This window comes from Echeneis naucrates, chromosome 2, assembly GCF_900963305.1.
Source record: "Echeneis naucrates chromosome 2, fEcheNa1.1, whole genome shotgun sequence".
Taxonomy (NCBI): Eukaryota; Metazoa; Chordata; class Actinopteri; order Carangiformes; family Echeneidae; genus Echeneis; species Echeneis naucrates.
Window position 1 is genome coordinate 6,755,866 of NC_042512.1, and position 71,214 is coordinate 6,827,079.

Here is a 71,214-nt window from a genome sequence, read left to right on the forward strand (position 1 = left end):
AGATGATGAAACATTGAACACTTTCAAGCAGGAACTTTGTCTCCTAAAGTCACATCTTTTATTCTTTACTCAGGTTGGAGGGCTGCAGTTTGTCAAAGATCAGCTGTTCTTCTCTGGTCTCAGCTCTGAAGTCCAACCCCTCCCATCTCAGAGAACTGGACCTGAGTCAGAACAACCTGAAGGATTCAGGACTGAAGGATCTGTGTGGTTTTCTGAAGAGTCCTCACTGCAGACTGGAGACTCTGAGGTCAGACTCATGTTTTATTTCTGCTCTCAGATTAATATGATGTTACAGTTGTGGTGACTCTGACCTGCAGACAGGTTTATATTTATGAGGGAAAGTCCTCTTCAGGTTTTAGACATTTAACTGTTAAATGGTTGAAAATAGCTTTTGAAAAAGTTTATTTCAAAATGACATCGGAATGGAAAACATTAATCGAATGTTTTTGAAAAGGGGACATCGTATATCAATTTGAAATATTAAAATCTTATTTCAATGTTTCTTAGAATCATCCAAAATCAAAGAAATCAACACAAATATAAACCCTTTTGCCATCAAAAACACCTCTGAGGTTCTCATACACATAACAACAAAACTGTAATGGGTTCGCTCTCTCACCCAAGAATGGCACAAGTCTAGACTGGAACAGCTGAGAACTTTATTGACTACGTGCAGCAGCCCAAACAGACGGCAGGCAGAGGCAGAGTCTAGAGACAGGCAGCAGGTCAGGTTACCGGGGCAGAGATGAGGAGTAGTGGTCTGGGGCCGAAGGCAGGTTAGGCCCCAGGAGGTCCGTCGGGAAAGCTGAGCGTAATGCAAAGACAATCTGGCAGAGAGGCAGAGTGGAGGAGCTGGTTAAGGGGAGTCTGGGAGGAACAGATGAGTCTGTTTATCCTGATTAAGAGAGGTAAGCAGGCAGGTAGAGTGGGTGGTGGAGGGGAGAACCAGGAGTGGACTATGACAAAAACAAAACATGGATCTGACTTTCTACTTCATCCAGTTTGCATAGTGAACAAATCCGGTCTTCCTCAGGTGTGACATTAAAGCTCTCTGTTTCTGGGACTAATGGAAGTGTTCCTGAACACAACTGTCCATAATGATCTTTGTCTTTTAGTTCACTTATTCTTAATGTAAGGTTCCACACTGTAAGTGTTCTTATTAAGACAGTAGGTTCTTCATTTTGGCTTCCTCCAAACATCCAGAGACCGTTTATCTCTCTGCTTTAGGAACAGTTTGTTTATAATATCTGTAATATCACAACATCATTTATGAATGAAAATATCAGATAAATCACAAATATAGAATATTAATTTCATCCACATGTAACATGGCTCTATTGGTTGAGTTTGGGATATTTCAGTCATAATGCCAGTTTAGTTTGAATATCAAACAGATTGTAAGAACTAATGTTTTCATTTTCCAAGGAACCTTCCCACCTGGTCCTTTATTAGAATAATAATGTTTACATGAACCACTGACCCCAAAGCAGTTACATGAATGTACATGACCAACACACTGCAGCAGTGGAAATAAGGTGGCTCCAAACATACCTAATGTAAACATCAACACCTCAGGAAAACATCCATTTTGCTGTGATTGTGTAGCAAAGCTTTAGTCCAATCAGCTGCAGTGGTTTGGTTCCACACTAAGATAAGGATTGGCTCTAAGGGCTGGTCTGCTGGGGGAGCAGTTGCCCCGTTGCCCTCCTCTCTCTGCTGCAGGAAACATGTTTGCTCCGTCAGTCAGTTCAGGTTCTTTCAGGTGTTGTTTCATTTTCTCATTAAATCTTGTTACTGTTTGTATTTGACTGTTGTGAAGCTGCTTCCTGTTGGTTCAGCTGTTTGACTTTCATTTTTTAAACTTCTACTTTCTAAACCTTCAGCTCTGAAAAGAATGATGAAACATTGAACACTCTCAAGCAGGAACTTTTCTTCCTAAAGTCACATCTTTTATTCTTTACTCAGGTTGGAGGACTGCAGGTTGTCAGAGATCAGCTGTTCTTCTCTGGTCTCAGCTCTGAAGTCCAACCCCTCCCATCTCAGAGAACTGGACCTGAATCAGAACGACCTGAAGGATTCAGGACTGAAGGATCTGTGTGGTTTTCTGGAGAGTCCTCACTGCAGACTGGAGACTCTGAGGTCAGACTCATGTTTTATTTCTGCTCTCAGATTAATATGATGTTACAGTTGTGGTGACTCTGACCTGCAGACAGGTTTATATTTATGAGGGAAAATCCTCTTCAGGTTTTAACATTTAAACAGTTAAATGGTTTTTTAAAGTAACTTTGGAAAACATATTTTTAGGGTGACATCATATATTAATATTTGTGTGTTAATATGCTGATTTAAGTCTGTAGTCCATTTCATTTATTTATTCATTTATTTGTGTCAAATCGAAAGCAACTGCACTCAGTTTTGTCTAAAAAGATGTTTGGCCTCTTATCACAGGGGCCACATCAGTTCTCAAAAAAAATATCTCAGGATCATTTAGGAGTTAAAAAACAGTTTCAAACACTGCTATAGATGATGGAGTTTCAAATACCACAAATGTATATCACATGTCCACATATTTAATAATTAGTCTACACTAAATTTAACAGATTTCGAAGTTAGTCGCAGTCAATCAGCAAAGATTTGAAATTTCTATTCCATTATTTTCAATATGTGACCATGAGAAATGCAGTCTTTTGTAATGTGTAAGGTGCACAGGCACTCTGACTTAAAGTTGTAATATTACAACATGGACATAACAAGTTTTCAATCAAATATAATGAATGTTTTCTAGAATGGCTAAATATCTACATGTTCTAGACACTGTAATAAACACACAAAAATATATTTAAGGAAATGTACTTGCTTCAATCTTGACAAATCCAGTTGTATAAAACAAGAATAAGAAGAGATGAACTCGACAGGAGTGTTGCCATGAATGAGACTTCACAGCCAGATGACCACATCTATAAACACTTCTTCTATCCAACAGCATCCCAACGATAAATAGGACTCATTATCAATGTAAATGTGGTCTTAAGAAAAAAAAAATTTGCAAACCTTTTTTTTTAAGAATTGTTAAAAGTGACATTTGTACAGGGCAAGTTACAAAACCAAACACATAAAAGAAAAGAAAAAAACAAACAAAAAAACCCCTCAATAAACAGAAAGGGGGGGGGGGGTGAAAAAGGAGAGTAAAAACATACAGAAGATTTTTACAGTATATAAATATATTTTCCCTCACTATTCCATGGTACACCAGGAATTAGAGCTGGGAAGTTAAGGTGTCCCTGCAGAGCTCCTGATGTAGGATTCACATTTATTCCATTTTTGTTCTCTGGTCTTCCCAAAAGGAGCATCTCTAATCTTCAGTTATTACAGAGTTCAGCTGCACGCGTGCTGATGAGGATCAGGGGGTGGGAGAAAATTACACCAGATTTAAAATCACTGCATTCACTCCCCGTATGCTTCAGGATCGATTTTTTTTTTTTTTTTTTTTTTTTTTTTTTTTTTTTTTTAAATTTATTTATTTATTTATTTATTTTTTTAGCATATATGTTTGATTTACATATTCAACAGTTCATGTTTCTTAAAATATCTCAATGATGAGTTAGATTTTCTGTCTAGAACTTCTGCAGCTTGTTTGTAGACTGTTTGACTGGTTTTAGAGTGGACTTACCTGCCAGAGCTCAGAATGTTATACAGGAGTTCATATGTGTCAGAATCAGAGATAGAAATAAAGTTTGGCTGACTCTGCTGTTTGGTTATTTCTGATGTGTTAAAATCACAATGTTGACAGTTTGAGTCAGTTCAGGTTCTTTCAGGTGTTGTTTCATTTTTCATTAAATCTTTTTTGACTGTTGTGAAGCTGCTTCCTGTTGGTTCAAGCTGTTTGACTTTCATTTTCTAAACTTCTGCTTTCTAAACCTTCAGCTCTGAACAGATGATGAAACATTGAACGCTTTCAAGCAGGAACTTTGTCTCCTAAAGTCACATCTTTTATTCTTTACTCAGGTTGGAGAACTGCAGTTTGTCAGAGATCAGCTGTTCTTCTCTGGTCTCAGCTCTGAAGTCCAACCCCTCCCATCTCAGAGAACTGGACCTGAGTCTGAACGACCTGAAGGATTCAGGACTGAAGGATCTGTGGGGTTTTGTGAAGAGTCCAGATTTCAGACTGGAGACTCTGAGGTCAGACTCATGTTTTATTTCTGCTACAGTTGGACTCAGTTCATGTTCCTTTCAGTAATATTGTTTCACTCTAACCCTCAGTGAAGCTGAGAGGAGAACAGAAACAGATTTCAGAATTAGACAGAAAGACAGAGAGAAAACAGTCAGCCAATCAGATCAGTCAGAGGACGTTTGTGATCATGTGACCATCAAATGAAGCAGATTCCAGCTGAAGAACTCAGAGATGTTCAGATTCTGGTCCTCGTCCATCAAACTGTCAGATCTGAGCTGAGACTGTTTGTTCTCTGATCAGGTTCATCTGTCACAGCTCTGAGATCAGTCTGACTGAAAGCTGCACATCACTGATCTTCTTTCATCACACTGTCACCATGTGGTCTTTCTGCAGACCAGAATCCTGTCTGTCTGTCTGCCTGTCTTTCTGTCTGTCTGTCTGTCTGAGTCTCTCAGTTTAAATGGACCTTCAGTAAATCATCAGTAAAGTGATGAACCTTCATGACTCAGCTCTTTATCTCCACTGTGGACTCAGAGAAATGTGCTGAGTCAGCAGACTTGAGGTCTGTGAGTTTCCAGCTCAGTGTGTTCCCTCCAACACGTTAACATGAGCTGAGAGGAAGCAGCTGCTTCACATCTGGACTGAACAGGACTGAAGTCCCTGCAGGTCTTTATGCTGGATCTGCATCACTGACTGACAGCTGATGGACAGATTCAGGAAACACTGATGGATATGCTCTCTTCTTCTTCTCTCCACAGGTGCCGGAAGTGGCGGCTGTGAAGACGAAGGTGTGTGTTGATGGAGGATCAGCTGCTTCCTGATGATCCACATGTTGCAGCAGCAGCTTGTCCAGACTCTGGACCATGTTCCTGGGAGGTGGAGAGGAGAGCTTCATCCAGCAGAGACTGACAGAGGAATCAGAACTGGTCTGAGAACAGAGTCCAGTCCACCATGATCCCAGAGACTCCAAGTCCTCCTCTCCTCTCAGCCAGCTCCTCCAAACTCCACCTGGGGTTTAGGTTCAGCTTCTTCTGGACCCTTTGGGCTGCTTTGGGGACATTTCTACAAGCATTTTTCAATAAAATATAAAACATTTTCTTGTGAAACATGTTACTGTCAGTGCTAAAATGCTAAAAGAGCAGAACTCAGAGGACACTGCAGCAGTTTACCTTCTGAAAGGACAATTTTTATTTTGTGAACTAAATGACCTTTGTAAGACAAAAATGTCTTTTTTTTAATCTGAGTGTATCTGTCTGAGTAGATGGTGCTGTGGCCCAGGTGGGGGGTATTGTCTTGTTTATTTTTATATTTTTATGCGTCAGGCACTTTGTGCAACATTGTTATTAGTTTGAAAAGTGCTGTATAAATAAATGTCAAATGATTAATTAATTTAATACAGTCCAATGATTTTCTGGCAGAGTCATGCAGGAGACTCTCAGCTCAGCTGAACTCAGACACTTCTGACTGTTGCCTTCCAACTTTAGTGCTCCGTGTCACAGACTGATCCATTTTCTGACGTTATAGTCCACACCAGGCTGCAGCCTCTCTGTGTGACACTTTGTTCATCATTATTTTCACACTTTAGTTCCTGCTTCTTTTCATTTAGGCTCCATGTAGGCTGTTCATGATGACTTTGTTTGTGTGTGGCTGTTTTCTTCTGAATGTGGGATCTCTGTCTGAATGAAAGTTTCACAATCACTGCCTCAGACTGCATTCAGAAGGAATTGTTGAAGTCATAGAAGCTGAAGAGTTGATGATCAGAGGCTGACAGCTAAAGGAAGCTAGAATGCACACTGCTCTCTGACAGAGTCGGCCTCCCTCCACATTTAGGAGGCTTTTTCACTTCTTACAACAGCTGAGGGCTCATCTGGGATTTGAACCCCGGACCTGTCACACCCTGAGCCAGAATCATCCTGATTGTTCCTGGAATGGTTTGGTTAGTCAGAGTGTGTCTGTGTGTGTTCTTGTCTCTCTGAGTGGTTGGAAATGAAAATGGAGATCGGTAGAAGCAGATGACTCTGAGGATGAATGAATGTTTCACTGACATCAACAACTGCTTACCTCCATGAGACTGTGTGACGTCACTGGGGATCAAAGACGGAAGTGTCAAAGAGTCTGACGGAACAGCGCATGCGCACAAAGAAGCTCACGCTTGTCTCGCGAACGAATGAAGTGAAACACAAATCAGCTGTTATTAGACAAATAAGTGCCGTTAAATTGAACTAAAACCACAAATTCAGATGTCTGTTTGCCGTCTACTTATTAAAATGCTTATTTTCCTGCTTTCGCTCATCGTTGGGATCGCGCACCTCGTCCACTGTGTGTGTGTGTGCTCTCTCTGCTGGTCTGAGCTCTCAGTTCATTTAAATGCTTTGTTGGATCTGTCTGTCTGTATCATGTCAGAAACTCTGAAACACTCTGAACTTCTTTGAAACACGGTGGATTTACTGATATGAAAGAGTCCAGCAGTCCATGATGGATTATTATAGAAAACAGGTCTGCTGACGTAATGGTATCGGTAGTTAAGTAAGTATTGGTGGTTCAGTGGTAGAATTCTCGCCTGCCACGCGGGAGGAGTAACTCTTTACCAACATCCAGATGTTAGAAACACAGTGCTGCTTGGAAAATACCCTGATAGACTCCAACACAGTGTGACTTTGTGAAACAACCAGTGGAGCCCCCTGGTGGTCAGTAGAAGTGCAGCCCCTCTGAGCTGGTGGCAGACCAAGGCTTCAGTCTGCACACATCTTCCACATGTGATGGCACACACACTGTGTATTGTGGCAACATCCGTCCCCTCAGAGAGAATCTGCTCTTTAACCCTCCTGTCGTTTTCACCCCCCGCCCCTTACTTTAGTGTTCCTGCTCTGTTTGATACGGTGGCCGGTAAGTGCAAAACTAAATTACAAAGTGCCAAACACTTTTACAAAGCGTGAAACTAATTTACATGTTGGGAAACATTTTTACATTTTATTAAACAAAATTACACAAGAAAAACACTTTTACCCCGGACAAAACAAATTCCCATGTTAGAAAACAAAGTAAGTCCAAAGTAAGTCCAAAAGAAATCTTCCGGAAGGGGAATGTACCAAATGCCGGAAGTGATCCAGAAGAAGATTGACTGTGAGCTCAAAAAGTTTGTATCGGTTTGTGTGCCGGGAAAACTTTGCAGGCATAGATTGCATGATATTTTGGCCGTTTTGTGGAAACAACTTGAGCCAATTTATGCGGTTGTGTTTTCCGTGCGGACGATCTGTAGAATGTTTAACGTTGATGAACGGACCAGACGGAAGGAGCACGCGCACAGGAGACATCTAATAAACAGCCGGAAAATGCTAAACAAGCTAAGTGTAGCATCGCGCTAACTAGCTGAAGCCGCTGTCAGACATGCAGTGAATTAAAGTGCACCGTTTCATTTTGCAGCCAATCGTTGTCTTCACGGAATAGCAACGCGTTTAGTGAGTATGCGTTGCTAGTTTTTATTTATTTTTTTTGTTTTACGCTTTCAGTTACGCTAAATGCACAATTGTTGCTGATTGTTTTAGCTGCTGCTAACTTTCTGTTTTGATACGGAACTCCGTTCATTCCAGCAGAACAACCATGAACATCATATAAACAATTCATGGAGGACAGAAAGTCAAAGTCAAAAGAACTGTGGGCCGAAAGGAAACAGGTCCAGGTACGTGTGTGGATATATCTGTAAAATATGGAAGTAAATATGTGTGTGTGTGAAATGAATGATATCTTTTTGTTATTTTAGCAGATAAACATGGATTGATGGCGCCACATGGAGCTGATTTAAAAGCTCAGAGAGGGAAAACACTCCCATTATATACAGATCCGGAGGCAGCAGCACCTGATCTACTGAAGCATGATGTGAAGTTTACACGGTGCAAACATCAGCCTGCGGACTCTTAAAAGGATGATTCCTCTCCAAACGCCATCAGGTTGGAACTTCGTGGACCTGGACAACTGTTTGGCCATCGGACGATGTGGCAGGTACTCAGACAAAAGTCCAATCTTCGAGTGAAGAGAGATGATGTGATGAATGAGAGAGCACGCAGAAGGTTTCTAAGAAGAAGCTGCTACTCAATGGGAGCGAACTGTATGTGGCATGCAGATGGTTCTGATAAACTGGCTCTCTCAGGACGCATGGATGGATTTTTTCACCTAAAGTGCTGTGGCTCCAATGTGGACCGCCAAATAACAAGAAGCCAACAGTGATCGCTGAGAATCTCCTCTCATGAGACTGAGGACTGATTGTGGCACGGAGAATGGCATTATGGCTGCCATTCAGTCTCCCCTACGCCTCCATCATGATGACTGCTGCTCTGGGCCGTCCAGCCACATGTATGGCTCATCCACGAATAAGCAGCGTGTTGAATCCTGGTGGGCCATATTTAGAAGGGGAAGGTAAGTGGCCTTCATGAAGTCATTTTATTATGACGAACCTTTCATTTGATTTTTATCTTTATGTTCTATCGCAGATGAACTCCTCTAAACATATATAATAACTGAGGCTGGGACTTTAACGCGTTCATTTCAATTCATTCATTTCAAAGCCTTTAATTAATTAGATTTTTTTAATGGAGTCCCACTTCTACTAATAATATATATTTACTTCCGATTCTATCCATTTCTACAGGTCTCAGTTCTGGATGGAGTTGTTTGCTGGATACTTCAACGGGAGCCATGAGCATCAGTGCCTTCTGAGATGTTGCTATGGTGATGTTGGATGAGTGTGTGAGACTGTGGAACAGTCACAGGATTCACACTTCCAGAACAGCGTCATGTCCAATGAACTGTACTGCTGACCACACAGGTAATATTGGTGATGGATTGATATTTCCATGTTTGTTTTATTTATTTATTGCTTAAATGTAAATAAATAATATAAATGCTATTTATTGTATCTAACACAGATTTGGCTCCACGGACTGGATATGAGATTGAACCAGCTGATTTGGATGCTGTTCCAGAGGCGAGCCTGTCAATAGCTCCATGTGGGGACTCAAACATGCAGGAGGACTTGGACTTTGTTATGGAGCACAAACAACTACAGAAGCCAGAGAACTGGGAGTCTGCAACAGAACTGTACATGAAGCTGAAACAAACTGCTCAGCTGTGAGTCAGTGACAAAGGGAATTTTCCCTTCCTGCATTATCAAGTGCTTGTTCATTGAGGTGTCTGTCCTTTTTTTTTTTTTTTTTTTTAAATCTCTTGAATATACGTGTCAAGAGCCATGAGATGACTGTGCTGTGATTTGGTATTAGACAAGTAACACAGAATTGAATCAAATATTGCCATGACTGAAAAACATGCAATTTTTGTTTTAAAATAGTTTATTATTTATTGTTTGTAAACATAACATTTGCATTCCCATTGTTTCATTTCTTCAGATGAACAGGTACCAGAATCATTTGGAAACATCACAAGGAAAAGTGAATGACAAGCTATGAAATCTGATCTGGAGTGGTGGAACACTGCAGTCTGTCTGAACACCAAGTGTCACAGCTTCATTTGTTCTGAGTTTGAAATCAATTGATAAAAAGTATAGCAAAGTAATTAGTATTATATTTTTTAAGTATGGAAAACAAAACTTCCTGAAATAATTAGTTTTGTCTAAAACTTAACAGTGAAATTTTTAACTGTGAGAAAAAAAACATGCTCACATCTCTTTACATTATAAAAACACATTTAACAACAAAGAACAAACCACCTTTTTGGAGTCTGGTCTCGAGGGGTGATCCAGTCACACGGCTTATAAGCAGCCAAATCCATGTGTGACTTAAACACAGTGTGTGAATCTAGGAGTGCTAATTTCAATGTGTTTGAACATGTATTGGGAACTGGGAATGGAGAGTCATCCAGGAACTCTATTCTTGGCGATGGCTCCAATCCGGACGGGGGAGGTGAAGTCAGCCCAGCTGCAAACATCAAAACATCCTCCAGAGACACAGCAGCCTGACCTTCTGCAAAGAAAACCCTTCAGTTACATCTTGGCAATGTATTTTCTCAACAAATCATAAAAAATAAAAAATGTGATTTACAAACCTTCACAATAAAAGACACAGTGCGCCCAGTAGCCCAAAGTTTGACTTTCTTTAAGTCTCCTGTTACTTCCTGATGGACTGAGGTCAGGTTTGAAGAGTCTCAAGTTCCAGACCAGTGAGTGGCTTTTCAGAGTGGCACAGGACAGGGGCCAGCAAAGTAGGCTGTTGCTGCAGTGCAGTCAGAAACTGAAGAGCTGAAAGACCATCTTTGAATCTAAAAAGTCACCACAAACATTGTTTCACATTTAAATGACCTAAAGAAACTTCAATGTTTTCTAAAATGACTACCCACCCAAACATATAGAAATGAGTAAAAATGGTTGTGTGTTGAACATTACTGATTTAAAGAAGAACTCTGTGTCTTGCTTTGCACTTGGCAGGGTAAATGTTTTTGAAAAATAGTTCAAGCAACAAAGCGTATGTCATGTGATATATAAAGTTAATGATCATTAACCATTAGTGTTGTTTACATCTAACCCTGTTCATACCATTTGCATTGTACACCAAGAACTGATGTCCTTCTGGTCCATCAGAAATGAGTCGGTCTTTCAGATGTTTCATCAGTAGAGTTAAAAACTCTCGTCTCGGCCCACCTGTGTCAATTCCTTCTTCCAAAACAGCAGCATCATCTGTGAATTTTACCAGCATGTCACAGGTTTCAGAATATGTTGAACATCTTACAAATGCAAATATCTTTCCCATGTAATCAATAAATTTAAATTAAATTAAGTGAGTCACTGTCGTTTTTTTTACTTACCTGTAGCAAGTACTCCTGACTGGATTTGTTTCAGGTGGATCCAGATCCTCAGTGTCAGATATTACTATCTGAAAAACAAATGAAAATGTCTGAAACAACACACTGAAAGCAAAGAACATCAGGCTGCCATAATCTGCCTTAATAACTGTCCAGGCTGAGCTGTGGATGAATCTCTGAAACATGATAAAATTGATAAACTGATTAACTTTATGATACAGAGTATAACAGAGCTTTGAGTAACATTTAGAGGTAGAGAGGAACCATAAGATGATTTTCTTATAAATTATATCACACGTATGATCATTTCTACCACATGTTCATCACAATCACATCAACAACTTAAAGACAAATTACTTCTTTTGTAAAAACTAATACCTACCCTTTATCTTCAGGTTTGTGTTTGGGAGAACTGTGTTTTTTTTGGTTCAAAAACCTGAGAAGAAAAGCACACAATTGTCAGCAACTTAAAACAGCTTCCATTATTGTTCCCTCACCACATACAGTATATATCAATGGTGAAAGGTTATCAGGGTGTCTGATTGGAATAGTAAATGCCAAATAATCAAGACTTGGTTCTTAGACTTAATGCTTGAAACCAAATGCAGATCCTTTCAATAAATAAATAAAAAAAACTGAAAGTACAAAATGTAAAAATGAACGTACCACAGTTTCAGCTGCATTGAATTCAGCTGTGCTCCTCGATGTGATGACAATTTCAGAATCAGTCTGATGTATCAACCTCTGTAGCAAAAACAAACAACACATTATTAATTATGCTACATCAGAGTAAATAAATATGTAAAAATATTGAATGAAGAGATCCACAAACCTCCTCTAAAGTGTGTTTCTAGGCAAATGAAAAAAGTGCCTTTCCTATTTCCTTTTTATATTCTGCCAGTTTGAATGGGCTTTCTGACCCAGGCACATGGAGCACCTCTGAACAGTCTGGATACAAAAGAAGGTCTGCTCCTTCATCCATCTTCTTGTTAAATGTTCTCATTTCTTGGACAGCTTGCTTCAGTAGATCAGGTGCTGCTACCTCCGGATCTGTATATAATGGGAGTGTTTTCCCTCTCTGAGCTTTTAAATCAGCTCCATGTGGCGCCATCAATCCATGTTTATCTGCTAAAATAACAAAAAGATATCATTCATTTCACACACACACCTATTGACTTCCATATTTTACAGATATATCCACACACGTACCTGGACCTGTTTCCTTTCGGCCCACAGTTCTTTTGACTTTGACTTTGACTTTCTGTCCTCCATGAAACGGTGCACTTTAATTCACTGCATGTCTGACAGCGGCTTCAGCTAGTTAGCGCGATGCTACACTTAGCTTGTTTAGCATTTTCCGGCTGTTTATTAGATGTCTCCTGTGCGCGTGCTCCTTCCGTCTGGCCCGTTCATCAACGTTAAACATTCTACAGATCGTCCGCACGGAAAACACAACCGCGTAAATTGGCTCAAGTTGTTTCCACAAAACATCATTTACTCCATGCTGCCATAAACTTTCACTCAGCAAAGTTTTACCGCCACACAAACCGATACAAACTTTTTGAGCTCACAGTCAATCTTCTTCTGGATCACTTCCGGCATTTGGTACATTCCCCTTCCGGAAGATTCTGTCGTTTGGAAATTTGTTTCGGGATTTATAAAAGTGTTCTGCCACTTTTAAATTTGTCTTTTAAAATATACATTTATTTTGTCTGTGGTAAGAGTGTTTTTATTGTGTAATTTTGTTTAATAAAAGATAAAAATGTTTCCCAACATGTACATTTGTTTCGAACTTAGTAATTTTGTTTTGCACTTACCAGCCACCGTAGTTTCCAAGTTGATCGAACTAACTCAGATCTACTGTTCTGTCTTTACATGAGACAGGCAGGAAGTTGGACTTTCTAAAGCCAAGAGAATCCGGTTGGTTTTCAAAATAAAACTGCTGTCTGCGAGCAGGACGCCGCTGACCAGAGAGAGTTAACTTCTGTCACTGAGCTATTAAAGAAAAACACACGTGCTCTCCCCGTCGGGGAATCGAACCCCGGTCTTCCGCGTGACAGGCGGAGATACTGTCCACTATACTAACGAGGAGCTGTAAACACCACATCACGTGGTGTAACTTCACTTCCTCCGTGGAAAAACAAAGAGAGAATAAAGTTATTTCCTCCCAGTTTCTATCCAGAATCATCATCAGCACAGCTTCTGTCAGGAACATCTGTTTGTTGCTGACAACATCTGGATTACAGATGACACATCAGACTGATATTATCTGTGTCATGGTGTTCAGAGATTTCAGCAGCTCACATCCAACACAGAGACTCTGAGCAGGCCCACCTGGTCTTAGACCCAGACCCAGACCCAGACCTAAATCCAAACCCAGGAGACAGAGGTTGAGTGAGTCAGTGAGGAAGAAGCTGCTCGTTCTCCTTCAACAGTTTGATCTGAGGAAAAGTCACTTCCTCTTTTCAGGAATCAACTTCTACCATCTGTCCACTAGATGGAGATAACTGAGCATCAACTGAGAACTGAGTTCTTCATCATCTGGAAACAGACAGCATTGTTTTCTTCAGCTGGAGCTCTTTGTTCAAATCTACATTGAGATTCAGAGCCAAATGTTTTTCCTTTCCTGGATTTACTTCATCATTTCAGTCACTCTGTGGATTCAGCTGACAAATGCAAAATACAACCAACATTTAAACGATGACGTGTTGAAACAAAACTTTATTGATTCAGTCTGGTCAGCAGAATATAACCTGATGAAATCAGCAACATTAAACTGATGTTTCTACATGAATGCATCACTGATTCTAAAACCATAAACTGAACATGAATCCAGCACTCAGCGTTACAGCAGCACACCTCTGTTACTGTGGAGCTGTGTCTCTTTTCTACTTTATTATAGATGACAGAAAAAAACTCCAGATAAGAAGCAGCTGTACATGCAGTGACTAGTTCTCCTGCTCAGGTATCGTCTCTCAGGGCATCATGTGTTGTCTTTGTGTGTCTTTGTGTCCGATAATCACAGCTCACAGGCCAAAGTACGTGCTGGCCTTCATGGCTCACCTGTACAGATCAGAGAGCTCAGCTTGCTGCAGAGCTGTTATAACGCTCCAAAGCAGGAGGTGGAAATGACTTTTCCTGTTTCAGTCACTGTGGGAGCAGCCTGGTCCAAAAGGGTTGGATTAAGGCTCTGAATGAATCCTGGAGAGTTCTGGGTGGAAAGTGCCATCTCAGGCTCCCTTTAAAAGCCAGACGGGATTGAAGAGCAGCTGATTGCTGTGATGATGAACTCTGAGTTCCTGATGATTCTCTTGGAGGAACTGAACGGTTCCTGTGATCCATGTTTGTCTCATTCAGACTGCAGCCTGAAGTCCCGGGACATCATGCTACTGAACAGATCAGTGGAACTGAAATAAACTGACAGTCCAACAGGAGGCAGGAAGAAGAAAATGAAGGCCACAGACAACAATTCCTCTGAAGATATTCAGCACTAATGCTGAGAAGCGTTCAGCATCATCATCGGTCAGGCCATCACATGTTTTCTTCCCTTTTCCCTCTTGGAGCAAAAAATTCTTGGTTACAGAAAACAACCAGAGCATGATAGAAACATAATGAGTGTGCAGACTGATGGACTTTCAGGAACTAAAAGTGATTTAGACAGTAAAGTCCAGATCTGTCTCCAATATGGAACTGATGGAAATTCCAGAGCTGAGAAGTGAAGCCAACAGTGAAGTGTATCAGTTTCTAGTTTCAAGTCTGCTTCAATACATTTTTCCCAGAGACACTGAACCAGAACAGATCCAGAAACCAGGATAGAGAGGTTCAGTGAATGTGGTGTTGAAGGTGTGGAGGTGGATCAGTGAGTCAGAGGAGACTCTGTAGAAGGACAGAGAGCCAGCAGGACAGTCCACATACACTGCTACTCTGTGAGAGTCAGAGGAGGAGGAGGAGAGAGAGGTTCTTCTCTTGTTGTGCCAGACAGAGTAACCATCATAATCAGAGCAGGTTAGAGTCCAGGACTGATCATTGTGTCCAAATACACAATCAGTACTGTATCCTTTCCTTCTGATTCCTCTGTAGCTCACTGAGATATGAACCACTCCACTCCACTCGACCTCCCAGTAACAGCAACCGGTCAGACCATTTCTATACAGCAGCTGAGGATAGTTATTAAATCTGTCTGGATGATCAGGATATGACTGATCCTCTGCTACATGTGTCACCTTCCTGTTGTTGTCAGACAGTTTGAGGTTTCTCTGGATTGTGTTTGTGTCCAGTTCCAGTTCACAAACATCTGATGGAGAGAACAAGAAACAACAGCTGCAGTTTATCATCTGTTCATTTATCAACAACTTTACTGAAAGTGAATCATTCAAACTTACATTTCATCACCTGTGAATAATGTTTGACTACATTTAAATTAAAAGCCAACAATCCAGTTAGAACATCAACAGTTACTGAACATGAGAGTCAAGATGTCAGCAATGTTCTGCTTTTTTTCTGCTGTGGAGTCAAAGATGACGGCTGATGGAGATCCACATCAATAAACACATGAAGTGTTGATCCTGAATGAAACTCATCTTTGTACTTCAGTCAGAAATGTAAAAATCTAGTGTAACATGAGCAGCTGAGTTTTCATGAATCAAAGTGAAAACACACTCACACTTCCTCAGACCAGGTCTCAGTCTCTGTGGTCCACCATGGTCCACCCTGGAGGAAGAAACAGAGTCAGGATCAACTTGATCCACCATCAAACATGAAGCAGAGTTCCTCAGAGCTGTCCAGACCTGAGAGTGTCCAGTCTCCAGTCTGGATCCTCCAGTCCAGCAGACAGAAGCTTCACTCCTGAGTCTCCTGGATGATTGTAGCTCAGGTCCAGTTCTCTCAGATGGGAGGGGTTGGAGCTGAGAGCTGAGGCCAGAGAAGAACAGCCTTCCTCTGAGACCAGACATCCTGACAGACTGAACACACACATCAAGAACACAAACAAAAACATGTTATATGAATAGGATGTCAGATGAAAGAACAATTGAATAAAAATGAGCAAAGGTTCACTTTCTACACTAGTAGAACATCATGTCATCTGCTCGAGTGTAGTTAAAATTAAGCAGGCAATAACTTAAGAACAGAAGTGATCAATAATAGATAATCAAGTCTTGCAGAAGGAACAACAAGCACTCGTGAGCTGCATGAATTAAACTAGCTGCCATGTTTTAAAGAATCAGCAGAACAAAGACACCCTTTGAAGGAAAACCCAGAGACAAACAACAGCAGAGAAACAACAGCTTAAACACAAACACACTGATTAAAGTAAACACACAGTTGCTATCTCGGTTACACAAACACTGCATAGTGATGCTCTATGTTCAACCAGGTTCATTCATCCACAGAGCTTCATATCAGCAGTCCACTCAACCTCTGGTGTCTTTGAGCCCCTTAAATATTTTCCTGAATGAGAACTCCATCATCACAACTGTGACAGATGCCAAAAGCAGCAGAAAGGTTGTGTCCACCTCCCTAAAAGTAAATGATCCTCAGTGAATATGGAATTCACCACTGGAGGATTCAGCATTCACCATATGAAATATAACCACTTTCATTAGCGCAGCTATAATATAATGAAACGTCACAAGAATTAAAAAGAAAAATTCTTGACAAAAACATGAACTCTGACCTGAGAGTTTCCAGCTCACAGTGTGGACTCTTCAGTCCAGCAGACAGCAGCTTCACTCCTGAATCCTGCAGGTTGTTGTTACTCAGGTCCAGATCTCTCAGACTAGAGGACTGGGAGCTGAGGACTGAGGACAGAGCTTCACAGCTTCTGTCTGAGAGGTTACAGTCACTCAGTCTGAGGAGGAATCAACAAAACAATATAAGTGATTAAAAAAAACTTGTTTTTTAACCTCAACTAAAGAAAAATATTTAGTTGCTCTAGATGGATTTATTTTCACTTACAGAACTTTGTTGGAGGCTTTGACCACTGGCAGCAGCCTCAGAAGAGCCTCCTCTGAAGCAGAGTATTTCTTCAGGTCAAACACGTCCAGATCTTTTTCTGATGACAGTAAGATGAAGACCAGAGCTGACCATTGAGCAGGAGACAGTTTATCTGTGGAGAGACGTCCTGATCTCAGGGACTGTTGGATCTCCTCCACCAGAGAACCATCATTCAGTTCATTCAGACAGTGAAACAGGTTGATACTTTTCTCTGGAGACAGATTCTCACTGATCTTTGTCTTGATGTACTGGACTGTTTCCTGATTGGTCTCTGAGCTACTTCCTGTCTGTGTCACCAGGCCTCGTAGGAGAGTTTGGTTGGTCTGCAGTGAAAGACCCAGAAGGAACCGGAGGAACAAGTCCAGGTGTCCATGTGGACTCTGTAAGGCCTCATCCACAGCACTCTGGTAGAGAATTAAAGGTTCAGGTTTGTTCCTGAACAGTTTTGACCACAGGGAGGTTGTTTGTTTTTCTGCCATCAGATTGACTCCAGAGTTGATGAAGGTCAGATGGACATGAAGAGCAGCCAGAAACTCCTGAACACTCAGATGGACGAAGCAGAAGACCTTGTCCTGGTACAGCCCTGTCTCCTCTTTGAAGATCTGTGTGAACACTCCTGAGTAAACTGATGCTGCTCTGATATCGATGCCACACTCTGTCAGGTCTGATTCATAGAAGATCAGGTTTCCTTTCTGCAGCTGCTCAAAAGCCACTTTTCCCAGAGACTCAATCATCTTCCTGGTCTCTGGACTCCAGTGAGGATCTGACTCAGCTCCTCCATCGTACTTGACCTTCTTCAGTTTGGACTGAACCACCAGGAAGTGGATGTACATCTCAGTCAGGGTCTTGGGCAGCTCTCCTCCCTCTCTGGTCTTCAACACCTCCTCCAGAACTGTAGCAGTGATCCAGCAGAAGACTGGGATGTGGCACATGATGTGGAGGCTTCGTGAGGTCTTGATGTGGGAGATGATCCTGCTGGCCTGCTCCTCATGTCTGAACCTCTTCCTGAAGTACTCCTCCTTCTGGGGGTCATTGAACCCTCTGACCTCTGTCATCAAGTCAACACACTGAGGAGGGATCTGATTGGCTGCTGCAGGTCGTGTGGTTATCCAGAGGCGAGCAGAGGGAAGCAGTTTCCCCCTGATGAGGTTTGTCAGCAGCACGTCCACTGAGGTGGACTCTGTAGGATCAGTCAGGACCTCAGTGTTGTGGAAGTCCAGAGGAAGTCGACACTCATCCAGACCGTCAAAGATGAACACAACCTGGAACTGATCAAAGCTGCACATTCCTGCTTCTTTGGTTTCAGTGAAGAAGAGATGAACAAGTTCCACCAAGCTGAACTTCTTCTCTTTCAGCACATTCAGCTCTCTGAAGGTGAAGGGGAATGTGAACTCTATGTCCTGGTTGGCTTTGTCTTCAGCCCAGTCCAGAGTGAACTTCTGTGTTAAGACGGTTTTCCCAATGCCAGCCACTCCCTTTGTCATCACTGTTCTGATTGGTTGGTCTCTTCCAGGTGGGGCTTTAAAGATGTCTTCTTGTCTGATGCTTGTTTCTGCTCTGTCCTGTTTCCTGGATGCTGTTTCAATCTGTCTGACCTCATGTTCCTCATTGACCTCTCCAGTCCCTCCCTCTGTGATGTAGAGCTCTGTGTAGATCTGATTCAGAAGGGTTGGGTTTCCTGCTTTAGAGATCCCCTCAAACACACACTGGAACTTCTTCTTCAGGCCAGATTTGAGTTTACGGTGACAAACTCGAGCATGACTTTCTGAATAAACAAAAAACAACTACGATTAAAAACTGTAAGTACGGATTTGAATATGATCATGTGTCTTTCTGTCTCCTGAGACTTCAGTAAATGTCTAATTGATCCATCATGTTAAATCCTCTTACTGCTCTGCAGACAGTCAGCCAGCTCCTCCTGCTTCATCCTCCTCAGGAAGTTCACTGTGATCTTCAGAAATGCCTCTCTGCTCCTCCTCTTCTCTTCATCCACCTCATCATCCTCATTCTTCATGAATTGTGGGTAATCTGGACTCAGACTCCTTTTGATTTTCTTCAGCTCGTTCTTAACATAACAGACGATGTTCTCCTCCAGCAGCTGGAACACAATAACATCCTGTGTAAAGTTCACTCTCAGTATAAACTGATGGATCAAAGCATCAGATCATCAGTCAGCAGAGTTCAACTTTAGCTGCTGCTGTATCATCTGCTGCCACGTCTCTTTCCAGAGCTACACAGAAAGATTCAGACCTGCTGACTTCACTAAACTAACTTCACTGGTGTAACTTACTAAGTTTGACTTTAGATTCTGACAACACAGAGATCCTGATCATCACATGAAGACCAAACTGATACAGCCCTTCAACACATCAACTCAGGAAGTGAAAATTCAGGGTCTGTCTCCAACAGACCCTATTCATACAGAACATATCTGTTGAGGCTGATGGATTATTGCTCTGTGGTGAACTACAACTCCCAGTCCTCTCCCACTCTCTCCCACCCCAAACCTGTTCAATCCCAATTCAACTCCTGTCTGTCACAGAGTAAAGCTCTACTGGTCTAAAGAGTGCAGCTTCAAACTCAAGTCTTTGTTGGTGTCTGTTGTAGTCACTGGATGAACATTTACACACCATAAATATGGAGTCCAGGTCTGTGTGATGATGTTTGTCAGACTGAACTCTGAGGAGAAAAGACACAAACACACAGTCTGTTCCAGGAGTTTTCTATGAACACCAGAGAAACTGATACACAAGCTTTGATACCTTTAATGAGTCAAACAACAACAAATGATCAGCTTTTACCTTTTTTCTTTGATAAAATCATCCATAGACCGATCACTCCTCACGGACACACAGCTGGATACGGCAGACTGTTGTCCTCCCTTGAAGTTTATAGTACGACCCATAGACCGATCACTCTTCATGGACACACAGCTCAGTTCAGGAGAATCTGGTCTTGACTTCCGGTTGCTAGAAGAAACATTCAGTAAAATAATCAACAACCAAGAAACTGAGCAGAAACTGATTAGATTAAATTAATATACTCAAATTTTAATTTGTATAGCCACAAATGATCCAGAATAATTTGTTTTATTAATTTTGTTAATTTAACTTAGAAGTGCAATAATAATAATAAAAATAACAACAATAACTCAAAATCTCCTCATCTCACCTCTGAGCTTTGGTCTGACTCTCATGTTCCCCACACAGAGTGGTTTGAGAGGGAGGGGCTCCCTCTTCTCTGTCCTCACACTGATTCATAGCTGAGCCTCTACCTGCTGGAAAAGTTACACAATCATCAACAAAAACAATGTCACTCTGAGCTCAACCGACAGATGGAGCAATCAGAAATATAGTTCTCTTTATTATTTCAAAATTTTCTTTACCATTTATGTACATTGGTTTAGTATCATGAATCTGAGGACAATATCATGTGATAAAGAGGAAAATGAGGAAATTAATACCACAAATAAAAGTCCAGGGGCTCCAGTCACTTAACTATTTGTTCTTTTTGTTTTTGCTACATCAACATTAAACTGACATCATTTCCCTCTTTACTGTCTTCAGTTTAGAAAACTGCACTTCCCTGTTTTTGTGGTTTCACTGTAAAAAAAAAAAAAAAAATCAGCAGAACTGAGACAATATTTTCAGGAGACACAGACCTTGATTATTAAATGGAATAAATCGGTGTCTTCATGGATGAAGGTGATAAACAATAAAAATTATTTCCCTGAAAAATGACTCGGTTCATCTTTGATCTGAAACCATGTGTGAACATTTCACATTAAATCAATCACAGTGTGGATAAAAACCATCAAACTGCTTTTGCTGGACAAAACTGGTCACATAAAACTGCTGCCTTTATTTCTCATTCTTTCTGTTTGTATTGGAGGAAAAATGAACCAGGAAACTAAGTCAAACAGAGTTCAGAGGCTTCTCAGCTGGTCAACCAGGTCTGAGGAAACTTTCAACAATAAACTTGGTTACAACCAATCTGCTGCCAAAAGTAACATGAAAATCAAAGATAAAAGTGATCTTGTTCAAAACATTTATAGATTCTCACCTGTTGAACTCCCTTCAGGTCCATTTACACACAGAAATTTGTGTACTCAGGAAACGTGTCACTGCTTGTTCTTTCTCATCAGTCTTGTCCCGTGTTTGATGTGAGGAAAAGTCACTTCCTCAACACTGAACCAATTTTCTTCCTCAAAATAGGAATCAGTCATGTGATGAACTTCTACACTGTCCAATAGTTAGAGAGAACTGAGTTCTTTGTCATCTTTAAACAGGGAGTTTGGATCAGAGATCATTGTTTTCTTCCTTTCTAGAGAATCACACTGAAAATCTGATGGAGCTCAACTTCACATTTAACCATTTGTTCAAATCTACATCAAGATATTAGACAGCATTTGAAAAGGAAAAGGGACACAGACACTCTATGGACATGATCGAGTGTTTAAGTGTAACACTTGTACAATGATAATAACTTTCACCCAGGTACCAGTGATTATATTGTACAATAACCACTGTAAAACAGAATATAGAGACAGTCTTGGATGAGTATCATCTTTCTGTACTGCTATGCTGACCGTCTTGGGCTTTACAACTGAGCTTGCTTCCTGCTACAACAAGACTACAGCGCCAAATAATCCAATAACCAATAATGAAATCATTACTGTCCTACAGTTTACAAATAATGCAACTATTACAGTTCTGCAGTTAAACAAATAATGTACTGATTACTGTTCTACAGTTAAAACTGTATTTATTTGTATAACTCGTTTAAACTAAGGATACTAACCATTTGTTGCATTAACGAGTTTACACAGCATTTGTGTACCTGATAAACTGCTCCTATTACTTCTTTAACACAGTGATTCTCAACCGGGGGTCCGCAGACCCCTAGTGGTCTGTGGTGTGATTGCAAGGGGTCCGTGAAAAGGGGTCCATGAAAATAAATCTCTTAAAAAGATCCTATGACATTTATTGTTTAAGTTAATCCGTGAGGCTGTTGATACAAAGTTAACAGTATCTGCATCCCTTTCAAGTTATGAGGGCATGAGACTTAATTATAGTCTTAATGATATATGATAATTATATGATATTCATTGAGGTTTCATACTTTATGCTTTTGTTCTTGAAGAGTGCATAAAAAAACTGTTTTATGACATTCATATTTATGAAAATTACTTATTACAATATCTGGAAGCTCAAGTTCAGGAGATGCTGCATAAATGTTTTCTTACATATTTCTGGAAATGGCATACTTTGTTACCTTATGCCTAGAAGCTGCATAAGTATGATTTTTTTTTTTTTTTTTTTTTTTTTTTTTTTTTGTTGTTCTGGAAGTTGCTATAGAAAGCTCATATTTGCCTCAAAGAGTGAATACATGCAATTTAAAATGCAGTTTCTCCTGTTTCTATCAAACTGGGTCCTCAGGGTCGATCTAAAACATGCAGGGGGTCCAGGACCCCAGAAAGGTTGAGAACCACTGGTTTAACATATCAGCTACTGAACATAGTATTCAGCTGCAACATGTATTTAACTGTTTATAATGGCTGCTTCCTGTTTACAAACCTCTGAACTTATTATTTATTCACATGATAACGATAAAAGTACAAAGTAAGGGAACTAGCATTACCCGCTACAGCTGTATTAGCAGCTGAGGCTAGCAGTAGTTAGCTGCCTTATTTACGGACGTTAACTACATTGTAAACACACACCACAACTTAAGAAATAAACTTCATATAACTGTATGAGGCGCTTTTGCACTTTGCTCACCTGTAAGAACAGAAACAGAGACGGTCTTGGGTGAGTTTCGGCCTTCTGTGCTGCTTCCTGCTACAACAGGACTCCAGCGGCCGTCCGCCTCATTACAAAGCCGAGACTGACACCTTCTGACGCAAATGGGTGCTGATCTACAGTTACCTCAGGTGAAGGTGAGTGTTTTATCAGGGACACAGAGCGTTTTAAACTATATTAATGAGAAAAAATAATGCTGGGGGGGGGGGCAAATTAATTGCAAGAACTAATTAGAAATAATTCTGGACATAATCTGAACGAATAAAACGTCCAGGGTGCCGCACTGTTCTTACACACTGGATATTCCTTCACTGTCCCATCATGAGATTTGACTTTGGCTGGAAAATGTCAGGAGTTTTTCAGCAGCACTGATTTACAGGAAAACATGGAGAATGTCATTTATCACTTTCTCCAGTAATGTGTACAGTTTTCACTGTGCTGCTCCTGAATCAGTGATGCTGTTGAATGTGTGTCGTCCCGCCCGGATGAAAGTAACACAATCAAATTGTGAACTGGAATTGGTTACATTTTTGTATTTTTTTTTCAAACATTGGACAACTTCCTCGCTAATTCATAATTACAAATATAAAATGCACTTCAATCATTTTATTTGCTTCAAAAATGTCAAAAGTATAAGCTTTAATGTGAATCATCTTGCTTGTATATGATTACAATTTTGCAATGATTTGCACATAAACCAGGGTTAGGGTACGGAGCCAGCCTTCTTTGTGTTGTTCTCTTTATACTCTTGTCTGTCATGACAATACAGAATCGTTGTGTTTTGATAAGCTGTTAACTCGCAGAGTGCGGCTGCATTACTTTCTTTCAGACAGGGACTTCCAACATTTACACCAGGTTTTCTCCTAAACCATAAAACTGAGTTAAAAACTAAATTGCCTATAATATCATTATAAATATGACACGGGAAATGATAATCACAATGTTTAAACCGACAAATTTACTTTTAGGTCTCGGCAATAATTTAGTGGAAGTGTGACGTAGTCACCAGATTTTCTCTGGTCTGGGGAGTATTGCTTGCTGAAAGTGGTGACGTCATTTAGTGCGTTTACATTCTTCCGATTCTGAGTAAATCGCCATGTTACATTTGTCCTGTGTTACTTTGTACCGGCTCTCCCCAACGTGTTACTGCCATGTTAGATCTGAAATAAATTCATTGACGCTTTAAAATCATCGCGGTACTGATGATAATCCCGTTAGCCGGTCTATGACGTTTTCCATTGTATGTTAGCATTAAGCTAATATTGGGTTAAAGTACTTTTAATGCTATTTTAAATATATGAGTGTTCAGTGATTTGTGGTTTTATTCTGTGGATGACAAAGTTACTCTTTGATTTTATTATTCTCACTTTTGGTCGAAAAAAGCCAAGTCCAGTCGAGGAGAGCCGAATCTTCAGAGAATCCGTGCAGACAGGGGGGTTATTTTGATGGACACACCATGAGGCCAATCACATGAGAGGACAAACTGATGTTTTCACAATAATATTCAGCTGGTAAATTGACATAGATATGAAGTTTTACAGGTGACCAAGAAGAGACGTTTTCTTTGCTCTACAACGTAACTTTGTGAAAATAACATGTCTGTGGTTGTTCTCTGATCCCTCCTTCGTTTCTTCATGTCTTCTGTTTGTGTCTCTCTCGGAGTGATGTTGTTACTGAAGCCGACTCTGACCCCTCACTGAGCGGGTCGGTGCGGAGAAACACTCCGTTACCTCCGACAGCTGAGCGGTATCGCTTCTCGGCCTTTTGGCTAAGATCAAGTGTAGTATCTGTTCTTATCAGTTTAATATCTGATACGTCCCCTACCCGGGGACCATATATTAAATAGATTTTTGGAACAGGGAGATGGAATAGGGGCTTGCTCCGTCCACTCCACGCATCGACCTGGTATTGCAGTATCTCCAGGAACGGTGCACTCCCTCTGTGTGTTCAATACAAGTCCTGTTCAGCTCAACATCACCTTAAACACATGATGTTGTCTTCATGTGTGTAACGCTGAGTGTACAGAGTGTTCATGTTCAGTTTATGGTTTTACAATCAGTGATGCATTCATGTAGAAACATCAGTTTAATGTTGCTGATTTCATCAGGTTATATTCTGCTGACCAGACTGAATCAATAAAGTTTTGTTTCAACACGTCATCGTTTAAATGTTGGTTGTATTTTGCATTTGTCAGCTGAATCCACAGAGTGACTGAAATGATGAAGTAAATCCAGGAAAGGAAAAACATTTGGCTCTGAATCTCAATGTAGATTTGAACAAAGAGCTCCAGCTGAAGAAAACAATGCTGTCTGTTTCCAGATGATGAAGAACTCAGTTCTCAGTTGATGCTCAGTTATCTCCATCTAGTGGACAGATGGTAGAAGTTGATTCCTGAAAAGAGGAAGTGACTTTTCCTCAGATCAAACTGTTGAAGGAGAACGAGCAGCTTCTTCCTCACTGACTCACTCAACTTCTGTCTCCTGGGTTTGGATTTGAGCCTCTTTCTCAGGAGCACACACAGAAAAAATAAGATTTTCTATTCCAACAATATTCGTGATGTCCTCGTGTATGAATGAATGTTTCACTGATGCACAACTCCACAACGAGACTGTGTGACGTCACTGGAGATCAAAGGCATTTCCTGCCTTTCATTGATCTCCCACGCGACACAGATTCATACGTCACTCTCTCAAGTTCGCTTCAAATGAATGAGTGCAGTTTCTGTTGTGTAGTGGTTGTCATGTTTACATCACACACTAAAAGTCTCTTCGCAGCTCCTCGTTAGTATAGTGGACAGTATCTCCGCCTGTCACGCGGAAGACCGGGATTCGATTCCCCGACGGGGAGAGCATGTGCGTTTTTCTATAATATGTTATTAACCAGAGTGATAGAAGTAAACAAAATGGCCACACTGCCACAGGACTCCGTTGTAGTTCTCTTCCGGTCAGCTCAGTAGGCTGACATGAACCACGTGACCACCCCGCAGTGAGATCAGGGAGTGTCGGGACTCTTCTCTTTCTGTCTGTCTGTATCCATGTCAGAAACTCTGAACTTCTTTAAAACACGGTGCATTTACTGATATGAAAGTGTCCAGCAGTCCATGATGGATCATTATAGAAAGATATTAACTTTAATTCAAATACATTGTTGTGCAGCATCCAACCTCACAAACTTTAAACAATATTTAACTGTTTGGATGAAAGAGGAGGCAGAATACCTGAAATATGGCAGCTCCTCTACCACTGAGCTACATCCTCTTTGGATATTTACCTAACCACAGAGGCTCTGAGCTGCTGCAGCAGGTGAAAAGAAGAACCATCTGATGAAGCCTCCTCTCTGCTCACAAGGCTTCTGCTCTGTTTTAGGTGGAGGGCGCATGTTATGAAAAATATTTCCTTTCCTTTTATTTCCTTTTAGAGATCTATAGCTCTATCACCTATGATATAAGGCTCAGTGGCTCTGTGTAGTTGTTGTGACCGAGTGGTTAAGGCAATGGACTAGAAATCCATTGAGGTTTCACCCCGCAGGTTCCAATCCTGCCAACAACGGTTAGCTATTTTCGATTCCATGAAAGAGCATGTTAGAGAATCTCTATAATCTGTGCAGTGTTAATATTGGGCTTTCTTTATGTTTTCCTGTTAATCAGTGCTGCTGAAAAACTGCTGAAGCAGGAGCAGGCTCAGGGGGGGGGGGCAGCCATCTGCCTCGACCTGTTGGGTTGAGAGAGGGAGAGAGAGAGCTGACACTGTGCTACCAAAGCTATCATTAACTTTTCTGTTTCCTCACCAGAGAGTGGCAGCTGGATACACGTGTCAGGATGGCTCAGTGGTCTGAGGTGCCAGACTCTTTCCTGCACAAATGGGCCTTGAACATGAAAGACTGACATATTCTGACATATCATTGATAATATCTGCTGTCCTGGTGATTGAAGAAAAGAAGGAATGACATTCCTCATCTTTTTTGTCCAAATTCCAACCAGGACAACCCCAAAGAGAAGCACTTATGCACAAAGACTTCATCAGTGTCTCTGACTGGAGTGATCCGGGTTAGATCTGAAGAAAACATGGCTCCAAGACTTACTGTTGTTTTTGCCATTTAACAATGAAAGAGGAAAAAGAGAGCAAAGAGAATAGAAACCAATTATACAGCCAATTATACACCAATCAGAAGCCTGAGTAGCTCAGTCGGTAGAGCATCAGACTTTTAATCTGAGGGTCCAGGGTTCAAGTCCCTGTTCAGGCGATGAAGCTTCTTACCTTTAGTGGTTCACATTATAGACTCCACAGCAGTGATAGGTGACACTGATCTATGAAATAATGAAACCATGAGTCTTCCACAAGCCAAGTTGCCAAGTGCCTTTTCATAGGAGACAAACTTTGGTAAGAGTCATGAGAGTGAGGCACTTCTGTTGGCTACAAGACATTATGGGTTTTACAATCAGTTATTGTATCTGGAGCTCTGACTGTTGCCAAAAGTGCAGGTGACCTGTGGCTTAGCTGGTCAAAGCACCTGTCTTGTCATGATGGGCAGCTACTTATGTTGGAATATTTTAAGATCCTCTGTACATTTCTGTGCATCAGAGTGGTGCTGTGGCTGAGTTGGTCAAAGCGCCTGTCTAGTAAACAGGAGATCCTGGGTTTAAATCCCAGCAGTGCCTATTTTAAGGTTGTTGAGATAAACTCATGTAACTTCTTCTGCAGGAGTTCCATTAAAACTCTCTGACCAATCAGGTAACTGCAGAGTCTTCATGTCTCCCTTTGGAACATCCTGACGTTTTGTGGAAGAGATGGATTTGGAAGGCCGGTTAGCTCAGCTGGTTAGAGCGTGGTGCTAATAACGCCAAGGTCATGGGTTCAATCCCCATACTGGCCACAAGCAGCATCTCAGAACTTGATGTTGTTCTCTCCATATACTTCAATGCAGCCTGAAGTCTTTTTCTAACCAGTGGAACTGCCCCCTGGTGGTCATTAGAAGTGCTGCTTAACTTATCAGATACAACAATAACACAAAGTTACAATGATCAGAGCAAAGACTGCAGATTGATCATTTCCTTTGTAACAGTTTAGTGATTAGTTTCCAGCTGGCATTGTTCACCATGCAGGGGATGTAGCTCAGTGGTAGAGTGCATGCTTTGCATGTATGAGGCTCCGCCTTCAATCCCCGTCATCTTCAGCGTTGATAATGAAGCACAGGAAGTACTTATCTTGTGCAACACCCTGATCTCTCAACTATCCACTCAGCTTGGAGCAATTTATCCTGTGTAGTCATCCTACCAAATTACCAAAGTCAACACAAGTGTACATGTGATGACAAAACAGCAGCCATTGAAGTCCACTTAAAGGCAAACTCCTAATGCTTCGGCCTCTTTTCGGCCGTGGGTTTGAATCCCACCACTGCCAGTTGCCTCCATTCCTTTGGATCCTGCATACAACATCAGTTGAGTGTGACGACTGAGTTCTCAGTTTAACACATGATGGATTCTAGGTCTCCCACATGAATACCTTTTATACCATGCATGCCGAAATGAGAGATAAAAAGCTTGTAGGAAATGCCAAAGGTGCCACAGTTTCTACTAACAGTTGATTGAGGAATCAGAGGAATTGAAAACTGAATCACATCAGTGGAGGTGCGGTGATTTTCTGTTTGCAGAAACAGGCCCTGTGAGCAGCTAAGCCACAGAACATCTTTATGACATTCTACAGCTACGATCAAAAGGCTTGTTGGGGAAATCCTTTCACTGTTTCACTCAAGTCCACAGCACTCTGCTCAGTTTTTTAGTTTTCAGCTGATCAGTAGCTGTGGATGGACCTGGTATCTGCTATATGGAGCTTTGCTTGGTTTGCATAGCTGCCTTCCAAGCAGCTGACCTGGGTTTGATTACCGGCCATTGCAGTTCAACTGCTGCAGGCGCTTTGACCAGCTAAGGTCAAAGCGCTGGTCAAGCTAAGCCACAGCACCACTCTGAAGTACATGTATATACAGAGGATCTGGTAATGGAAGTGTAATGTGTATACTGCAGCTGAGGTTGATGGTAAAGTGGTTTGAGCTACCATTTGAGCAAATTCCCCTGAGAGAACAAACTACCAGACAATTGGTCACCTGCCAAAATAAAAATATATATAATCACACTGTGCACGTGCAAATAAAGATCAGTATATGCATCACGGTACCACTTTGGGTTTGTTTAGTGAACATGTGCTGATGGCTGGGGAATTAGCTCAAATGGTAGAGCGCTTGCTTAGCATGTGAGAGGTAGTGGGATCGATGCCCACATTCTCCACAAGACTTTAGCTCTTTGTTGGAGATACAGCAACAAGTGAACTAAACACAGCAGGTACCTGAGTGGGCTTTGGAGCCTTTTGGTAAGCAGGACTGTTGTTGTGTTTGGAGCTTTGACTGTTTCCTGAACACATCATAAACTGAAGCAGCTGCTCTCCTGCTCACATGTTCTTCACACCATCACAAGATATCGATGGTGGGTTGGTGGACCGGTGGACACTTTGATATCAGTAAATCCACCGTGTTTTAAAGAGGTTCAAAGTGTTTCAGAGTTTCTGACATGGATACAGACAGACAGATCCAGTGTCCCAGAGAGAGAGGAGGCCCGCTGAGCTGTCGTGTTCTTCTGTGGAACAGACAGCAAAGACTGAGACATTGCATGCTAAATATAAATAAAATCACATACTCAACGACTTGTTTGGCTGTTATTGCTGTTATTGCCCCCTGCCAAACTACATGTTTTCACATGGGGGGGGGTTGAAATTTCAAAGGAAAAAGAAAAGACAGAGAGAGGCTTGTCTGTATCGTTGTTCAGTCAGATCTACAGCAGGCTGCCATCCACAGTTCATCACTTTTATTTTCATTCCTTCTTCAAATCTTTATTTTTATCATTTAACATGTTTTGCTGTGTTTGAACTCCTTAACGCTTTGAGCTACAGAAAGAACAGGAGCTGTCGCACCACACAAGCATTTCAAAATAAAAGCCGATTTAGATTATTTTATTTGTATCTTTAGCTCAGATGTAGGCAAAACACAACACTGTCCAAGAAGGATCTTTTCCACTTCGGTGACAAACTCTCAAACAATATTTCATGGTTCTGGTGAAACCAAAGTCGAGGAAAAGGACAGCACAACTGTGCGAACATCAGCATGTCGTGTTCATGGAACAGACCCTGGCTTCAGGTTTGTAGACAGATTAAATTTGTTCTCCAAAGAACAGAAAAATGATGAGACAGGCAACAGGCAATGTGTTGCACTGATGGTGAGAGTTGAACTGAACAGTCAGTTGCTCCTGACTCAGTGATGCTGTTGGATGCTTATCGGGCCGCCGTTCTTAAAGTGTGGGCTCCACCCCACAGGTGGGGAATAGAGACATGACAGGTGGGGCTTTTCATTTGAACATTTAAAGACAGGCATATTTCTTCAGCATTTTGTTGGGGCAGGTGGGACTTAAACACTGACCCTTGTTCAAAGTTGCAGTTTGGCAGGAGACACTCAGAGACAAATGTTCTACCACTGAGCTTCTGCGTAACTGTCCACTATACTAACGAGGATCCCACATGTCCCTGAGACATGCGTCACCATCAAGGAGCTTTAACTGCTGGACGCTCTGACTTCATTTTCCAACAGGTGGAGCCCCCTGGTGGTCATTAGATAGACTGCTGGTGGAAGTCTCAGTACTTTTTAACCAGCACATCCACTTTTATAGAAAGTTTATGTTCCTTAACTTATCAGATACAACAATAACACAAAGTTACAATGATCAGTCCAGTAAGACATTTCTGTGCATCTCTCTGCGCATGCGCTCAACCATTTGAAGCGAACGTGAGATAGTGTGACTTATGCATCTGTGTCATGTTGGAGATCAATGAAAGACAGGAAATGCCTTTGATCTCCAGTGACGTCACACAGTCTCGTTGTGGAGTTTTTGTTGTTGATGTTGTTCTGAAAGATCTGCATTAGTGAAACATTCATTCATACACAAGGACATCACGTATATTGTTGGAATAGAAAATCTTATTTTTTCTGGGTGTGCTCCTGAGAAAGAGGCTCAAATCCAAACCCAGGAGACAAAAGTTGAGTGAGTCAGTGAGGAAGAAGCTGCTCGTTCTCCTTCAGCAGTTTGATCTGAGGAAAAGTCACTTCCTCTTTTCAGGAATCAACTTCTACCATCTGTCCACTAGATGGAGATAACTGAGCATCAACTGAGAACTGAGTTCTTCATCATCTGGAAACAGACAGCATTGTTTTCTTCAGCTGGAGCTCTTTGTTCAAATCTACATTGAGATTCAGAGCCAAATGTTTTTCCTTTCCTGGATTTACTTCATCATTTCAGTGACTCTGTGGATTCAGCTGACAAATGCAAAATACAACCAACATTTAAACGATGACGTGTTGAAACAAAACTTTATTGATTCAGTCTGGTCAGCAGAATATAACCTGATGAAATCAGCAACATTAAACTGATGTTTCTACATGAATGCATCACTGATTCTAAAACCATAAACTGAACATGAACACTCTGTACACTCAGCGTTACACACATGAAGACAACATCATGTGTTTAAGGTGATGTTGAGCTGAACAGGACTTGTATTGAACACACAGAGGGAGTGCACCGTTCCTGGAGATACTGCAATACCAGGTCGATGCGTGGAGTGGACGGAGCAAGCCCCTATTCCATCTCCCTGTTCCAAAAATCTATTTAATATATGGTCCCCGGGTAGGGGACGTATCAGATATTAAACTGATAAGAACAGATACTACACTTGATCTTAGCCAAAAGGCCGAGAAGCGATACCGCTCAGCTGTCGGAGGTAACGGAGTGTTTCTCCGCACCGACCCGCTCAGTGAGGGGTCAGAGTCGGCTTCAGTAACAACATCACTCCGAGAGAGAGACACAAACAGAAGACATGAAGAAACGAAGGAGGGATCAGAAAACAACCACAGACATGTTATTTTCACAAAGTTACGTTGTAGAGCAAAGGAAACGTCTCTTCTTGGTCACCTGTAAAACTTCATATCTATGTCAATTTAGCAGATGAATATTATTGTGAAAACATCAGTTTGTCCTCTCATGTGATTGGCCTCATGGTGTGTCCATCAAAATAACCCCCGTCTGCACGGATTCTCTGAAGATTCGGCTCTCCTCGACTGGACTCGGCTTTTTTCGACCGAAAGAGAGAATAATAAAATGAAAGAGGAACTTTCTCTTCCACAGAATAAGACCACAAATGACTGTAGACCCACAAATTTAAAATAGCATTCAAGGTCATTTAAACCAGCATTACTGCCATCATTTCATCTTAACATAAAATCCGTTATGTCCGTTTAATGCTAACATACAATGGAAAACGCCATAGACCGGCTAACGGGATTAGCATCAGTACCGCGATCATTTTAAAGCTTCAGTGAATTTATTCCATCTCAAACATGGCAGTAATACAGACATGTACAACAACACTTACAGACATGTATTCTCTCAGCTCTTACAGAACAATAAAACAGCAGGAATTTAGTTTGTACCTGTCTGTTTCTATCTGCTACTCGACATCATTAAAAACCTCCTGTCACATTACTGACCCCTTCAGATGAAGGAAAAAACTGTATTCTACATATTAATACATTTGCCTGCAATGGTGTTATTGTGGTCAGCATAGCTGCCTTCCAAGCAGTTGACCTGGGTTCGATTTCTGGCCATCGCAGTTTCCTGTTATCCTTCCTCAAATCTGACGCATTATCCCTAAAAACCCCGACCTTAACACTAGAGGAAGGTTAATCTTTTTTCTGTGATCTGACGAGACCTTCTTTAAACTCGCAGGACTAGTGTGTTTCATTTAACTATACATAAAAAACTATAAATCAAATATAATCAAATCAACTATAAATCAAACTAAACAGAAGTTGAAAACCTGCTCCCTGCTCTTCCTCCAACAATACTCTGCTCCACTTCTTCTGGGCCTTCCTCTCCATATTTAGCTTTCTGCCAGCATAACCTGGCATGAGTATGAAATGATTAAAAGTATGAAATGATTAAAAGTGTGAATAGATACATTACTGACACCCGCTTACAATCAAGCACAATGTTTGTTCCTAAATGGCCTCTTGTAACAATCCACAAGTAGCCACATGAACATTTTTCTTCCATGGCAAGTGAAGGCAGCAAGAGCCTGTCCTTTGAGGAGGAAACTATCCAGGCTGGAAAATGCTGAGTCATGGTAGCGTTGCTGCGCATGGTTGTTGTGGCCGAGTGGTTAAGGCGATGGACTTGAAATCCATTGGGGTTTCCCCGCGCAGGTTCAAATCCTGCCAACAACGGTTGGATGGATCACAGCATGTTCTGGTTTCATGCTTCTTTAAATTGGTCACTTTCTGGTTATGTTTGATGAACAACTTCCAGCACAAAAATCATGCTACACGTCAGGAGAAATGACACTTCCTGTACGTTTTCTGAGTGTGCTCAGAACAACTTCATTCTCAAATCACATCCTCAGCTCCAACCTACATGGAGCTACGACACTGTGTGACGTCACTGGAGATCAAAGGCATTACCTGTCTTTCATCGCTCTCCCACACGTGACACTCACACGTTCGTGTCAGATGGATGAGCGCATGCGCACAAAGACGCACATGACTCGTTTCGCGAACGAATGATAAATGGCAAATAATAATGACAAATAATAAATGTAAAAGCAAAAAAACCCAAAGATCCAACTCAGTTTGAAAATATTTTTAATCTTTAATTAAATGTAAATCATTTAAAAATGTTGAACTATTTACATTTAAACCACATAGACAAGTATGAAGGATGATACAACAGGATGTAAATGAAAATCCTAACAGTTTTATCTCGTCTTTGGTTCAGATTGGCATGAAGAAAAACCAAGTGGCTCAGCTTTGACGGCTTTCTTGGTTCCTTTTTAGGACAAATAAGGAGAAGGAAAGAGTCGAAGTGAATGAGAATATTCTCTCGTGATCACAGCTGAGGCTCCCTCCCCCGAAAACCTGATTGGTCCTTCCATGTCCCCTCAGTTGTCATTGGCTCTCAGTGGTGTCAGTCATTTGGAGTGACAGCGCGTTGTGTAAAGTTGTTTAAGTGGCTACAACTCGACATTTTGTGAGAAAATGGAAAACAAAATAAAACTTAGAAGTGAACTGAAAAGAGGAGCAGTGCCGAAAACAAGTTCAGGAAGTTGTGCTGCAAGCTAAATGCTGTAAATTCACCAGTCTGAGTTTTGAAACAAACTTCCGTCTTCCTGCAGCACCTGTAGCAAATATTCACCGGAGTTCAGGTAAGAACTTTAATGAGAACCTTAACGCCGAATTTCTGTAAAGTTGTCTTTTCTCTGTTTGCATGTGAAACTGTTCTTAAACAACATTTAATCGACATGTTGAGCAGAGTCCTCCTTGTTGAAGTCGTGACGTCGTTATGCTAACATAGCTAAGTTAGCTAATTTGGTTAGCATGCTAACTTTGTTAATTTAGCTAGCATGCTAACGTATCTTAATTAGCTAATTAGGCTTCGTTAGCATGGAAAACATTTCTCGCTGTTGCAGTTACTGCCTCAGTTTGAACTCGAATTAAAGACTTGTTCTTTCAGAGGAAACAGAGCAACAGTAAGCTTGATGACCTGATGAAGACATCACTGAATCTGATGACAGCAGAAGGTCCCTCTCTGTGATGAAGTGATGATGAGGGTTGGTTCTTTTTGGGTGATGTTGTGGGGAGGAGGTTTGTCCACATCTGGTTATGGATGGCTGGCTCCTGTGTTCAGGGGGAGGATGTGGAGATGCTTCTGTCTCTCTTTAGCCCTGATAAAGGAGCAGGGTTGGAATTGTGACAAACAAGAAATGAAGAATAGACAGAGGACAGTTCATTTGTAGTTCAAAACATATTTAGGGTCTAACATCCAAATGTTAGAAACTCAGTGCTGCTTGGAATATACAACACATATAAAACACAACTTCTCTCAACGAAAAGCAGCAGTCAGTACAGTCTGGATACAACAGTGGTCCAGGCTGCATCATGTATGTTTATATTGAATGTGGTGGAGAGTTAATATTATAATCCCAGTCATTTACTCATTGACAGAGCCTGTGATTAATTTCCCAGAATTTTTTCAGCCTTTGTGAGCTGCAAGTCTGTTGCTTTTTGTTCATTTTATTGGTTGATAGTCTTTGTTTTCTTAATTTTACAGTTGTGAAATTCAGTATTGTGTCTTCTCCATGTGGTCGGTTGGTCAAATGCAGCAAACCCAGCCCCTTTTATGTGAACGTGCACAGATCTAGATGGAAAAACCTGGTTTGATTATCAAGTTGATAACCAGCTTTGTGGATCACTAAAACAGATCCCAGGTATGTTAATCCAGCTTTGTGATACAGGCCTGTGGTTCCTCAGTGTCTCTTAGCTCTTTGAAGGAGGCAGCATCTTTTGAAGAGACTAGTTGAAGTTGGTCTAGTCCCAGGGTGATCTGCTGATATGCTGATGCTGAAGATGTTATGTGTCTCACCAGAGAACTCTAGATATACACTGTAGAAAAACAAACTGTCCCCTTACACACTGTAGACAAACACACTTTAAAATATACCATCCTCATAAACGCTCTCATACATTATGCCACTATGCCATTTCTAATCTGATCATTGTAGACAAACATAACTGTGTATCTGAGCATGTGTAAAAATGTTTTCTAATCGTATTAAAAGATAAAGGATCATTTATTTGTCCCATATTGTACAACACATCATATAAATCAAAGGTCATTGGATCTTTGTGATCTACCTGATATGGATTTATTATTACTGTCTGTTAATGATTGACTTCAATTCATTCCAAAGTTCAGATTTGCTGGGGTATGAGATTTTCCTGTAAGTCATATTCAGTTTTCCACAGAGAGCTCAGACTGTGTTTTGATCAACAACTTTAGAAAACCTCCTGCTGTGAGACATACATGGATATGTTGTCTTTATTTTTTTCATGGAAGCTGCAGTTAAAGTTCACCTTCACTCATCAGCTACATGAAGATTAGTTCAACCATCAGGTAACATAACCAACAGCCTTCATCCTGTTTGTGCCAGTGAATGTTGAACTTATTTAAAAACAGATTGTAAAGCCAACAAAATGGAAATATAAAATTATTTAGTTGCACTGACATAAAAAACTGAACTTCAACTCTTACAGAGAAATTATTATTTATTATTTAGGAATCAGCATTTACTAATTTGATTTAAAAACCGACGATTTGATGCTCATATCTGGGGCCATGATGATCATTTTCAACCAGCTACCTTCTCAGATATATGAAGAAGAGTAACTAACTGATGGGATGTTGAAGAACATGACAAAAAAACAGGGAGATAGACAAAGTGATAAAAGAACACAAACGGCTCAGTTCTGTTCATTATTATTATTATTATTTAATATTATTCATTTAAATGTTGCAGTCAGTGAATGCTTTAATTGTGATGATGAACCATCAAACTCCTCACAGCTCTCTGTTCAGATTCCAGATAAAGAGGGTTGGTTGTGGATGATGTAGTTACTTCTTAACAAGATCTCTTAAAATGTTTGTGATAAAGACATGAACTCATAAAATTACTGCTGAAAACATCAGCATGATATGAGTTAAACCAGCAGAATGTTATCTGACAATTTACTTTATGTTTCAAACAATATCTGTTCATGAAATTCAATATCCATTAACAATCCAAAAGGTTATTATGAAAAGGTTTTGTGGCTTTATTTTAAGACATCAAGATCTGTTTTTCCATTAAAGCTGCACAATATATAGGAGAATTTTAGTAAAACATTAACACCAGATTCTCTCTTTTCTTCTGCCATTTCAGTGCACCTCTTTCCAATTTTCACATAGTGGGTAACCCTCCCATGCGTACCAGCTCTTCAAACCCCATCGCTGTTTACAATATTAAAAGGCCCAATGTCTTTAGAGCAAAAGCTGACACACTTTTCCGTCACTGTTTGTTTCAGCTTTGCAGGGATGGGTTTTCATGCTGTAACAAACGATTTGATTGTAGGTTGATCCTGGGCACAGGTGTTGGAACACCTTCGACATACACATGATGAAAATGTTTCCACACCTCAGAGTTCCATTTTGTGAATTGAAACTCATCACCTGACTATGAGCCCAAGCCTGTCAGGTTCAGACAAAGATCTTCAGCTCTCGGTTTGTTCTGTATCTTCTTTGTCTTCTGTCAGTCAGAAAGTGTTTCTCGGTCAGAGCGACTCTGTCTTGAAGATGATGAACTGTGATGAGGAAGAGGAGGCCAGACCAGAGTCTCCAGTAACAACCTGTCTGACTCTGAAATCTGACTGGTCCAGAGATCATCCTCCAGACTTCAGTAATGGACCTGGACCCTCAGAGACAAAGTAAGAGACTGAACATGAGAGTAAAAATTTGTTCATAGATTAATATTAATAATCCTTGAATCATTAGTGTAGATTCAGGAAGACACTGAGATGGATCTCTGTTTTTATCACCAGAAACTACTGATGTTTTTTTTTCTGCCCAAGCATTTTATTACATCAGTCAGATCATGTAAGTTATAAAGGCAGTCAGTCAGTCAGTCAGTTATAAAGAAATGTTTTCACAGAGACAGGAAGGGGAAAAGACATGTCTCTGAAGAGGAGCAGCCGTCCCACTGTGCTCTGTGTCAGGACGTCCTGAAGGATCCAGTCTCTACCAGCTGTGGACACTGGGTCTGCAGACAGTGCTGCACCTCACACTGGGAGCAGTCTGCTTCTTCAGGAGACTCCTCCTGTTCCCAGTGTGGACAAAGATCCAGAACCAGACCAGGTCTACAGACCAGCCCTGAACAGAGTGAGACTGAACTTCTGACTGACGTCTTTAGTTTTCCATCAGATCCTCAGACTCTCTGTCTTCAGTCAGACGTTGTCTCTTCTCTGTCAGCAGATCGTGTTCTACAGGAGGCTTTAGATCAACATAAGATCAGTCTGAGGACCAGATGTGAACATGTGACTGAAGGAACAGGAACAAGAAGTGGAACCCTCCTCAACAGGATCTACACTGAGCTCTACATCACAGAGGGACAGAGTGAAGAGGTTAATACCCAACATGAGGTGAGGCAGCTGGAGACAACTTCAAAGAAGAAGAGCCTCCATGATGCTCCAATCAAATGTCACCACATCTTTAAAGTTTCACCTGACCAGCAGAGGCCCATCAGACTGGTTCTGACCAACGGCGTCGCTGGAGTTGGAAAAACTTTCTCTGTGCAGAAGTTCAGTCTGGCCTGGGCAGAGGGCTTGGAGAACCAGGATGTCAGTCTGCTGGTTCTGCTTTCGTTCAGGGAGCTGAACCTGATCAGAGATCAGCAGTACAGTCTTCTCAGGCTGCTTCATGTTTTCCATCCAACATTACAGAAGGTCGCAGCAGAGCAGCTGGCTGCCTGTAAAGTTCTGTTCATCCTGGACGGCCTGGATGAAAGCAGACTTTCACTGGACTTCACCAACAGGGAGGTCGTGTCTGACGTCACACAGGAGTCATCGGTCCACCTGCTGCTGACAAACCTCATCCAGGGGAATCTGCTTCCCTCGGCTCTGGTCTGGATCACTTCCAGACCTGCAGCAGCCAGTCAGATCCCTCCTTCATGTGTTGACAGGCTAACAGAAGTCCGAGGCTTCACTGACGCCCAGCAGGAGGAGTACTTCAGGAGGAGGTCCAGGGATGAAGAGCTGTCCAACAGAATCATCTCACACATCAACAAGTCCAAGAGCCTTCACATCATGTGTCAAGTCCCAGTTTTCTGCTGGATCATCGCTACAGTTCTGGAGCACATGTTGACTACAGACCAGCAAGGAGAGCTGCCCCAGACCATGACTGACCTGTACTCACACTTCCTGCTGGTCCAGACCAGGAGGAAGAGGATCAAGTACCATGAGGGACATGAGACAAGTCTACAGGAGCTGATGGAGGCTGACGGGGAAGTTCTTCTGAAGCTAGGGAGGCTAGCGTTTGAACATCTGGAGAAAGGGAACATCATGTTCTACCAAGAAGACCTGGAGCAGTGTGGTCTTGATGTCACAGAGGCCTCGGTGTACTCAGGACTCTGTACTGAGATCTTCAAAGCAGAGAGTGTGATCTTCCAGAAAACAGTCTACTGCTTTGTTCATCTGAGTGTTCAGGAGTTTCTGGCTGCAGTCTACATGTTCCACTGTCACACCAACAGGAACAAGAAGGTCCTGAAGAACTTTCTGGGAAAAAAACAACAAGATTCAGCCCTGGAGGACTTTCTGATGGCAGTCCTGAAGAAATCTTTTGAAAGTAAAAATGGTCACCTGGACCTGTTTGTCCGCTTCCTTCATGGTCTCTCTCTGCACTCCAACCAGAGACTCTTAGGAGGTCTGCTGGGTCAGACAGAAACCAAACCAGAGACCATCAAGAGCCATCAACAACCTGAAGAAGATGAGGATGAAAATGTCTCCTGACAGAAGCATCAACATCTTCCACTGTCTGATGGAGCTGAAGGATCACTCAGTTCATCAGGAGATCCAGGAGTTCCTGAAGTCAGAGACCAGATCAGAGAAGGAACTCTCCCTGATCCACTGCTCAGGTCTGGCCTACATGCTACAGATGTCAGAGGATGTTCTGGATGAGTTTGACCTGAAGAAGTACAACACATCAGAGGAGGGACGACGGAGACTGATCCCAGCTGTGAGAAACTGCAGGAAGGCTCGGTGAGTCCACTCTCATTGTTTAAATCCAATCTGATTCAGAATGTGTTTCACTGTCAGCTGTTTGTTTTCAGATAATTCAAATGCTGCCAGAGATAAATATTCACTTAGTTGTGCTTATAGTGAAAATCCAAAAGACTGATGACATCATCAAGCTGACATCAGCAGGCATCAGTGAATGATGATGTCCACCAGCTTCACTGTTCACTGATCTCAAGTCAGTGAAAATCAAAACAGTAGACAGTCAAATGTTTTCAGGTCAACATGGCCTCATGGTCCCTCAGAGGAGACAGACCTGGATCATCTGACCACATTTTGTCTCTTCACCTGAAAGTCTTTAGTCCTCAAATTGTCCAGATGAATTTGGAGTGTCCTCTGTCGCAGTGATTTGTTGTGTCATGTGTGTCATCACAGACTTGTTGGTTGTGGACTCTTAGAGACTGAGTGTGATATTGTGGCCTCAGCTCTGAAGTCCAACCCCTCCCATCTGAGAGACCTGGACCTGAGTCAGAACAACATACAGGATTCAGGACTGAAGCTGGTGTGTGCTGGACTGGAGAGTCCAAACTGTGGACTGGAGACTCTGAGGTCAGTTCACTGACTGGATCTGCTGTGGTTTGAGTGTTGTGTTGTTGTTTGGATGATGTGTATTGAGACATGATGATGACCCACAATAAGAGAAAGATCATTGATGAAGACATTTCTGATTGATTATTAATGATTTGATCTTCATCTTTTATTATTTACTCAGGTTGATGAGCTGCAGATTGTCAAAGATCAGCTGTTCTTCTCTGGTCTCAGCTCTGAAGTCCAACCCCTCCCATCTCAGAGAACTGAACGTGAGTCAGAACAACCTGAAGGATCCAGACCTGAAAGAACTGTGCAGTTTTCTGGAGAGTCCAGATTGTAGACTGGAGACTCTGAGGTCAGTTCAGTTGTTGTTGTAGTTTTTTTTTTAATGTAAAATCCAGAATTTGTCTTCATATAGAACTTTAATTTATTCACTTTTGATTGACATTTTAAAAAGTTGTTTCATGTTTCCAGTTGTAGTAGTAATAATAATAACAAGAATTGTTGTCATTCATTTCCAAAAGTGGAAATTGCTTGTTTAATGTATTAATGAGGAAAAGTCTTAGAGTTGGTCTTAGTTAGTTTCGCATGTTTGATCTCAAGACATAAATCAGGACCAAGGGAGACCACGGTCCTGGATCAGGACTGGATCTTTAAAGTCTTGGCGAGTTCAGAGTCTCCTGAGGTCGTCAGCAGTAGCTCATCAACCTCTTATGATATGAACGGTGGATGAATGTTGTGCTGCCTTTTCGGTGATGTGTGTACCGACATGATAATGACTTACTATATCAAAAAGATAATTTAAGGGGATATTTCTGATTGAATATCAGTCATTTGCTCTTCATCTTTTATTCCTTACTCAGGTTGGAGAGCTGCAGTTTGTCAGAGATCAGCTGTTCTTCTCTGGTCTCAGCTCTGAAGTCCAACCCCTCCAATCTCAAAGAACTGGACCTGAGTGAGAACGACCTGCAGGATTCAGGACTGAAGGATCTGTGTGGTTTTCTGAAGAGTCCTCACTGTAGACTGGAGACTCTGAGGTTAGACTCATGTTTTATTTCTACTCTCACATTAATATGATGTTACAGTTGTGGTGACTCTGACCTGCAGACAGGTTTATATTTATGAGGTAAAATCCTCTTCAGGTTTTTACAACTTAAACTGTGAAATGCTTGAAAGTCACATGTGAAAACTGATTTTATTAATTTAAAAATGGCATTTAAATTTCATGAAGTTTATCAGTCTTGTATTTCTGAAATGGGACATAATATATTAATGAATATTTGTATGTTAATGTTCAGATGTTAGTCTGTGGTTCATGGGTTTATATCACACGTATTTAATCATACAGTGGCTGTTGTCACAGCATGTACTCTCATATATCTGCATACAAACATACACAAATAAATGATTATCCTTGATTTTAAGTAATATTATTGAAAATGATGAAAATACCAGATAAATCACTCATAGAATATTAATTTCAGCTCACTGGCCCAGGGATGGTGGTGAAATATCTTTATGATCAGGCAGCTTCACAGATCTGTTCCACAGCTGGAGCATTTGTCTCTTATGTCTGATACTCGAGGGCTCCCAACCCAAATCACCATGAAGAGCCAACACTGAGGTCCATTTGTGTACTGCTGTAAGATAACCAATAGCTCTATGATGCTGAGTATTACAAAGAGAATATTCACAGAATCCCCAGACAGCAGAAGCATCGTCTGACACACACACACACACACACACGCACACACAACAGAACAGAGTAAAATCATGAACTCCCAGATGAGCACAGTGTTCAGACTTGTTCAGGGCTCTACCTGCAGACTGAGCTAAAACACTGACAGCTGGGTTAAATGTCATGTGTTGGTCCAACCTCAGGCCAAGACATTTATACTGATCAGTGTAGGACAGCAGTACTGTCCCAAGATTAACAACATTCAGCTTGACCTAAAATTCACCACTTGTGTTTTGTCTTGGTTCTCCATTAGTCTCCACTTCCAGCACCGTTTTGGAACAATGTTCAGCATAACGTGAAAATTTTTTCTTTCTTAGCCAACAGAATGACATCATCCACATGTAACATGGCTCTATTGGTTGAGTTTGGGATATTTCAGTCATAATGCCAATTTAGTTTGAATATCAAACAGATTGTCAGAACTAATGCTTTCATTTTCCAAGGAACCCTCCCACCTGGTCCATTATTAGAATAATAATGTTTACATGAACCACTGACCCCAAAGCAGTTACATGAATGTACATGAGCAACACAGTGCAGCAGTGGAAATAAGGTGGCTCCAAACATACCTAATGTAAACATCAGCACCTCAGGAAAACATCCATTTTGCTGTGATTGTGTAGCAAAGCTTTAGTCCAATCAGCTGCAGTGGTTTGGTTCCACACTAAGATAAGGATTGGCTCTAAGGGCTGGTCTGCTGGGGGAGCAGTTGCCCCGTTGCCCTCCTGTCTCTGCTGCAGGAAACATGTTTGCTCCGTCTGCCTCGCTGATCTCCCAGCTATGTTAAATATCAGTCTCAGGATTCTGTGGACTGATATCAGATCATTCAAATGAAGATCAGTCAAAATTGGGATAATACATTTTATCCCATCACAATAATCCATTAAAAATGATGTAGATTCTGCATATTTAAGTATGATTTCTGCTTTCAGCTCTTCATGTTTCTTCAAATATATCATTAATGATGAGTTACCTTTTCTGTCTAGAACTTCTTCTTCTTCTTCTGCAGCAACTGTTTGACTGGTTTTAGAGTGGACTTACCTGCCAGAGCTCAGATTGTTATACAGGAGTTCATATGTAGCAGAATCAGAGATAGAAATAAAGTTTGGCTGACTCTGCTGTTTGGTTATTTCTGATGTGTTAAAATGACAACGTCGACAGTTTGAGTCAGTTCAGGTTCTTACAAGTATCGTTTCATTTTCTCATTAAATCTTGTCACTGTTTGTATTTGTCTTCTCCTAAAGTCACCTATTTTATTCTTTACTCAGGTTGATGGACTGCAGGTTATCAGAGATCAGCTGTTCTTCTCTGGTCTCAGCTCTGAAGTCCAACCCCTCCCATCTCAGAGAACTGGACCTGAGTTGGAACAACCTGAAGGATTCAGGACTGAAGGATCTGTGTGGTTTTCTGGAGAGTCCTCACTGCAGACTGGAGACTCTGAGGTCAGACTCATGTTTTATTTCTTCTCTCAGATTAATATGATGTTACAGTTGTGGTGACTCTGACCTGCAGACATCAGGCTGATATTATACTGATCCACACTGAGGATCTTCATGCTGACTTCTGCTTTCTTCTTCTCTGGTTTCGTCCAGTTACTGTGGCAGAGAAATGTTGAACTACAGATTTAAAACTTGAAAAAAATGATACAAATCTTTCAGTCTTTCAATGACAGGAAACACTTTTCCACAGTGACATGAACAAATATATTTTCAGTCGGGTGGGAATCATTGGCTATCTCACAATTTGAGTCGATTTGGATTTTTTGGCCTACGATTCAATTCATAGAGGTTTCTGCTTCAACCTATAGGTGTGCAAAGGCTCCTTATGATCTACTCCAGTCTGTTTTGACAAATGGATACATTGAAGTGTCTTTTTCACATTTATTAAGTTTTAAACATTTATCCATGCGCAGATGGAAGTTTTGCAACTGTTGCTTGAAAGCAATATCACATATTTCTTGAATAACAAAAATAAGTGTCTCTTTAAAAAAATTTAAATAAAAGCTGTATAATTAAACATGCTGCATTTTAAATTTGAAAGAAAGTGCCTTTTCACATTGTGGACCACGGCTGCTTCTCTAAGTAGCTAGTGATTTGAGGGGGGGGGGAGTCACGTCAAGCTCGGTCTTCCTGGACATTCGGTAAAAATCAAAGTGAGTCCAAATCTTTGGCTGTGTAAGACCGCGCCCGTCAACGGCAGCTTTCCTCACAATGACCTTGGCTCTTGGTGAATCGTGAAGAAAAGTTCCCAAGCTTGGATATAGGAGCTCTAAGGGTCTGTTCATAAATTCATTAAAGTGGAAACATACAGTTAAGATAAACTTTTCAGGACCTCTTGCTGTATCATGCAGCCAAAACTTATCATTTTACACAAACAGGGATGAGATTAACATTTTTTTTTCTGCAAGACGCCGTGGTTTTATGTCAGGTTTTATATTTGCAGGGTTAATAAAGCAGTGCAGTTAATAACATTAATTCTCAATTCATATCAAACCAGTCTATAATAAAAATGATGAAATCTCAACACTACCTCAAATCTGAACTAATTCTGTTTCGCTGGTTGGGATGAGAGCGGCTCGATCAAAAGTTTCCTTTTTTGGAGACCATCTGGTTACACTTCCGCTTTTGTCAAGCGATGTTTCTGTTATCAACACGTTTCCATTTCGCCCATCTTGAACGCAACTTGGTTCACATTCCACAACAGTGAAAATTTCCCAATCACAGTGTCAGCTTATTTTGGTGCATTAATCATTCTTAACTTTATAACACTTCAGCTTTGAGTCTTATTACTCTGATCCTCATCTTTAACATTTATTAGTATGATTACTTTTATTCAGCTACATTTCATGTTATTCACGCATACATGCAATCATAACTTTCGCCGTACTTATTTAGACTCACAGTTCTCAGTGGTTTTCATGTGTTTAGAGTGTGCAGTGTCGGTGGGGACAGTCCCCTGGGGTCTCAACCTCACCGTTTCACTCTGTGCTCCTTGACACCTGCAGCCATGACGAGGTCGGTTTAATCTCTCTTTCCTCCATTGTGGTAGTTTCCTTCTTGTTTTGGTGCTTATCACGCGCGCGTATGTTCCAGAACCGGCTCCATGGTGACGGCAAACAGCGTGTGGATTAGTTTTATTTTTTAACGTTGATTTTGGGACATTTTAAATGGTTTCTGAATTGTAGGAAATGAAATTGTGATATTTACATGAATTGATTTTTTTTTTTTTTGGACACCCCTAATATTCAGTGTTGTTCCAACACAACTACAAAGTCATGTGACTAAAGCAGACTGACTGAGAGATTCAGACCAAATTCAACATGTTTGTTAAACATGGTCAACGCTGAATGAAGTGAAAATGTTCCAGATGTTGTGAACCATGTGTTGACTTGATGAAACATTGAACACTTTCAAGCAGGAACTTTGTCTCTTAAAGTCACATCTTTTATTCTTTACTCAGTTTGGAGAACTGCAGTTTGTCAGAGATCAGCTGTTCTTCTCTGGTCTCAGCTCTGAAGTCCAACCCCTCCCATCTCAGAGAACTGGACCTGACTTGGAACCGACTGAAGCGTGCAGACTTGAAGGATCTGTCTGATCTTGTGAAGAGTCCAGACTTCAGACTGGAGACTCTGAGGTCAGTAGAGTTGGACTCAGTTCATGTTCCTTTCAGTAATATTGTTTAAATCCAGTATCAGAGCAAAGACTCTGTGTTTCCTGTGAACCTTCAAATTCCTCAGTGAAGCTGTGAGAGCAGAACAGAAACAGATTTCAGAATTAGACAGAAAGACAGAGAGAAAACAGTCAGCCAATCAGATCAGTCAGAGGACTGTTGTGATCATGTGACCATCAAATGAAGCAGATTCCAGCTGAAAAACTCAGAGATGTTCAGATTCTGGTCCTCGTCCATCAAACTGTCAGATCTGAGCTGAGACTGTTTGTTCTCTGATCAGGTTCATCTGTCACAGCTCTGAGATCAGTCTGACTGAAAGCTGCACATCACTGATCTTCTTTCATCACACTGTCACCATGTGGTCTTTCTGCAGACTAGAATCCTGTCTGTCTGTCAGAGTCTCTCAGTTTAAATGGACCTTCAGTAAATCATCAATAAAGTGATGAACCTTCATGACTCAGCTCTTTATCTCCACTGTGGACTCAGAGAAATGTGCTCAGTCAGCAGACTTGAGGTCTGTGAGTTTCCAGCTCAGTGTGTTCACTCCAACACGTTAACATGAGCTGAGAGGAAGCAGCTGCTGCACATCTGGACTGAACAGGACTGAAGTCCCTGCAGGTCTTTATGCTGGATCTGCATCACTGACTGACAGCTGATGGACAGAGTCAGGAAACACTGATGGATCTGCTCTCTTCTTCTCTCCACAGGTGGGGGCGGTGAAGAGGAAGGTGTCTGCTGATGGAGGATCAGCTGCTTCCTGATGATCCAGATGTTGCAGCAGCAGCTTGTCCAGACTCTGGACCATGTTCCTGGGAGGTGGAGAGGAGAGCTTCATCCAGCAGAGACTGACAGAGGAATCAGAACTGGTCTGAGAACAGAGTCCAGTCCACCATGATCCCAGAGACTCCTCAAGTCCTCCTCTCCTCTCAGCCAGCTCCTCCAAACTCCACCTGGGGTTTAGGTTCAGCTTCTTCTGGACCCTTTGGGCCGCTTTGGGGACATTTCTAGAAGCATTTTTGCTGTAAAATATGAAATATTTTCTTGTAAAAAACATGACTGTCAGTCGTCACAGATGAAACTTTTAAAATGGCCTTTTCTTTCTATCATAAAAATGAGGCATATTTTTTAAAATGTTTATCTACAATAGTTCTTACTTTTATCCACAAATGGCAAAAAATTGTCAATAAATAAAAGGATGCTGGAAGAGCAGAACTCAAGACATGACACTGCAGCTGCGTAGTTTATCTTCAGAAAGGACAATTTTTATTTAGTGTACTAAAGTATTTTTAGAAAACAAACGTAACACCCTGTTTTAATCTGAGTGTTTGTGTGGATGTTGATGTGGCCTGGGTGGGATATTTTCTTGTTTATTTTTATATTTTAATGTGTAAAGCACTTTGTGCAACTTTGTTCTTTGTTTAAGAGGGGCCGTATAAATAAACTCAATGAAGTTTAAAGTAGGGATTGATATGTTTGGTTCAGGGATTGGTTGATGTGATGTAATACAGTCCAATAATGGTCTGGAAGAGAGGGTCCACACTTTCAGGTTTCTTGGCGTCTTCGTCTCCGCCGACAAAGCAATAACCACCCTGAACTGCCATATGCGCTGACTCTCATAAACTCTGTGCACCTTACTTCTATGTTTATATTGTATACTGTATATATTTCTCATATTTTGTCTGGTTTTTGTTTTTGCTTTTTTATTTATTTATTTATTTTTCCCAAACACTTTCTTTTACGCTGTCGTTTTTGCACTGATACTGGTGATACTCATTGTATATTTCATTGTACTGACGTAAAATGACAATAAAGGCATTCTATTCTATTCTTGTAGTGCAGCAGACTCTCAGCTCAGTGTGTGAATGTGCTGCTGCTGAACTGGGACTCATGAGTTCCACTCTGAACCAATGAGTCATGAATCATGAGTCTGACTGTGAACCAGTCTACAGTATGTGCTGTGGGTGAGTGACAGCTCATAGCGGGGAGGGAAAGGGAGTGAAACAGCAAACCAGAGCTGCTGCTTTTCCTCCTTCTTTCTATATGAACATGAGCACCATGATGCACACTGCTGTGTTCTCATATCAAGCTCATGTTCACCTTCTTTCTTTCACAGGGAGAACATGAAAGAAGCTGAAGCTGAACTCAGCCTTCCAACTTTAGTGCTCCGTGTCACAGACTGATCCATTTTCTGACGTTATAGTCCACACCAGGCTGCAGCCTCTCTGTGTGACACTTTGTTCATCATTATTTTCACACTTTAGTTCCTGCTTCTTTTCATTTAGGCTCCATGTAGGCTGTTCATGATGACTTTGTTTGTGTGTGGCTGTTTTCTTCTGAATGTGGGATCTCTGTCTGAATGAAAGTTTCACAATCACTGCCTCAGACTGCATTCAGAAGGAATTGTTGAAGTCATAGAAGCTGAAGAGTTGATGATCAGAGGCTGACAGCTAAAGGAAGCTAGAATGCACACTGCTCTCTGACAGAGTCGGCCTCCCTCCACATTTAGGAGGCTTTTTCACTTCTTACAACAGCTGACAAAGGGCTCATCTGGGATTTGAACCCCGGACCTGTCACACCCTGAGCCAGAATCATCCTGATTGTTCCTGGAATGGTTTGGTTAGTCAGAGTGTGTCTGTGTGTGTTCTTGTCTCTCTGAGTGGTTGGAAATGAAAATGGAGATCGGTAGAAGCAGATGACTCTGAGGATGAATGAATGTTTCACTGACAACATCACAACTGTTTACTCACCTCTCAACGCGGCTGTGTGACGTCATCGGAGATCAAAGACGGATGCGTCAAAGAGTCAGACGGAACGGCGCATGCGCACAAAGACGCTCACGCTTGTCTCGCGAACGAATGAAGTGAAACACAAATCAGCTGTTATTAGACAAATAAGTGCCGTTAAATTGAACAAAAACCAAATCTGTTGGTTTGTTCCTCCTTCTACTTATTAAAATGCTTCTTTTCCTGCTTTCGCTCATCTTTGGGATCGCGCACCTCGTCCACTGTGTGTGTGTGTGTGTGTGTGTGTGTGTGTGTGCTCTCTCTGCTGGTCTGAGATCTCAGTTCATTTAAATGCTTTGTTGGATCTGTCTGTCTGTATCATGTCAGAAACTCTGAAACACTCTGAACTTCTTTAAAACACGGTGGATTTACTGATATCAAAGTGTCCATAAAACAAGCATTGGTGGTTCAGTGGTAGAATTCTCGCCTGCCACGCGGGAGGCCCGGGTTCGATTCCCGGCCAATGCAGAGTAACTTTTTACCAACATCCAGATGTTAGAAACACAGTGCTGCTTGGAAAATACCCTGATAGACTCCAACACACTGTGACTTTGTGAAACAACCAGTGGAGCCCCCTGGTGGTCAGTAGAAGTGCAGCCCCTCTGAGCTGGTGGCAGACCAAGGCTTCAGTCTGCACACATCTTCCACATGTGATGGCACACACACTGTGTATTGTGGCAACATCCGTCCCCTCAGAGAGAATCTGCTCTTTAACCCTCCTGTCGTTTTCACCCCCCGCCCCTTACTTTAGTGTTCCTGCTCTGTTTGATACGGTGGCCGGTAAGTGCAAAACTAAATTACAAAGTGCCAAACACTTTTACAAAGCGTCAAACAAATTTACACAAATATAACACATAACATAACAAAAACATAACACAAATTTACACTTTTACATTTTATTAAACAACATTACATAAGAAAAACACTTTTAACACGGACAAAACAAATTCACATGTTAGAAAACAAATTTCCAAAAGAAATCTTCCGGAAGGGGAATGTACCAAATGCCGGAAGTGATCCAGAAGAAGATTGACTGTGAGCTCAAAATGTTTGTATCGGATTGTGTGCCGGGAAAACTTAGCAGGCATAGATTAAATGGTGTTTTGGGCGTTTTGTGGAAACAACTTGAGCCAATTTACGCGGTTGTGTTTTCCGTGCGGACGATCTGTAGAATGTTTAACGTTGATGAACGGACCAGACGGAAGGAGCACGCGCACAGGAGACATCTAATAAACAGCCGGAAAATGCTAAACAAGCTAAGTGTAGCATCGCGCTAACTAGCTGAAGCCGCTGTCAGACATTCAGTGAAGTAAAGTGTACCGTTTCATTTTACAGCCAATCGTTGTCTTCACGGAATATCAACGCGTTTAGTTAGTTTGCGTTGCTAGTTATTTATTTATTTATTTTTTATGATTTTAGGCTTTCAGTTATGCTAAATTCACAATTGTTGCTGATTGTTTTAGCTGCTGCTAACTTTCTGTTTTGATACGGAACTCCGTTCATTCCAGCAGAACAACCATGAACATCATATAAACAATTCATGGAGGACAGAAAGTCAAAGTCAAAAGAACTGTGGGCCGAAAGGAAACCGGTCCAGGTACGTGTGTGGATATATCTGTAAAATATGGAAGTCAATATGTGTGTGTGAAATGAATGATATCTTTTTGTTATTTTAGCAGATAAACATGGATTGATGGCGCCACATGGAGCTGATTTAAAAGCTCAGAGAGGGAAAACACTCCCATTATATACAGATCCGGAGGTAGCAGCACCTGATCTACTGAAGCATGATGTGAAGTTTACACGGTGCAAACATCAGCCTGCGGACTCTTAAAAGGATGATTCCTCTCCAAACGCCATCAGGTTGGAACTTCGTGGACCTGGACAACTGTTTGGCTATCGGACGATGTGGCAGGTACTCAGACAAAAGTCCAATCTTCGAGTGAAGAGAGATGATGTGATGAATGAGAGAGCACGCAGAAGGTTTCTAAGAAGAAGCTGCTACTCAATGGGAGCGAACTGTATGTGGCATGCAGATGGTTCTGATAAACTGGCTCTCTCAGGACGCATGGATGGATTTTTTCACCTAAAGTGCTGTGGCTCCAATGTGGACCGACAAATAACAAGAAGCCAACAGTGATCGCTGAGAATCTCCTCTCATGAGACTGAGGACTGATTGTGGCACGGAGAATGGCATTATGGCTGCCATTCAGTCTCCCCTACGCCTCCATCATGATGACTGCTGCTCTGGGCCGTCCAGCCACATGTATGGCTCATCCACGAATAAGCAGCGTGTTGAATCCTGGTGGGCCATATTTAGAAGGGGAAGGTAAGTGGCCTTCATGAAGTCATTTTATTATGACTGACCTTTCATTTGATTTTTATCTTTATGTTCTGTCGCAGATGAACTCCTCTAAACATATATAATAATTGAGGCTGGGACTTTAACGCGTTCATTTCAATTCATTCACTACAAAGCCTTTAATTAATTTTTTTTTTTTTAATGGAGTCCCACTTCTACTAATAATATATATTTACTTCCGATTCTATCCATTTCTACAGGTCTCAGTTCTGGATGGAGTTGTTTGCTGGATACTTCAACGGGAGCCATGAGCATCAGTGCCTTCTGAGATGTTGCTATGGTGATGTTGGATGAGTGTGTGAGACTGTGGAACAGTCACAGGATTCACACTTCCAGAACAGCGTCATGTCCAATGAACTGTACTGCTGACCACACAGGTAATATTGGTGATGGATTGATATTTCCATGTTTGTTTTATTATTATTTTATTGGTTAAATGTAAATAAATCATATAAATGCTATTTATTGTATCTAACACAGATTTGGCTCCACAGACTGGATTTGAGATTGAACCAGCTGATTTGGATGCTGTTCCAGAGGCGAGCCTGTCAATAGCTCCATGTGGGGACTCAAACATGCAGGAGGACTTTGACTTTGTTATGGAGCACAAACAACTACAGAAGCCAGAGAACTGGGAGTCTGCAAGAACTGTACATGAAGCTGAAAGAAACTGCTCAGCTGTGAGTCAGTGAGAAAGGGAATGTTCCCTTCCTGCATTATCAAGTGCTTACTCATTGGGGTTTCTGTCCTATTTCTTTTTTATTTTTTTAATTAATTTTTTTAATATACATGTCAAGAGCCATGATAAGACTGTGCTGTGATTTGGTATTAGACAAGTAACACAGAATTGAATCAAATATTGCCATGACTGAAAAACATGCAATTTTTCTGTTTTAAAATAGTTTGGAAAAAACTCATAACCAATCTATCACAGATGCAATCAGAAGGAAATATTTGTAATTTTTTTATTGTTTGTAAACATAACATTTGCATTCCCATTGTTTCATTTCTTCAGATGAACAGGTACCAGAATCATTTGGAAACATCACAAGGAAAAGTGAATGACAAGCTATGAAATCTGTTTTGGAGTGGTGGAACACTGCAGTCTGTCTGAACACCAAGTGTCACAGCTTCATTTTTGCTGAGTTTGAAATCAATTGATAAAAACTATAGCAAAGTAATGAGTCCTATGTTTTTGTAAGTATGGAAAACAAAACTTCTTGAAATAATTTGTTTTGTCTGAAACTTAACAGTGAAAATCTTAACTGTGTGGAGAGAAAAAAAAAACAACAAAAAAAACACCTTTTCGGAGTCTGGTCTCGAGGGGTGATCTAGTTACCAATTACAAGTTACAGTTACAAGTCACAGTGTGTGAATCTAGGAGTGCTAATTTCAATGTGTTTGAACATGTATTGGGAACTGGGAATGGAGAGTCATCCAGGAACTCTATTCTTGGCGATGGTTCCAATCCGGACGGGGGAGGTGAAGTCAGCCCAGCTGCAAACATCAAAACATCCTCCAGAGACACAGCAGCCTGACCTTCTGCAAAGAAATACCTTCAGTTACATCTTGGCAATGTATTTTCTCAATCAATAAAAAAAAAAAAAAGGTTATTTACAAACCTTCACAATCAAAGACACAGTCCGCCCAGTAGCCCAAAGTTTGACTTTCTTTAAGTCTCCTGTTACTTCCTGATGGACTGAGGTCAGGTTTGAAGAGTCTCAAGTTCCAGACCAGTGAGTGGCTTTTCAGAGTGGCACAGGACAGGGGCCAGCAAAGTAGGCTGTTGCTGCAGTGCAGTCAGAAACTGAAGAGCTGAAAGACCATCTTTGAATCTAAAAAGTCACCACAAACATTGTTTCACATTTAAATGACCTAAAGAAACTTCAATGTTTTCTAAAATGACTATCCACCCAAACATATAGAAATGAGTAAAAATGGTTGTGTTGAACATTACTGATTTAAAGAAGAACTCTGTGTCTTGCTTTGCACTTGGCAGGGTAATTGTTACTATACAGACTGCAAGAATTACGCACACAAACACAAGACTGGAATGACATGAGCACCTTTTGATTGGCATAAGACAGAGGAAGGGGAGACAGACATCACACAGCAATTATACTAAACTAAGGCACACATTCTGCGACACTGACTCAGAGCTAAAGAATATACATTCTTAATAAACCACAAAGGGGGATGATGAGGCATTTCAAACTAAAATATCTTAAATACAAAAAAATAAAAATCACATCATTACAAATATGATCTTACCTGTCAATTACAGATGGGTTGCAGTCAATAATGTACCATCAGGGGGATTCTGACACGATTTCTTTCTTTTCTTCAACAGGAGCAACACGTCTCAGACAGCCTGCTGTCTGTAACATTGTGCCGAGTCTCATGATGATGTCGTCTCATCATTTCAAAAAAATCTTACAAACCGAAATATCTTTCCCATGTAATCAATAAAGTAAAATTAAAATTAAGTGAGTCAGTTGTTTTTTTACTCACCTGTAGCAAGTACTCCTGACTGGATTTGTTTCAGGTGGATCCAGATCCTCAGTGTCAGATATTACTGTCTGAAAAACAAATGAAAATGTCTGAAACAACACACTGAAAGCAAAGAACATCAGGCTGCCATAATCTGCCTTAATACCTGTCCAGGCTGAGCTGTGGATGAATCTCTGAAACATGATAAAATTGATAAACTGATGAACTTTATGATACAGAGTATAACAGAGCTCTGAGTAACATTTAGAGGTAGAGAGGAACCATAAGATTTATAAATAAGATGATTGTGTTATAAATTATATCACACGTATGGTATTTTCTCCCACATGTTCATCACAATCACATCAACAACTTAAAGACAAATGACTTCTTTTGTAAAAACTAATACCTACCCTTTATCTTCAGGTTTGCGTTTTAGAGAACTGTGTTTTTTTTGGTTCAAAAACCTGAGAAGAAAAGCACACAATTGTCAGCAACTTTAAACAGCTTCCATTATTGTTCCCTCACCACATACAGTATATATCAATGGTGAAAGGTTATCAGGGTGTCTGATTGGAATAGTAAATGCCAAATAATCAAGACTTGGTTCTTAGACTTTATGCTTGAAAACAAATGAAAATCCTATCAATAAATAAATAAAAAAAACTGAAAGTACAAAATGTAAAAATGAACGTACCACAGTGTCAGCTGCATTGAATTCAGCTGTGATGACAATTTCAGAATCAGAGTCTGATGTATCAACCTCTGTAGTAAAAAACAAACAATTCAACACATTAATAATTATGCTACATCAGAGTAAAGGGTTGAAGGGGTAAAAACATTGAATGAAGAGATCCACAAACCTCCTCTAAAGTGTGTTTCTAGGCAAATGAAAAAAGTGCCTTTCCTATTTCCTTTTTATATTCTGCCAGTTTGAATGGGCTTTCTGACCCAGGCACATGGAGCACCTCTGAACAGTCTGGATACAAAAGAAGGTCTGCTCCTTCATCCATCTTCTTGTTAAATGTTCTCATTTCTTGGACAGCTTGCTTCAGTAGATCAGGTGCTGCTACCTCCGGATCTGTATATAATGGGAGTGTTTTCCCTCTCTGAGCTTTTAAATCAGCTCCATGTGGCGCCATCAATCCATGTTTATCTGCTAAAATAACAAAAAGATATCATTCATTTCACACACACACATATTGACTTCCATATTTTACAGATATATCCACACACGTACCTGGACCTGTTTCCTTTCGGCCACCAGTTCTTTTGACTTTGACTTTCTGTCCTCCATGAAACGGTGCACTTTAATTCCCTGCATGTCTGACAGCGGCTTCAGCTAGTTAGCGCGATGCTACACTTAGCTTGTTTAGCATTTTCCGGCTGTTTATTAGATGTCTCCTGTGCGCGTGCTCCTTCCGTCTGGTCCGTTCATCAACGTTAAACATTCTACAGATCGTCCGCACGGAAAACACAACCGCGTAAATTGGCTCAAGTTGTTTCCACAAAACGACCAAAACATCATTTACTCCATGCTGCCACAAACTTTCACTCTGCAAAGTTTTCCCGCCACACAAACCGATACAAACTTTTTGAGCTCACAGTCAATCTTCTTCTGGATCACTTCCGGAATTTGGTACATTCCCCTTCCGGAAGATTCTGTCGTTTGGAAATTTGTTTCGGGATTTGTAAAAGTGTTCTGCCACTTTTAAATTTGTCTTTTAAAATATAAATTTATTTTGTCTGTGGTAAGAGTGTTTTTATTGTGTAATTTTGTTTAATAAAAGATAAAAATGTTTCCCAACATGTACATTTGTTTCACGCTTTGTAAAAGTGTTTCGCACTTACCAGCCACCGTAGTTTCCGAGTTGATCTAACTAACTCAGATCTGCTGTTCTGTCTTCACATGAGACAGGCAGGAAGTTGGACTTTCTAAAGCAAAGAGAATCCGGTTGGTTTTCAAAATAAAACTGCTGTCTGCGAGCAGGACGCCGCTGACCAGAGAGAGTTAACTTCTGTCACTGAGCTATTAAAGAAAACACACGTGCTCTCCCCGTCGGGGAATCGAACCCCGGTCTTCCGTGTGACAGGCGGAGATACTGTCCACTATACTAACGAGGAGCTGGAAAGAACGATATCACGTGGTGTAACTTCACTTCCTCCGTGGAAAAACAAAGAGAGAATAAAGTTATTTCCTCCCAGTTTCTATCCAGAATCATCATCAGCACAGCTTCTGTCAGGAACATCTGTTTGTTGCTGACAACATCTGGATTACAGATGACACATCAGACTGATATTATCTGTGTCATGGTGTTCAGAGATTTCAGCAGCTCACATCCAACACAGAGACTCTGAGCAGGCCCACCTGGTCTTAGACCCAGACCCAGACCCAGACCTAAATCCAAACCCAGGAGACAGAGGTTGAGTGAGTCAGTGAGGAAGAAGCTGCTCGTTCTCCTTCAACAGTTTGAGCTGAGGAAAAGTCACTTCCTCTTTTCAGGAATCAACTTCTACCATCTGTCCACTAGATGGAGATAACTGAGCATCAACTGAGAACTGAGTTCTTCATCATCTGGAAACAGACAGCATTGTTTTCTTCAGCTGGAGCTCTTTGTTCAAATCTACATTGAGATTCAGAGCCAAATGTTTTTCCTTTCCTGGATTTACTTCATCATTTCAGTCACTCTGTGGATTCAGCTGACAAATGCAAAATACAACCAACATTTAAACGATGACGTGTTGAAACAAAACTTTATTGATTCAGTCTGGTCAGCAGAATATAACCTGATGAAATCAGCTGCAACATTAAACTGATGTTTCTACATGAATGCATCACTGATTCTAAAACCATAAACTGAACATGAATCCAGCACTCAGCGTTACAGCAGCACTCCTCTGTTACTGTGGAGCTGTGTCTCTTTTCTACTTTATTATAGATGACAGAAAAAAACTCCAGATAAGAAGCAGCTGTACATGCAGTGACTAGTTCTCCTGCTCAGGTATCGTCTCTCAGGGCATCATGTGTTGTATTTGTGTGTCTTTGTGTCCGATGCTTCACAGCTCACAGGCCAAAGTACGTGCTGGCCTTCATGGCTCACCTGTACAGATCAGAGAGCTCAGCTTGCTGCAGAGCTGTTATAACGCTCCAAAGCAGGAGGTGGAAATGACTTTTCCTGTTTCAGTCACTGTGGGAGCAGCCTGGTTCAAAAGGGTTGGATTAAGGCTCTGAATGAATCCTGGAGTGTTCTGGGTGGGAAGTGCCATCTCAGGCTCCCTTTAAAAACCAGACGGGCTTGAAGAGCAGCTGATTTGCTGTGATGATGAACTCTTGATTCTCTTGGAGGAACTGAACGGTTCCTATGATCCATGTTTGTCTCATTCAGACTGCAGCCTGAAGTCCCGGGGACATCATGCTAATGAACAGATCAATGGAACTGAAATAAACTGACAGTCCAACAGGAGGCAGGAAGAAGAAAGTAAAGGCCACAGACAACAATTCATCTGAAGATATTCAGTATTAATGCTGAGAGAAGTTCAGATCTCATCGTCAGTCCAGCCATCACATTTTCTTCCCTTTTTACCAACAGTGAAGTATAACAGTTTCTAGTTTCAAGCCTCCTTCAATACAACTTCCTCAGAGACACTGAAGAACGAGACCCGACGAAGAACCCAGGATAGAGAGGTTCAGTGAACGTGGTGTTGAACGTGTGGAGGTGGATCAGTGAGTCAGAGGAGACTCTGTAGAAGGACAGAGAGCCAGCAGGACAGTCCACATACACTGCTACTCTGTTAGAGACAGAGGAGGAGGAGAGGGATGTTTTTCTGTTGTTGTGACAGACAGAGTAACCACCATTAGAGCACATCAGAGTCCAGGAATGATCGTTATATTCGAACAAACAGTCATCACTGTATCCTTTCCTTCTGATTCCTCTGTAGCTCACTGAGATATAAACCACTCCTCTCCACTCAACCTCCCAGTAACAGCGACCAGTCAGACCATTTCTACACAGCAGCTGAGGACAGTTATTAAATCTGTCTGGATGAGCAGGATATGACTGATACTCTGCTACACGTGTCACCTTCCTGTTGTTGTCAGACAGTTTGAGGTTTCTCTGGATTGTGTTTGTGTCCAGTTCCAGTTCACAGACATCTGATGGAGAGAACAAGAAACAACAGCTGCAGTTTATCATCTGTTCATTTATCAACAACTTTACTGAAAGTGAATCATTCAAACTTACATTTCATCAGCTGTGAATAATGTTTGACTACATTTAAATGAAAAGCCAACAATCCAGTTAGAACATCAACAGTTACTGAACATGAGAGTCAAGATGTCAGCAATGTTCTGCTGTTTTTCTGCTGTGGAGTCAAAGATGACGGCTGATGGAGATCCACATCAATAAACACATGAAGTGTTGATCCTGAATGAAACTCATCTTTGGACTTCAGTCAGAAATGTAAAAATCTAGTGTAACATGAGCAGCTGAGTTTTCATGAATCAAAATGAAAACACACTCACACTTCCTCGGACCAGGTCTCAGTGTCTGTGGTCCACCATGGTCCACCCTGGAGGAAGAAACAGAGTCAGGATCAACTTGATCCACCATCAAACATGAAGCAGAGTTCCTCAGAGCTGTCCAGACCTGAGAGTGTCCAGTCTCCAGTCTGGATCCTCCAGTCCAGCAGACAGAAGCTTCACTCCTGAGTCTCCTGGATGATTGTAGCTCAGGTCCAGTTCTCTCAGATGGGAGGGGTTGGAGCTGAGAGCTGAGGCCAGAGAAGAACAGCCTTCCTCTGAGAGCAGACATCCTGACAGACTGAACACACACATCAAGAAGGTTGAATCTGTGTGACTTTGACTGTGGTCTGAGATTATTCACCAAACATCAGGTCTGAGTATTCAAGGTTCTTAAGAGATTTCAACATCACCTGACCAACATTTTATCGGGATAACAGATAGGAAGTACTACTGAAGGAAGTACTCAATAAAAAATTTGCAAATACGCTTCACTTCCTAAACTAGTAGAACACCATCATGTCATCCGCTCCACTTCACTGGACCCTTATGTCCAAAAGAACAACACTTTCCTTTTGCATTAAGGGGGAAATTAACCGCAGTGATCAAAAATATTTGGTCAGGTCTTTAGACACTGCAGCAGGAACAACAAGCACTTATGAGTTGCATGAATTAAACAAGCTGGCACTTTTTAGAGAATCAGTAGAACAAAGAAACATCATGAGCAAAAACACAGTCAGTGGAGTGGAGGTCCGTGAAATATTTTCCTGAATGAGAACTCCATCATCACAACTGTCATAGATGGCAAAAGCAGCAGAAAGGTTCTGTCCACTTCCGCAAATCAATGATTCATTATGGAACGTGAAGCTTTTTATCTTGACGATCTCTCAAATAAGCAAACCTCTTCAGTTCATTTTATCTAATTTAATGAGAAATTATTACAAATATAGAAAACGTCTTAACAAAAACTTGAATTCTGACCTGAGAGTTGCCAGCTCACAGTGTGGACTCTTCAGTCCAGCAGACAGCAGCTTCACTCCTGAATCCTGCAGGTTGTTGTTACTCAGGTCCAGATCTCTCAGACTAGAGGACTGGGAGCTGAGGACTGAGGACAGAGCTTCACAGCTTCTGTCTGAGAGGTTACAGCCACTCAGTCTGAAGAAGAATCAGTAAAACAAGAGAAAATTATTACAAAAATGTGTTCTTGGTTTGAGCAAATAAAAGTATTTAGTCGATCTTGTTGGATTTATGTGCACATACAGAGCTTTGTTGGAGGCTTTGACCACTGGCAGCAGCCTCAGAAGAGCCTCCTCTGAAGCAGAGTATTTCTTCAGGTCAAACACGTCCAGATCTTTTTCTGATGACAGTAAGATGAAGACCAGAGCTGACCATTGAGCAGGAGACAGTTTATCTGTGGAGAGACATCCTGATCTCAGGGACTGTTGGATCTCCTCCACCAGAGAACCATCATTCAGTTCATTCAGACAGTGAAACAAGTTGATACTTTTCTCTGGAGACAGATTCTCACTGATCTTTGTCTTGATGTACTGGACTGTTTCCTGATTGGTCTCTGAGCTACTTCCTGTCTGTGTCACCAGGCCTCGTAGGAGAGTTTGGTTGGTCTGCAGTGAAAGACCCAGAAGGAACCGGAGGAACAAGTCCAGGTGTCCATTTGGACTCTGTAAGGCCTTATCCACAGCACTCTGGTAAAAAATTAAAGGTTCAGGGTTTTTTTTAAAAAGGTTTGACCAAAGGAAGGTTGTTTGTTTTTCTGACATCAGATTGACTCCAGAGTTGATGAAGGTCAGATGGACATGAAGAGCAGCCAGAAACTCCTGAACACTCAGATGGACGAAGCAGAAGACCTTGTCCTGGTACAGCCCTGTCTCCTCTTTGAAGATCTGTGTGAACACTCCTGAGTAAACTGATGCTGCTCTGATATCGATGCCACACTCTGTCAGGTCTGATTCATAGAAGATCAGGTTTCCTTTCTGCAGCTGCTCAAAAGCCACTTTTCCCAGAGACTCAATCATCTTCCTGGTCTCTGGACTCCAGTGTGGATCTGACTCAGCTCCTCCATTGTACTTGACCTTCTTCACTTTGGACTGAACCACCAGGAAGTGGATGTACATCTCAGTCAGGGTCTTGGGCAGCTCTCCTCCCTCTCTGGTCTTCAACACCTCCTCCAGAACTGTAGCAGTGATCCAGCAGAAGACTGGGATGTGGCACATGATGTGGAGGCTTCGTGAGGTCTTGATGTGGGAGATGATCCTGCTGGCCTGCTCCTCATGTCTGAACCTCTTACTGAAGTACTCCTCCTTCTGGGGGTCATTGAACCCTCTGACCTCTGTCACCATGTCAACACACTGAGGAGGGATCTGATTGGCTGCTGCAGGTCGTGTGGTTATCCAGAGGCGAGCAGAGGGAAGCAGTTTCCCCCTGATGAGGTTTGTCAGCAGCACGTCCACTGAGGTGGACTCTGTAGGATCAGTCAGGACCTCAGTGTTGTGGAAGTCCAGAGGAAGTCGACACTCATCCAGACCGTCAAAGATGAACACAACCTGGAAGTGATCAAAGCTGCACATTCCTGCTTCTTTGGTTTCAGTGAAGAAGAGATGAACAAGTTCCACCAAGCTGAACTTCTTCTCTTTCAGCACATTCAACTCTCTGAAGGTGAAGGGGAATGTGAACTCTATGTCCTGGTTGGCTTTGTCTTCAGCCCAGTCCAGAGTGAACTTCTGTGTTAAGACGGTTTTCCCAATGCCAGCCACTCCCTTTGTCATCACTGTTCTGATTGGTTGGTCTCTTCCAGGTGGGGGTTTAAAGATGTCTTCTTGTCTGATGCTTGTTTCTGCTCTGTCCTGTTTCCTGGATGCTGTTTCAATCTGTCTGACCTCATGTTCCTCATTGACCTCTCCAGTCCCTCCCTCTGTGATGTAGAGCTCTGTGTAGATCTGATTCAGAAGGGTTGGGTTTCCTGCTTTAGAGATCCCCTCAAACACACACTGGAACTTCTTCTTCAGGCCAGATTTGAGCTTACGGTGACAAACAAGACTATGAGTTTCTGAATGAACAAAAACAACAAAAGGGATTTAAAAAATTCAAACTACAAGGGTTGTGTTTACTTCTCCTAACGAATAAGAATATTCCATATTTCTCTTCATCTCCTGGGATGTAAATGTCTAATTGATCCATCAAGTTAAATCCTCTTACTGCTCTGCAGACAGTCAGCCAGCTCCTCCTGCTTCATCCTCCTCAGGAAGTTCACTGTGAGCTTCAGAAATGCCTCTCTGCTCCTCCTCTGCTCTTCATCCACCTCATCATCCTCATTCTTCATGAATTGTGGGTAATCTGGACTCAGACTCCTTTTGATTTTCTTCAGCTCGTTCTTCACAAAACAGACGATGTTCTCCTCCAGCAGCTGGAACACAATAACATCCTGTGTAAAGTTCACTCTCAGTATAAACTGATGGATCAAAGCATCAGATCATCAGTCAGCAGAGTTCAACTTTAGCTGCTGCTGTATCATCTGCTGCCACGTCTCTTTCCAGAGCTACACAGAAAGATTCAGACCTGCTGACTTCACTAAACTAACTTCACTGGTGTAACTTACTAAGTTTGACTTTAGATTCTGACAACACAGAGATCCTGATCATCACATGAAGACCAAACTGATACAGCCCTTCAACACATCAACTTAGGAAGTGAAAATTCAGGGTATTAACTGTGACTGTGGTTGAAGATGGATCAGACCACCTGAACTAGTTCACTGATGAATTATTCCATCTTTAAACCCTGTAGAGACAGAGTCCATGGAGGTCCAGGACTGAATCTGATTAACTTTGGTCTTTGTTATTAAGTCACAGCTCAAATTATCAAGAAAACAACTAAATAACAAACCTTTCTTTAAGACTCTCTGTAGTTGAACAAGAAGGAGCAGAAATGTTTTGTAAAAGTCTCCAACAGACCATATTCATACAGAACATATCTGTTGAGGCTGATGGATTATTGCTCTGTGGTGAACTACAACTCCCAGTCCTCTCCCACTCTCTCCCACCCCAAACCTGTTCAATCCCAATTCAACTCCTGTCTGTCACAGAGTAAAGCTCTACTGGTCTAAAGAGTGCAGCTTCAAACTCAAGTCTTTGTTGGTGTCTGTTGTAGTCACTGGATGAACATTTACACACCATAAATATGGAGTCCAGGTCTGTGTGATGATGTTTGTCAGACTGAACTCTGAGGAGAAAAGACACAAACACAGTTTGTTCCAGGAGTTTTCTATGAACACCAGCGAAACTGATAGACAAGCTTTGATACCTTTAATGAGTCAAACAACAACAAATGATCAGCTTTTACCTTTTTTCTTTGATAAAGTCATCCATAGACCCGTCACTCTTCATGGACACACAGCTGGATACAGCAGACTGTTGTCCTCCCTTAAAGTGAATAGGACGATGCATAGACCAATCACTCTTCATGGACACACAGCTCAGTTCAGGAGAATCTGGTCTTGACTTCTGGTTGCTAGTAGAAACAGAGCTGACAGTAAAATAATCAACAACCAAGAAACTGAGCAGAAACTGATTAGATTAAATTAAAATACTCAAATTTTCATTTGTATAGCCACAAATGATCCAGAATAATGTGTTGTGTGATTTCTTTTTCAGTTTAATTAAATTTACATATAACTTTGACAGTTTGAATGTCTTTTGACTACCATGAAGAATTTTGTTAATTTAACTTAAAAGTGCAATAATAATAATAATAATAATAATAACTCCACATCTCCTCATCTCACCTCTGAGCTTTGGTCTGACTCTCATGTTCCCCACACAAAGTGGTTTTAGAGGGAGGGGCTCCCTCCTCTCTGTCCTCACACTGATTCATAGCTGAGCCTCCACCTGCTGGAAAAGTTACACAATCACCAACAAAACAATGTCACTCTGAGCTCAACTGACAGATGGAGCAACCATTTATGTACATTGGTTTAGTATCATGAGTCTGAGGACAATATCATGTGATAAAGAACAAAATGAGGAAATGAATACCACAAATAAATGTCCAGGGGCTCTGGTCACCTAACTATTTGTTCTTTTTGTTTTTGCTACATCAACATTAAACTGACATCACTTCCCTCTTTACTGTCTTCAGTTCAGAAAACTGCACTTCCCTGTTTTTGTGGTTTCACTGTTAAAAAAAATCTGCAGGACTGAGACAATGTTTTCAGGAGACACAGACCTTGATTATTAAATGTATTAAATCGGTGTCTTCATGGCTGAAGGTGATAAACAATAAAAATTATTTCCCTGAAAAATGACTTGGTTTGTCTTTGATCTGAATCCATGTGTGAACATTTCACATTAAATCAATCACAGTGTGGATAAATACCATCAAACTGCTTTTGCTGAACTAACTGGTCAAATTAAAGTGCTGCCTTTATTTCTCATTCTTTCTGTTTGTATTGGAGGAAAAATGAACCAGGAAACTAAGTCAACCAAAGCTCAGAGTCTTCTCAGCTAGTCGACCAGGTCTGAGGAAGCTTCCAACAATAAACTTGGTTACAACCTATCTGCTGCAAAAAGTAACATGAAAATCAAAGATAAAAGTGATCCTGTTCAAAACATTTATAGATTCTCACCTGTTGAGCTCCCTTCAGGTCCATTTACACACAGAGATTTGTGTAATCAGGAAACGTGTCGCTGCTTGTTCTTTCTCATCACTCTTGTCCCGTGTTTGATGTCAGGAAAAGTCACTTCCTCAACACTGAACCAGTTCTCTTCCTCATAATAGGAATCAGTCATGTGATGAACTTCTACACTCTGTCCAATAGATAGAGAGAACTGGCCATCAAATGAGAACTGAGTTCTTCATCATCTGTAAACAGGGAGTTTGAATCAGAGATCATTGTTTTCTTCCTTTCTAGAGAATCACACTGAAAATCTGATGGAGCTCAGATTCACATTTAACCATTTGTTAAAATCTACATCAAGATAAATAGGCAAATACCTTTTCTTTGCTATAATACAGACTGAGGAGGAAGCAGAATAACAAGTCCAGGTGTCCATATGGACCATGTGAGGCCTGTCAGCTACACTCCAGACATTTGTTGTTGTCGTTGCTAGTACCTGTGTTTCTGTCTCTGTCCTCTGCTGGGCTTCTGTTGTCTCACTGGATGCTGTCTGTTTTATCTTCATCTCTCAGAATCTGACTCACCTGTATTGGACAGCATTTGAAAAGGGAAAAGGGACACAGACACTCTATGGACATGATCCAGTGTTTAAGTGTAACACTTGTACAATGATGATAACTTTCACCTAGGTACCAGTGATTATATTGTACAATAACCACTGTAAAACAGAATATAGAGACAGTCTTGGATGAGTATCATCTTTCTGTGCTGCTATGCTGACCGTCTTGGGCTTTACAACTGAGCTTTCTTCCTGCTACAACAAGACTACAGTGCCGAATAATACAATAACCAATAATGAAATCATTACTGTCCTACAGTTTACAAATAATGCAACTATTACAGTTCTGCAGTTAAACAAATAATGTACTGATTACTGTTCTACAGTTAAACAAATACATAACACACAACCGAACATGTGCAGTCTACCACAATAACTAATTCCATGTTTTCTGCTGCTTCTATAATTTTTCACTCTTATGTCTGCAATTGAGCACTGTATTTATTTGTATGACTCGTTTAAACTAAAGATACTAACCATTTGTTGCATTAACGAGTTTACACAGCATTTGTGTACCTGATAAACTGCTCCTATTCGTTGTTTAACACAGTGATTCTCAACCGGGGGTCCGCGGACCCCAAGTGGTCTGTGGTGTGATTGCAAGGGGTCCGTGAAAATAAAACATCTCTTAAAAAAGATCCTATGACATTTATGTTAAAGTTAATCCATGAGGCTGTTGATACAAAGTTAACAGTATCTGCATCCCTTTCAAGTTATGAGGGCATGAGACTTAATTATAGATTTAATGATATATGATAATTATATGATATTCATTGAGGTTACATACTTTATGTTTTTGTTCTTGAAGAGTGCATAAAAAATCTGTTTTATGACATTCATATTTATGAAAGCTACTTATTACAATATCTGGAAGCTCAAGTTCAGGAGATGCTGCATAAATGTTTTCTTACATATTTCTGGAAATGGCATAATTTGTTACCTTATGCCTAGAAGCTGCATAAGTATGATTTTTTTTTTTTGTTGTTGTTCTGGAAGTTGCTATAGAAAGCTCATATTTGCCTCAAAGAGTGAATAAATGCCAAAATGCTATTTAAAATGCAGTTTCTCTCTGTTTCTATCAAACTGGGTCCTCAGGGTCGATCTAAAACATGCAGGGGGTCCAGGACCCCAGAAAGGTTGAGAACCACTGGTTTAACATATCAGCTACTGAACATAGTATTTAGCTGCAACGTGTATTTAACTGTTTATAGTGGCTGCTTCCTGTTTACAGAACTCTGAACTTATTATTTATTCACATGATAACGATAAAAGTACAAAGTAAGGGAACTAGCATTACCCGCTACAGCGGGCACGACATGCTGTATTAGCAGCTGAGGCTAGCAGTAGTTAGCTGCCTTATTTACGGACGTTAACTACATTGTAAACACACACCACAACTTAAGAAATAAACTTCATATAACTGTATGAGGCGCTTTTGCACTTTGCTCACCTGTAGAACAGAAACAGAGACGGTCTTGGGTGAGTTTCGGCCTTCTGTGCTGCTTCCTGCTACAACAGGACTCCAGCGGCCGTCCGCCTCATTACAAAGCCGAGACTGACACCTTCTTACGCAAATGGGTGCTGATCTACAGTTACCTCAGGTGAAGGTGAGTGTTTTATCAGGGACACAGAGCGTTTTAAACTATATTAATGAGAAAAAATAATGCTGGGGGGGCAAATTAATTGGAAGAACTAATTAGAAATAATTCTGGACATCATCTGAAAGAATAAAACGTCCAGGGTGCCGCACTGTTCTTACACACTGGATATTCCTTCACTGTCCCATCATGAGATTTGACTTTGGCTGGAAAATGTCAGGAGTTTTTCAGCAGCACTGATTTACAGGAAAACATGGAGAATGTCATTTATCACTTTCTCCAGTAATGTGTACAGTTTTCACTGTGCTGCTCCTGAATCAGTGATGCTGTTGAATGTGTGTCGTCCCGCCCGATGAAAGTGACACAATAAAATTGTGGACTGGAATTGGTTACATTTTTGGATTTTTTTTTTTCAAACATTGGACAACTTCCTCGCTAATTCATAATTACAAATATAAAATGCACTTCAATCATTTTATTTGCTTCAAAAATGTCAAAAGTATAAGCTTCAATGTGGATCATCTTGGTTTTATGTGATTATAATTTTGCAAATATTTTGCACATAAACCAGGGTTAGGGTTCGGAACCAGCCTTCTTTGTGTTGTTCTCTTCCTACTCTTGTCTGTCATGACAATACAGAATCGTTGTGTTTTGATAAGCTGTTAACTCGCAGAGTGCGGCTGCATTACTTTCTTTCAGACAGGGACTTCCAACATTTACGCCAGGTTTTCTCCTAAACCATAAAACTGAGTTAAAAACTAAATTGCCTATAATATCATTATAAATATGACACGGGAAATGATAATCACAATGTTTAAACCGACAAATTTACTTTTAGGTCTCGGCAATAATTTAGTGGAAGTGTGACGTAGTCACCAGATTTTCTCTGGTCTGGGGAGTATTGATTGCTGAAAGTGGTGACGTCATTTAGTGCGTTTACATTCTTCCGATTCTGAGTGTTACATTTTACGTTACATTTGTCCTGTGTTACTTTGTACCGGCTCTCCCCAACGTGTTACTGCCATGTTAGATCTGAAATAAATTCATTGACGCTTTAAAATCATCGCGGTACTGATGATAATCCCGTTAGCCGGTCTATGACGTTTTCCATTGTATGTTAGCATTAAGCTAATATTGGGTTAAAGTATTTTTAATGCTATTTTAAATATATGAGTGTTCAGTGATTTGTGGTTTTATTCTGTGGATGACAAAGTTACTCTTTCATTTCATTATTCTCACTTTCGGTCTAAAAAAGCCGAGTCCAGTTGAAGAGAGCCGAATCTTCAGAGAATCCGTGCAGACAGGGGGGTTATTTTGATGGACACACCATGAGGCCAATCACATGAGAGGACAAACTGATGTTTTCACAATAATATTCAGCTGGTAAATTGACATAGATATGAAGTTTTACAGGTGACCAAGAAGAGACGTTTTCTTTGCTCTACAACGTAACTTTGTGAAAATAACATGTCTGTGGTTGTTCTCTGATCCCTCCTTCGTTTCTTCATGTCTTCTGTTTGTGTCTCTCTCTCGGAGTGATGTTGTTACTGAAGCCGACTCTGACCCCTCACTGAGCGGGTCGGTACGGAGAAACACTCCGTTACCTCCGACAGCTGAGCGGTATCGCTTCTCGGCCTTTTGGCTAAGATCAAGTGTAGTATCTGTTCTTATCAGTTTAATATCTGATACGTCCCCTACCCGGGGACCATATATTAAATAGATGTTTGGAACAGGGAGATGGAATAGGGGCTTGCTCCGTCCACTCCACGCATCGACCTGGTATTGCAGTATCTCCAGGAACGGTGCACTCCCTCTGTGTGTTCAATACAAGTCCTGTTCAGCTCAACATCACCTTAAACACATGATGTTGTCTTCATGTGTGTAACGCTGAGTGTACAGAGTGTTCATGTTCAGTTTATGGTTTCAGAATCAGTGATGCATTCATGTAGAAACAGCAGTTTAATGTTGCTGATTTCATCAGGTTATATTCTGCTGACCAGACTGAATCAATAAAGTTTTGTTTCAACACTTCATCGTTTAAATGTTGGTTGTATTTTGCATTTGTCAGCTGAATCCACAGAGTGACTGAAATGATGAAGTAAATCCAGGAAAGGAAAAACATTTGGCTCTGAATCTCAATGTAGATTTGAACAAAGACCTCCAGCTGAAGAAAACAATGCTGTCTGTTTCCAGATGATGAAGAACTCAGTTCTCAGTTGAAGCTCAGTTATCTCCATCTAGTGGACAGATGGTAGAAGTTGATTCCTGAAAAGAGGAAGTGACTTTTCCTCAGATCAAACTGTTGAAGGAGAACGAGCAGCTTCTTCCTCACTGACTCACTCAACTTCTGTCTCCTGGGTTTGGATCTGAGCCTCTTTCTCAGGAGCACACCCAGAAAAAATAAGATTTTCTATTCCAACAATATTCGTGATGTCCTCGCGTATGAATGAATGTTTCACAAATGAGGCAGCAGCTACTCTTCCTGGGGTCCAAATGAAAATGCACATCTGCAGTCAAACAGGTTCAGGTAGATGCAGAGTCCTACATTAAAACAAACCACTTTACCATCAACCTCAACTGCATTTTTTGTAAACACTTGTTCTTATTATTAATGTTAAGACCCAGAAAGCAGCATATTTGATTGATTGTTGTACCAACCTGAAGATGATCAGTGTTTATAGCTCATAACCTGATCACAGATCAATAATCAGCCATCGGAAGACGCTCTGAAACTTTCTTCTGCAGTCAGAACTCATCCACCTTCAGACTGGACATCTTCTGACTCTAGAACTGGAGCTTTTTATACATCTCACTGCAGCACAATAAAGTCCTCTGTGAGTATTGTGTGTCCCACAGTGTACATGACATCTGAGCAGCAATACTTCCACCTGCTGGAGATTTATTGTTACTACAGCTGTAAAATAAATCCATCAGAACATGAACTCAGTCTGTAGAATCCAGAAGATTAATGACACACTTTGTCCTGCTGTTGTGGCATCAAATCCAACTTTAGGTTTTCTATATATTAAACTAATGAGCACTGTTGGGGCTCAAACAGAAAAAGACAAAGGCAAGATTTTTCTTTTCTTTTGAAGATTTTTCTTTTTCTTTGTGCTTGCGTATGAAAATGTGTAGTTTCATGGTGGTGGCAGGGGGCACCCAGACTTGAACTGGGGACCTCTTAATCTGCAGTCAAATGCTCTACTACTGAGCTACACCCCCCATAAACACACACAGCCCATCACTGCAGATCAGCAGGTCTGACTGAACTTCACCTGTTTCACTGCAATAATGCCACATTGTCTAACTTCTCAAAGTTGTGACTTTGGATGAAAGATACACTGTTACATGGATCAAAGGCAGCAGCTCTTCAGACTCACACATCATTCAAACCTTCAAGGAAGTGACACACTACGTTTGTCTTTGGAGCTTCATTAACAGAGTGCACTCTATTGTGGAGGTCATGAGAAAAAAATGGGAGGAGTCTTTGATCTCTGTGATGTCATTAGAACCTTTGTGAGATCACAGAATCAGCATCTCCTTTGATGGTTACTGATGGAACAGGAAAAGGTCAGACCCTGATATAATCTTGTGAACCCACAAGCTTGCCTTTTTTCTTTGTGTCAGACTTTCCTTCCTTAATTGTAGATACCTAACATTCTGCCTAATACTATACTTACGATAGTTGAACAGGGGTGCAGGTTATTGGACACATTATGTGAAGGGCTCGTCCGGGATTTGAACCCAGACCTCTCGCACCCAAAGCGAGAATCATACCCCTAGACCAACGAGCCCTTGATGCGCATGTGAGAGGTAGCTGGATCGATGCCCACATTCGTCACAAATCCATGACTGTGGTGTTATTAGCACAACGCTCTAACTTGATGAAGATTTGATACAACCATTTTGTGGACTGAACTTCCATCAAAGGCTTGCAGAGAAACAACACGGTAAAGCAAAGCACAAAACTGTCCTGAGGATCTATCCCACATCGGTAACTCAAAGTGATGGTGGCCGTTGGTGCAACTTAAAGTCTTGTGGAGAATGTGGGCATCGATCCCACTACCTCTCACATGCTAAGCGAGCGCTCTACCATTTGAGCTAATTCCCCTGTACTGGAAGGTTAGCATGCAATCTAAGCTTTTAACAACCTCTGAGTTCACCATCAACAGGTTTCAAAGATATTTAGAAATCATTCACGGCCTTAAAGGCAGATATTTAGGATAACTCTAGCTGGAATAGCAGGCTGCAACAGGAAAAGATCTGCATGTCTCTGTCTCTTGATGGGCAAATTTTTCAGCAAATTTTTTGGCTATTGTTGCAGCTTTCAAACCCCAGCAGTGCTTCACTCTCGGTGGAGTTCCTGCTCATCACTTCCTGTATTACAGCTTTTGCTTGCAGTTTCTGCCATATAAGACACAAAACTTATTGTGATGTGAGTCTGAAGAGCTGCTGCCTTTGATACATCACCTGATGATGTCACAGTACTCACAGAATGAAATGCTTCCTTTGAAGCTGCTTCAAAGAATTTCCAAAATCACATGTGATTCAGATGTAAACACAAAGTCTGCCACACTGGTCACCTCCTGTCTGGAGACAGACTCATCACCATGCTGGATGAGGCCAATGAAAACAAAGACCTCCTTCGAGCCGGAGTTGAACCAGCGACCTAAGGATTTCAGCTGTAAGCCTCTACAGTCCTCCGCTCTACCAACTGAGCTATCGAAGGGAGCCGTCAGTGCCTTCGTCTTCTTGTCTTCTCTGACTAATATTTACAGATTTGGGTTAGGGAAAACATGGAGAGTCATTTATCACAGTATGGGGATCAAATCCATGACTGTGGTGTTATTAGCACCACGCTCTAACCAGCTGACGTTGAGGATAATTCTGACTGGATAGATAATTCTAATTCCTAATTTCACCCAGGCGGCTGTTTACCTCTTGGCAGTGGGCATTCCTCCTTTCTGGTTTTGCTGTGCCTGTGTCCTGTGTCTCCAGCATGCTGTGACCAGAGTCTGCCTCAATCAGAGAATGTCTATCCTGGCCTGATGATTGTGTTAATCTGCCTCAACCGGTTGGGTTGAGAGAGGGAGAGAGAGAGCTGACACTGTCCTATCAAAGCTTACATTAACCTTTCTGTTTCCTCACCAGAGACTGGCAGCTGGACACACGTGCCAGGATGGCTCAGCGGTCGGAGGTGCCAGACTCTTTCCTGCACAAATGGGCCTTGAAATGGACATGAAAGAATTTCATTATTTCATCGATCAGCGTCACCTATCACTGCTGTGGAGTCTATAATGTGAACCAATAAAGGGAAGAAGCTACATATTCCATTAGCCATTATTAGCCACCATTAGCACCAGGCTCTAACCAGCTGAGCTAACCAGCCTGTGAGAATATTTTTTTTCTTTTTCTCTTGTCCAGATACTGCAGCCAGGTACACATCCATTTGAAGTGAATGTGAGAGTGTGACGTATGCATGTTAGTTGTTGATGCTGTTCTGTAAAAATCTGATGACCCCAAATGTTTCCCCTGGCGTCAATTTCCGATGTGATGGGAGTTCTATGTTCGTCTTCATCTTCATTCACAACAAGAAACCAGAACATCCTTAAAAAGTCGTGAAGAGTCTTAGAGCAGGTGAGGCATGCTTGTGGTAGGTCTGTTGTTGTCAAGTAAATTCCCATACAAAGAGCGGCAGCTGGACACGTGTCAGGATGGCCGAGTGGTCTCAGGCGCCAGACTTAAGTTAAGCTGCTT

The 71,214-nt window shown here is 41.2% G+C and overlaps 1 protein-coding gene, 1 long non-coding RNA gene and 15 other non-coding genes across 17 annotated transcripts; 8 read left to right on the forward strand and 9 right to left on the reverse strand.

Annotated features, from left to right (window-relative positions):
- Positions 1-12,997: 12,997 nt before the first annotated feature.
- Positions 12,998-13,069, reverse strand: trnad-guc (transfer RNA aspartic acid (anticodon GUC)). The gene has a single exon. It is a non-coding gene; the product is annotated as a tRNA-Asp (tRNA).
- A 934-nt stretch (positions 13,070-14,003) lies between these two features.
- Positions 14,004-19,877, reverse strand: LOC115057513 (NLR family CARD domain-containing protein 3-like). The gene is made up of 7 exons (XM_029524669.1): positions 19,836-19,877; positions 18,863-19,061; positions 16,934-18,737; positions 16,653-16,826; positions 15,766-15,939; positions 15,642-15,688; positions 14,004-15,272 (listed from the first exon to the last, which is right to left on the reverse strand). Exons 1-7 carry the CDS (start codon positions 19,875-19,877, stop codon positions 14,740-14,742), a joined length of 2,973 nt encoding a protein of 990 aa, XP_029380529.1. The 3' UTR covers positions 14,004-14,739.
- Positions 19,878-24,521: 4,644 nt separating this feature from the next.
- On the forward strand, positions 24,522-24,712 carry LOC115058526 (U2 spliceosomal RNA). Its single transcript, XR_003842103.1, has one exon. It is a non-coding gene; the product is annotated as a U2 spliceosomal RNA (small nuclear RNA).
- Positions 24,713-25,548: 836 nt separating this feature from the next.
- On the forward strand, positions 25,549-25,620 carry trnad-guc (transfer RNA aspartic acid (anticodon GUC)). Its single transcript has one exon. It is a non-coding gene; the product is annotated as a tRNA-Asp (tRNA).
- A 1,322-nt stretch (positions 25,621-26,942) lies between these two features.
- Positions 26,943-27,015, forward strand: trnak-uuu (transfer RNA lysine (anticodon UUU)). Its single transcript has one exon. It is a non-coding gene; the product is annotated as a tRNA-Lys (tRNA).
- A 341-nt stretch (positions 27,016-27,356) lies between these two features.
- Positions 27,357-27,430, forward strand: trnat-agu (transfer RNA threonine (anticodon AGU)). Its single transcript has one exon. It is a non-coding gene; the product is annotated as a tRNA-Thr (tRNA).
- Positions 27,431-27,571: 141 nt separating this feature from the next.
- Positions 27,572-27,645, forward strand: trnai-aau (transfer RNA isoleucine (anticodon AAU)). The gene has a single exon. It is a non-coding gene; the product is annotated as a tRNA-Ile (tRNA).
- A 3,735-nt stretch (positions 27,646-31,380) lies between these two features.
- Positions 31,381-31,571, reverse strand: LOC115058528 (U2 spliceosomal RNA). The gene has a single exon (XR_003842104.1). It is a non-coding gene; the product is annotated as a U2 spliceosomal RNA (small nuclear RNA).
- A 1,437-nt stretch (positions 31,572-33,008) lies between these two features.
- Positions 33,009-33,090, forward strand: trnas-uga (transfer RNA serine (anticodon UGA)). Its single transcript has one exon. It is a non-coding gene; the product is annotated as a tRNA-Ser (tRNA).
- A 15,547-nt stretch (positions 33,091-48,637) lies between these two features.
- Positions 48,638-48,708, forward strand: trnag-gcc (transfer RNA glycine (anticodon GCC)). Its single transcript has one exon. It is a non-coding gene; the product is annotated as a tRNA-Gly (tRNA).
- Positions 48,709-55,144: 6,436 nt separating this feature from the next.
- Positions 55,145-55,216, reverse strand: trnad-guc (transfer RNA aspartic acid (anticodon GUC)). Its single transcript has one exon. It is a non-coding gene; the product is annotated as a tRNA-Asp (tRNA).
- Positions 55,217-61,808: 6,592 nt separating this feature from the next.
- Positions 61,809-62,471, reverse strand: LOC115057207 (uncharacterized). Its single transcript, XR_003841913.1, has 3 exons — positions 62,410-62,471; positions 61,968-62,135; positions 61,809-61,847 (listed from the first exon to the last, which is right to left on the reverse strand). It is a non-coding gene; the product is annotated as an uncharacterized LOC115057207 (long non-coding RNA).
- A 4,608-nt stretch (positions 62,472-67,079) lies between these two features.
- On the forward strand, positions 67,080-67,270 carry LOC115057938 (U2 spliceosomal RNA). The gene has a single exon (XR_003841987.1). It is a non-coding gene; the product is annotated as a U2 spliceosomal RNA (small nuclear RNA).
- Positions 67,271-68,607: 1,337 nt separating this feature from the next.
- On the reverse strand, positions 68,608-68,679 carry trnac-gca (transfer RNA cysteine (anticodon GCA)). Its single transcript has one exon. It is a non-coding gene; the product is annotated as a tRNA-Cys (tRNA).
- A 501-nt stretch (positions 68,680-69,180) lies between these two features.
- trnap-ugg (transfer RNA proline (anticodon UGG)) lies at positions 69,181-69,251 on the reverse strand. Its single transcript has one exon. It is a non-coding gene; the product is annotated as a tRNA-Pro (tRNA).
- Positions 69,252-69,495: 244 nt separating this feature from the next.
- Positions 69,496-69,568, reverse strand: trnaa-agc (transfer RNA alanine (anticodon AGC)). Its single transcript has one exon. It is a non-coding gene; the product is annotated as a tRNA-Ala (tRNA).
- Positions 69,569-70,098: 530 nt separating this feature from the next.
- Positions 70,099-70,186, reverse strand: trnay-gua (transfer RNA tyrosine (anticodon GUA)). Its single transcript is given in 2 exon segments — positions 70,099-70,134; positions 70,150-70,186. It is a non-coding gene; the product is annotated as a tRNA-Tyr (tRNA).
- Between the last annotated feature and the right edge of the window lie 1,028 nt (positions 70,187-71,214).

Bases quoted from the DNA above. Each gene is read 5' to 3' on its own strand.
- LOC115057513 (XM_029524669.1), bottom strand. From the start codon at position 19,877: ATGGGTCGTACTATAAACTTCAAGGGAGGACAACAGTCTGCC. The intron at 15,940-16,652 runs GTCAGAGTTCAT...GTGTGTGTTCAG, and splicing joins TGTGAGCTGGAAACTCTCAG to TCTGTCAGGATGTCTGGTCT. The intron at 15,273-15,641 runs GTGAGTGTGTTT...TCTCTCCATCAG, and splicing joins GAGACCTGGTCTGAGGAAGT to ATGTTTGTGAACTGGAACTG.